The sequence below is a fragment of the Acomys minous genome (genome assembly GCF_964271855.1).
Source record: "Acomys minous genome assembly, chromosome: 13".
In the NCBI taxonomy this organism is placed as follows: domain Eukaryota; kingdom Metazoa; phylum Chordata; class Mammalia; order Rodentia; family Muridae; genus Acomys; species Acomys minous.
This window is the reverse complement of record NC_140495.1, coordinates 3,483,504-3,554,859: the sequence shown is the minus strand read 5'-3', so window position 1 is coordinate 3,554,859 and position 71,356 is coordinate 3,483,504. Positions and strand designations below refer to the sequence as shown.

The 71,356-nt window shown below is 51.0% G+C and overlaps 2 long non-coding RNA genes across 4 annotated transcripts; one reads left to right on the top strand and one right to left on the bottom strand.

Moving 5' to 3' along the window:
• Window positions 1-26,344: 26,344 nt before the first annotated feature.
• LOC311581187 lies at window positions 26,345-53,364 on the top strand. Of its 3 annotated transcripts, none has more exons than XR_014773686.1 (3): window positions 26,345-26,456; window positions 26,919-27,173; window positions 52,705-53,364. It is a non-coding gene; the product is annotated as an uncharacterized lncRNA (long non-coding RNA). The 3 variants fall into 3 exon arrangements; XR_014773687.1 differs by lacking the exon at window positions 52,705-53,364 and adding an exon at window positions 37,837-37,970; XR_014773688.1 differs by lacking the exon at window positions 52,705-53,364 and adding an exon at window positions 37,091-37,733.
• LOC311581188 lies at window positions 41,149-49,701 on the bottom strand. Its single transcript, XR_014773689.1, has 3 exons — window positions 47,809-49,701; window positions 41,392-41,685; window positions 41,149-41,283 (listed from the first exon to the last, which is right to left on the bottom strand). It is a non-coding gene; the product is annotated as an uncharacterized lncRNA (long non-coding RNA).
• Window positions 53,365-71,356: the final 17,992 nt, after the last annotated feature.

Sequence of the window (71,356 nt, the reverse complement as noted above, 5' to 3'; positions counted from 1 at the left end):
AAACCATGAAGAGAATGTGGCTGAAGGCCAAGCAGCTGGTTGCCTGGAGCCTCAGAGGTCAGAGGTCAGTGTAGACAAGGCCTTGTGTGCCTGTGAAGATGCTGTGCTTGGCTTTCCTAGGGGACCACATGTTGGAACGTGTGAGCTAGGGAGCGGTCCTGACACCCAACTATGATTGTTCCCAGAATCTGTTTTCATGAACTCTACATTTGTCACTTTAGCTGGTCAAAGGTCAGCTAGGCAAACAGAAGACAACGGCCTAGGTGATGCTAAGGCAAACAGCACCTTCTGAGAATGCAGCAGCAGCTCTCGAGGGCGGAAACATGGCCACACAGAGTTAGAGGCCAGCAGAGAAAGGCTGCCCTGAAGCGCTGAGAAGCTTCATCCACCCAGACCTCTGGGGTACAGGGAGCTCAGAGTTAACATGGCCACTTGGAAGTGCCCGTCTCTTTTTGTCTCCTTGGGCAGGAATAGCTAGGCATTCATATGCCAGCCACCTTAAATACTTGACTAGGGGACTCCCAGGAAGAGTACAGTTGTAACTGAAACAGGGTGGTGACTTGGCGAAGCTCTGAAGAGATGTCAGCAGCCTGTACTTCTGTAGCAGGGTGTGTGTGTGTGTGTGTGTGTGTGTGTGTGTGTGTGTGTGTGCGCGCTCGCGCGTTGCCCCTTGAGTGTGGTTTGCCTAGAATATGTGAATTCACAATGAGAACCTTTGGAGTCCTCTTCATCTGAACCCCAGGGGAGCCCTGAGGCAGAAGGAAGAAACTGAGGTCTTCATCAAGTGTGAGGAAGTCACACCAGTTATGACAGGGGGAGGGACACAACCCACATGTCCATCAGGGAGGGACCGGCAGTGACCACACTCCTCACAAGGCAAAGAGGGAAGCCACAGCCATGCCTGTGAGGAAGAGCATGGCCAAGTCTGTCAGAAGAGCTCCGCGCTGAGGAGCAGGCTTCACTAAAGAAAAGACACGTGCCACACAAAGAGAGCCTGAGACCGCCGTGGCAACATGTCACTCGGGTATCCAGTCAAGAAAGAACTCGCCACTCAGCCACCAGAAGCTTGGTGTGTGTGTTGGGGGGGGGGGGGGGGCTGACATCTTTTGCTTCAGAGCTTTGCAAAGTCACTACACTGTTGTGACCCTGCTGTTTCTGGGAGTTCCCAGGCAAAGGCTGACCTGACGGTGACAGCCACAGGATCATCGCCTATCCCTGCCCAAGGAGGCAGGCACTCCTGCGAAAGGCCATGTCAACTCTGGGCTCCACCAGGCGGGCTGTGGGCTGTGGGGACTCTTGGGTAGCTGCTCTCCCACCCTGTCCCACCCTCTCCTCTCACAGGTGTCGCCCCAGTTAACCTCTTAGGTTCCTAACCTTCTCCCTGCGTGCTTCTCAGAGGCACAGACACTGACCCTGCGTGATGACTGACATAGCAAGACACAGGCAAAAGACCCAACGGTGCCTTTATGCAAATCACCAGACACACCCTGACATGAATAAAAGTTTTTAAAGTGGAGGAAGAAAAAAAGAAAAAGTTAAAGGGAAGGGTGTGGTGGAGAAGTAAAGATGGAGACTGACGGCTTAGGAACACTTTTTTTTTTCTTTTTTTGGTTTTTTGAGACAGGGTTTCTCTGTGTAGCCTTGGCTGTCCTGGACTCCCTTTGTAGACCAGGCTGACCTTGAATTCACAGCAATCCACCTGCCTCTGACTCCCGAGTGCTGAGATTAAAGGCGTGCGCCACCGGCTAAGAACACTTATTTTTCCATACATTTTAGTGTATAGGTAGGAATGCTTGGAAGTTCCGGAGAAGCCCTCTGGTATCCACGGCTACGATCAGAGCTGGGGGGGGAGGCGGCAATGACGTGTCCACAGGACTGGATTGCTTTGCTTTAATTTCATCTTCGTAAGCAGAATGCATTCGGGTGTTATTTATATAATTAAACATTTTTTAAACCACACACGAGCTACTGGGAACCCAGGTCTCCTAAGCCATGATTAAGTTGATGCCAAGATGATCCCAGGGTGTCTGCTTGAGGGAGAGATCCTAGGCCACCCAGAAAGGTTGTATTGAACAAGAATCTACCAGGGCAGCCACCCCCCACCCACCCACCCACCCCACCCCACCCCCGCTAGTCTGCGTCTGCAGCTTGAGGGAGATTTGCGGAGTGGTTTAAATGGCGCGATACTTTGCTAGCCCCCGGGCCACGCGGGGCAGAGATGCTGTAACTGCCCTGCACAGGACCTTCAGAATCACACTTGCAGATCTCCCCCATGTGGCATGGTGTGCGTCAGAAGGCTCCTGGATGCCGCTAAACCTACAGTCCTGTGGGAGAGAGCAGTGCTTGTCCTGTCTTTGCCTCTTTCCTTCTGAGGCTCTCAGAGTCGGCTGTCCCTTCCACTCTCCTCTCTTCCTCCTTCCTTCCCTCCCTCTCTTCCTCCGTCTCCCCCTTTGGCTCCCTACCCCTTCCTTCCTTCCTTCCTTCCTCCCTTCCTTCCTTCCTTCCTTCCTTCCTTCCTCCCTCCCTCAGTGTCCCTCCCCAACACTCAAGGGAAGGCTAGGCGGAAGGGGAGCCCCAGGCACAGGCCGGCCACAGGCTAGAGGCTCCCACTGTGGGCTGCTGGCTTGTTTCCCTTCTCTCGTCTCCCCCTGGCACTGGGAGACTGGTGTTGGGTTAGAAGTCCACCATTTTGATTCGTGTGGGGAATGGATCTCCTTAGCACACCCAGGCAAAAAGCTGGAGCTGGCTGTGTCAAGCCAGGAAGTTACTGTTATTTTTAGATATCAATAAAAATGACACCGGAGGCCAAGAGAGATAAGTGTGCCATGTGTGAGGAGCTGGAAGTCTGAGCTGTGGGACTGGAGCTGAGGGGCTGGCGAGGAGAGCCTTAGGGGCCGGGTGAGGGCTTGTCTTAGAAAACAGGTTGGAGGCAGAAGGTTCTGAGAGGCTCCAGCATGGCGGCTGCTTTAGAGACCACGGCTTCTTGACAAGAGCCTTTTAAGGACAGCAATCCTCTTCCAGGTACTGAGCGGCTTTGTGCCTGCTCCTCACGCACCAAACATGATGACGTCACCTTCATTCAGCTTACACCAGGATGAGCCACACACCGAGGATCACACACTGATGGCTGTCAGGGCTCTGGCGGCCCAAGGTTCCGTGGGAATCATGCTGGCTCTTCGTCAGCCTCAATGCCAAGGTCTTGTGCAATGTGCTCCACACACTCCAGTCAGATCTTCATGGCCGCCCATCCCAGAAATGAACTGCGAGACAAAATGGAGGGCAGAGGGCAGAGGGCAGAGGGCAAGTGTCAATCATGCAAACACAGGCAGCATCTGCTCTGTGACTGGCTGAGGAGGTTGGGGGTGGGAGGGTTGCAAAAATCCTGTTTGGTTTGTTTTGGTTCCTGTATGTCCATTTTTCTTTTTCTAACTAACGAAAATTCACATTTTCTTTGCTCCTGTTTCCTGCCCAGGATCTCCTCCCCCCCCCCCCAAATGATTTGTCCCCTCTTCATTATGGCAGCTTTTCAGACTCCCCTGGCATTTGGTTCCTTGGCACTTGAGGGGAGGGCTGCCTCTCAGCCTCCTCTGCCTGGAGGACTCTTCCCAGAAAGGCGGGCATCCTCGCAGCTCCCACAGAAGCCTCTGAACTCCACAACCTTAGGGTGGAGGCTTCAGATCCACTCAGTTGGATCAACAAGATGGCCCATTGGCTAAAGGCACTCGCTGGCTAGCCCAGTGACCTGAGTTTGGCTCGTGGGACACAGTGGAAGGAGAAAATCAACTCCTGTGTGTTGTCCTCCAACACCCACACGTGAGGTAAGCTTCATGCGTGTGCTCCCACACACAACGCCCCATCCCCACACAGATAAACAAATGTTTACATCGTTCCTTCTACAACCACCAAAGCACTCTTGGTGGAGGGCACAGATGGTATCACAGACCCTGTCAGTCTGATGGCCACAACAACGCAGCCGCTGTTGTGATAAGCCACTCAGATGTTGAACATCATTTAAGGAGGGTGTGCACACGTACCTTCGTGCACATGTGAAGGTCAGAGGACAGTTTGCAAGGATCTATTTGTTCTCTCCTTCCACAATGGGGCCTCAGAGATCGAGCACCTTTACCTGCTGAGCCAACTTGCTGGTGCTTGATAAAACTATACATAACGCACGCAGATGGCTTCGGTAGGCCATACGCTGCCAAAATCTTATTATTATATGTTTATGGTATATTTTATTATATCTCTTATATTTTTTGAGCATGTGTATGTGTCTCAGTGAGAGTCACTGCGGCTGTGATGAAAGACTGAGTTGGGGAGAAAGAGGCTTGTTTGGCTTACACTTCCGTGTGGCTGTTCATCATCGAAGGAAGTCAGGACAGGAGCAGGGCAGGAGCTGATGCAGAGGCTACGGAGGGGGTGCTGCTTCCTGGCTTTGCTCAGCCTGCTTTCTTACAGAACTCAGAACCGCCTGCCCAGGGATAGCCCCACTCACAATGGGCTTAGACTTCCCCGTCAATCACTAATTAAGAAAATATCTTACAGGCTTGCCTACAGCCTGATCTCATGGAGGCATTTTCCTAACTGAGGTTCCTGCCTCTCAAATGACTTTCGCTTGTGTAAAATTGACATAAAACTATCCAGCGTGTGTGTGTGTGTGTGTGTGTGTGTGTATGTGCTCGCACACACCATGAAACTCATGTAGAAGTTCTCCTTCTACCCCTTAAATCCTCAGGATCAAATTCAGGTCTTCATCCAGGCTTGGTGGCAGGGACCTTTACCCACTGAGCTGCCTTACTGGTTCTGTTTTGCCAAACGACACAGATGATTTAAAACACTTTTTGAGGAAGTCTTAAGTACAGGGCTTCCTCTAAGGAGCCTGGGAAGAAGCCAGCCTTTGGGTACCACATAGTCCACTGTTGGTGGGCTTGGTGGGTGGGTTTGGTAAAAAACATCCTCCCTCTGACTTGAAGACATTGGCACTTCACTGGCCTGGGTTCTAAGGCCCTCAAGAGTTCTGCCAGTGTCGTAACTGCCAGGTGGAAGCCACTCTGAAGGTGGAGGGGACGTGGAGACTCACAGGGACACAAAGAGAAGGGGTGAGGTGTGACAAGCAGGACAAAGAGTGTGAGCCTCAAGGAATGAGCACTGTTCCCAGTCACTGAAGGAAAGGTCCTAGGCTTGCCCCTAAAGGCCATGCAGTGAGGTGACGGTGAACAGAGCGCACCACCGAAGGCTGCCTCACAGACCAGAGCCACATCGACACCATCTTCTCTCCTTGTCGGCATTTTGGAAGTTGGTGGCTAAATGCGTTTTCAGAACAGTGTTTACAGTAGCTTCAGTCATCACCTTGACATGATATAAAATCACCTGAAATGAATCTCCATGACAGGTGTGTAGATCCGGCTGGCGTGGGAGTGTCTGAGGGGGATTGTCTTGGCTGCACTGAGGTGGGAAGACTGGCCCACTGTGGGCAGCACCATTCCCTGAGTTTGGTTCTGGATGGTGTAAGTACAGAGAGGGAGCTGAACCAAGCAAGCAGACACACATCCATCGCCTGCTCCTGACTGCAGCTGTGAGTTGAATAACTTTTCTTCCTTAACACGGCCTCTTTTGGGATATTTTATTACAGCAACAGAAGCAGAACTCTGACGATGTGGGGGGTGGGGGCAGGCTGGTGAAGAAAGGCATTGGTTTTTGTTTTTTGTTTTTTTAAGATTTATTTATTTATGTAGTTTGTGTATATGAGTGCTCTATCTGTATGTACACCTGCAGGCCAGAAGAGGGCATCAGATCACATTATAGATGATTGTGAGCCACCATGTGGGTGCTGGGAATTGAACTCAGAACCTCTGGAAGAACAGACAGTGCTCTTAACCACTGGTCTATTGACTGGCGCTGGGTTCCCAGATCTGGGCCAGATGTTTTGGCGGATCTGTCTTGTGCATCACAGGCGCAACCAGCCATAGTAGCCATTTAAGTTTCTACTTTTAGTTAAAAACTTGAAACACTTACAATTTCATTCTTCAACTGCCCCTTAGCCATACCTCAAGCCCCCAACAGCCTCACGCTACTAGTGGCTGCTGTAGGGGACAGCGCAGAGAGATAACAGCACAGTGATTATCCCTGGACCGGCCGGATGTGGTCTGCATCCTCTCCATCCCTGCCAGTCCTGCTAGGTATCAGTTCAAATGCTGGACTACCCCAACAGCAAACCCCAGCTCAAAGTGATAACTCTATCATCACATCCTAGTAAGCCAAATCCATTCATGACTGGGGGTCCAGATGAGGGTGGGTGCCAGGCACAGTGTTGCCCGGGAGGTCTGCACATTCGCTGGCTCAGCCTAGGTGGCAAACGCCAGGCCAGCCAGGGATCCTGTCTCAAACACATGAGCTGGGCGGGGCCTGGAGAATGACACATGGGGTTGTCCTCAGACCTCCACATGCATGAATGTGCAGGCGTGGGCCTTCACACAAACACATGTACATGTACACATGTGCACCTGGGCAAATGAATGCACTCCCATTTAAAAAAAAAAGGAACTTAACAAAAATCACATTTCTATTGGAGAAGAGAAAGAGGAAGGTGATGAAGATGAGTCCCCAGCACTAACAACCACATGAAGGACCCTTAACCCTTCATGCCGCAAAGACGGGAGCGGAATCCGGGGTGGCGAAGGTCACCGCCAGGGCAGCACAGGGGACTCGCCTGGGCTCTTGTGTGCTGTGGTGTGTAGCCCAGTGCTGCCCACACCTGCACCAGGTGTGTTTTGTTACACAGTGCCACCAGAGGGGCCACTGCACTGGTCTTGTTCCTCCCTAGCGAGATAATTACAAATCGGACGGCCTCACTCTGATGCCTACTTGGCGTAAGCCACTTGGGACGGTCTTCTGTACAGGACGCACCATGCTGCCTTCCTCCCCCCAGCCTCCCCTTATGTTAAATATGTGACCTTTGTCCTCAGAAAGGGCCTTATCTTGGAGCAGAATTGGCAAGGTTAAACACTATCTATAATGTACATTCGACTGGGCCATGCAATGAATTACATAATATATCAGTCATCTACCTGGCTCAAAAGAAGAAGCCGGCGAAATGCATTTCTGGTAGGGATGGGGAGTATTTTATATTTTCCTCCCTTCCCATGAAGGTAAAAATGACCTTGGTTCCTAGGAAGAGGAGATAGATTGAGCGGGCTAGGATCAACACAGCTCCATTTCACTTAGTCCCCACTAAAATCGCCAAGGAGTGAAAATGGAGATTGAATTTATTTTACTATATATTGCCTCATTTGAACTTTAGTAAGGCATTAGCTTCTAAAGAAAACCCTCCCCCTTCCATAATCTCTTATTGATGGGATGTTAAGGAAATTGCCTTGACTTTATTGATTCTGAGCTATGAGGTACAGCGAACCGCCTGTGTTAAACTGAGAAAAGCGCGATGCGCGGGGCCAGCTGTCTCGGCAGGATGGAACTTGCTGACTGCGCAGGACTTTGGCCCTGCCCATCACGCATGGCTGTTCTCCCCAAAGAGCAAATTAATAGAATGTCTGTTGGGAGCCGCAGAGCCTTCACGCCGCGACCTTGCGTGAAATGAACAAGCAACAGAAGGACCTTGGGAGGAAGCGGAAAGCCAAGGCTCCTCATAGCTCCCGCTTCCTGGCAAGCAGCAGCCCCCCGCCCCTTAAAAAGCTCACCCCAGGAAGGTAGAGAGAGCCTTGGCAGTCAAAAAGAGTGTGCTGCTCTTACAGAGGAACAGAGTCTTGCCCCAGTAGCCAAGGCTGGCTCACAATTGCCTTCGACTCCAGCTCCAATGGCTCTAACGCCCTCTTCTGGCCTCTATGGGCATGACACTAATGTGTACATATACCTCCCTACACACATAGGTAAAACTAAATAAATAATTTAGAATAGCTCTAAACAATGTAAAATAGCATTACAAATAGCCCAGAAGCTCTGTCTAGCAAGGGAGACTAATCTTTCAGAGACCACGTCTTCACCTGTAAGATGCTGTAACGTGATGGAAAAGTTGTTTTGGTTGGCAACAGTGTCCTCCATATTTATTTTTCCCAGGATGTTACTCTGGTGCAATGAGGGCAAGAGGCCAGGGCATAATCCATAAGGGCACAGTAAACAGTGGTAGTTAGCACTCTTAGCATGAGAAGAATAAAAATGGGGGAGCAGCTGGGAGCATGGCTGTATCCATAAAATGCACGAAGCACGTTCATGCAAGTGCGAGGACCTCACTTCGATCCCCAGAACCCATATGAAGGAGCCAGGCGTGGCAGTATATACTTGTAATCCCAGCACTGGCTTACTCCACTGGAGGTGGAGACACGTGGGTCTATTGGGCTCACAGCCGGCCAGCCTCGCCTACTGAGCCCCAGTGTCGTGAGAGAGCATATGTGGTAGTTTAAACGAGGTGTCCTCTGTAGTCTCAGACGTTTGAGTGCCTGGTCCCCAGTTGGTGGCATCATTTAGAGAAGCTCGGGAGCTGTGGCCTTGTTAAATGAGGTGTGACCTTGTTAAAGGAGATGTGGCCTTGTCAAAGGGGTGTGTGGCCTTGTTAAAGTGGGTGTGGCCTTGTTAAAGGGGTGTGGCCTTGTTAAAGGGGTGTGGCCTTGTTAAAGGAGGTGTGGCCTTGTTAAAGGAGGTGTGGCCTTGTTAAAGGGGGTGTGGCCTTGTTTAAGGAGGTGTGGCCTTGTTAAAGGAGGTGTGGCCTTGAGAGTTTCCAGTTTGTTTGCTTCCTGCTTGCGGTTCAAGCTACCTCATCTCCTCCTCTTGTTTATCAAAACTCCAAGTTTTGGGCCTTTAGGCTCCTATGCTTGCACTAGTAACTCCCAGTTCCTCAGCTGTTAGCCTCAGACCAAGATTTACAGCATCAGTACAGAATTCGGAGGCTTTCTCTCCAGGCTGGGACATCAGACCGCAGACACCAGATTATGGGACTTCTGAGACACCATAATAATGTGAGTGAGTCCCTTAAGGAGCCTTCCCACTCGCTGATAGATACACTGGTGGGTGCGAATAGAGATAGGTAGGTAAATAGGTAGATAGATGATAGCTAGACAGACAGACAGACAGACAGATGGATAGATAGACAGACAGACGGACAGACACAGACCGATGGACAGATAGACAGACAGACACACAGACGGATAGATAGATAGATAGATAGATAGATAGATAGATAGATAGATAGATAGACAGATAGATGGATAGATAGATAGACAGACAGATAGATGGATAGATAGACAGTCAGACAGGCCGGCAGGCAGAGAGACAGACAGACAGATAGATGGTAGACAGATGATACACAGATAAACATAGGACAGATATATGACAGACATGATAAATAGGTAGATGAAGACTGGACAGCTAAGTGGTAGATAGGCATATGGTTGACATGTAGAAAAATAGATAGATGATAGATCGATGACAGATGGCTAGACAAATAGATGATAGGCCGATGACAGATAAACTGATAGGTGATAGCAAGTTAGATAAACAGATGAATATATACCTAGGTTATCGACAGATACCCAGATTATTATTAATCGATTGATTGACAGGGAATAAATGACAGAGAGATGGATGATGGATAATAAATAGGTGAATAAATGACAGGTAAAGGGTGGGTGGTGGACAGACAGATAGACTGACAGATAACAGCTAGGTAGGGATATGGCCCCTTGTCTCTGCCTCTCAGAAAGAACCTGATTGATCACTGCCGCCCCCATGGGAAGTCAGGCCCCAGTGGATGCAAGGTCAGGGGCTGGCTTCAGAGGTAAAGGGTAATTTTGGGTGGGGATGCCTAGGACTTACTACATCTAGAGAAAAACAATTTATTTCCCTCTCTACTCCATCCCTTTCTACACACAAATTCTACTCACTCCATCATACCCTTAATTTGTTTATTCTTTCTCCAGAACCGACACTCACTTGTCCAGCTGACCCAGTGGTGGGGCTCCCTGCCTTTGAAAAAGGAACATAGAATAGCAGGTCATTGGTCCGACACAGTCAAGGGAAGGACTGGGCCTTGTGTTTTGAGTTGAAAATATAGACCGACTTCTGTCTAGTGACCCAGCCTGTCATCTCCAAACAAACCCGGGAGACTCCCACCTATCACGTGCCTGTGTCCTCAGCCCCACCCAGTGCCTGGAGTAGAGAGACCCATTCACAGATGTCAACTGTCCAAGAAATCCCAAGCTAAGCGGCCCACCCCCTCAGCTGAACAAAGAACGTGATTGACAGGCTGCTCTCTGGGCACCACATGGTCTGGCCGGGTTTCTCTGTCCCTGTGAAGAGTGGAAGAGGTTGAGGGTTGGGTGGGAGGGATGGTAAAGGCCAAGGAGAGAAGAGGGTACCAAGGACTGCAGGAACCCCGGGTCTGAAAGCGCTAGTTGAGTGGCCGTGAGCCTGAGGTAACGGTAGACCTTATAGCCTTTGTCACCCGACGGCCCAGATGCCTCCAGGTGGAACTGTGTGAACCAGAAGATGGACAACAGGAGATCCTGCTCCCAGGAGGCCTGTGCCTGTTCCACAGTCAGGAACCTCTCCTCAGCTACTGACCGCTATTGCCAAGCAGGCCTGTGGGTCCCTTGGGGGCATCCTGCTCCTATTTTCTCCCAGGAAAAGCCAGAAATGTAGGGGTTTGTGGTTTGTCTGTTTGTTTCATGGGAAAAAAATGATTTTGAAACATTGGAAAAGAATTCAAAAAATATTTCTAGCAGAGTGTCAGTCAATCAAAACAAAGCTCAAGGCTGGATCTAGTCCTGGGTTGGTATAAAATAGGTCCTTGAGTTTGAGTAGATACCCAGAGATCAGCAGAATTTAGAAACTTCTGGAGGGCATGCTTCTGTTTCTTCTCTATCTAAGATAAGATCTCCTGCAGCACAAGATGACCAAGCAGCCAAGGATTTTTTTTCCTGGTTTTTCGAGACAGGGTTTCTCTGTGTTAGCCTTGGCTGTCTTGGACTTGATTTGTCCAGGCTGGCCTCAAACTCACAGCAATCTGCCTGCCTCTGCCTCCCGAGTGCTGGGATTAAAGGTGTGCGCCACCACGCCCAACTTTGCATGCGCCTCCTGACTGTTGGGATTATAACCGTGCCTCGCTGTGCCTGGTTTTATATAGTGATGGGAATCAGGCCCTGGGCTTCTTGCACGTTAGGTGGGCATGCTGCAGGCTGAGCCACGTGCCCAGCCTGGAAGTACAGCCCTAAGAAGCCCCAGGAGACAGAGGGGGGCTCGGTACTCACTGGTGACCAGGAAGATCCCCCAGGCATTCTTTCTGTCCCGATGGTGTCCTGCTGGCTTGAGAGGAAAGGCTCTCCTCTCCTCTCCAAGGGCCCCTGTGAAGAAAAAGGGCAGTTTTGTTTGTTTGTTTGTTTTTTGTTTTTGATGGCTTTCCACTGTTTAAGGTCTGTCTTCAGCACTTACATTTAAAATAGGAACCACGGTGCTAAGTTGGGGGCTGTTTTATTTCCTGAGTATGTATCCTTGGCAAAGTCTGGACCCAAAGCATCACCGTGCGCATTCTTTAGCTCTCAGGCCAAAGCCTTTCTGCTGGGGTCACGTGCCCCTGACCTGCGGTGCTCACCAGCACAAGAGCACAGCTAATATTCCATAAGACCCATACAAGTCCTCCAGATGTCGGGGGTTCTGCGGGCTTGCTCTAATTGCCTAGAGTTCGAAAGACATTTTAACCTCTTCTGCCTTCTGAGAATGAGGTCCAGCCAAGCTAAAGGGTAACGTGGATGCCTTAAGAGTGCACGAGAGCTCAGCCTCAGCTACCGTGGAAGGGCAAGCAAAGGAGCGCCTCTTCCCACTGTTGGTTTCCCTTAATGTCTTTACCTGTGTGTGTGTGTGTGTGTGTGTGTGTCTGTGGGTGTGGGTGTGTCTGTGGGTATGTCTGTGTGTGTGGTGTGTGTGTGTGTGTGTGTGTGTCTGTGGGTATGTCTGTGTGTGTGCGTGGGTGTAGGTGTGTGTCTGTGTGTGTGTGTGTAGTACGTATATGTGGTGTGTGTGTGTGTGTGTGTGTGAAGATTTGCTCACCTGTACATGCACATATGTCTTTCTCTGTCACTCTCCACTTAAGTTTTGAGGCGAGGTCTCTTGCTGAATCGGGAGCTATATTGGCTGGCCAGGGAGCCCAGGATCCTCCTGTCTGTACACAATGCAGGCAGTGACACAGGAGTTACCCAATACAGCAGCACACTTGGCTCTTGTGTAGGTGCTAGGATCCAAATTCGGCCCCTCATGCTTGTACCGACTAAGCCACGCCACCAGCCTCTTATCTATTTTTAATTAATTTATTTTGTGAGTATGGGCGTTTTGCCTGCCTCCATACCTATGCGCCATGTGATGTCTGGTGCCTGCGGAAGCAGAAGAGGGCAGGCATCACCACACCCCCTGGGACTTGAGTTACAGGTGGTTGTAAGCTGCCATGAGGGTGCTGAGAAGGTAACCTGGATCCTCTAGGAGTGCTCCTAAGCACTGGGCCATCCCTCCAGCCCCGCCCCAGTCTATTTTCAGTTGACATATTTGTAGTGTTTCAAATGGTGGTGTGGTGCATAATGCTCAAGTGAGGCTGAGACTGACTAGACGTTTGCCATCACTCTTTGATGGAGACACTCCAAGTGCTTAAGTCTTTCTTGAAACACTCAGCTCTCATTGCCGTCTATAGCGGTGCATCACGCAACAGAGTATCAGGACCCATCTTGCCTGTCCAGGCCCAGTGTGGTGCCCACTGACCAAGCCGCCCGGTCCTTCCGCAAACCTCTCCTCCTGAGAGCTTCTATTGTGCTTTGAGTCTTTTTAAACCCAGAGTCACAGAGCTGACTAGATCTTTGTTCTCTAAAACACAAGCCCTCCTTTCTCTTTTTTTTTCCCCCAGAGGGCCATGCCAGGATGTCTGGAGACCACGTCTTTGGGGCATCCCGGAAGCTAGAGGGAGGAGAAGGCGGGTGTGTTAGTTGCTTGTGCTGTGCTGTGACAGGTGACTGTAAGCTGCCTTAGGGGTGCTAGAGTTCACCTGCACAAGAAGCTCAAGGGTCCCTCTGGGCTCCTGCTTCAAGGGATTTAGCCTCAAGGAGGTGAGGGCAGGGGGCGGGGCGGGGGCGGGGCGGGGGCGGGGCGGGGGCGGGTCAGGTGGGGGAGGGGGAGGGGCGGGATGGAACAGAGGGGAGGGGAGAGGCAGGTGGCTCATTAGATGCATCTGCAGTCAGGAAGCAGAGAGAGACAGCTCTGATACTCAACTCGATTTCTCTGGGGTTTTTTTGTTTGTTTGTTTGTTTGTTTTGTTTTGTTGTTGTTCGTTCAGCCCATGGAGTCAGGGTAGGTCCTCTTTCCCCACCTGCCCTCATCTGGAAATGCTTTCCCTAACGCACATCTGGGGCTGAGCTGTCTAGGTTTCTCCTCCATACAGCCAAGCTGACTGTGAGGAGTCACCTCTCCCAGGACTCTTCCGGAAAGACCCACCGCAAAGGCCTGGAACTTCTCATAGTGATGGACCTCAGACTGCAAACCCCAGAGGTTCAAACATGTGCCTTCCTCCCCAACTGTCTCCGTATCCTTAAAAAAAAAAACAATTCCCAGCATTTCCTAAGATACAAAAACAGGATGCTAGCAGGCCAGTCTTGTCGTAAGCGTCTGGGGAAAGCCACCACCCAGGGAAGCGCGTCACTGGGCAGGTAAATACAAGCAACTATAAAGGAGGGTCCTGGGGTCACGGTTCTGGGTCTGAGACCCATGAGTTCCACTGACACTGCTAGAGCTGAGAGGCGGGGTCTCCCTTGTAGCATCAGAGGGAACTCAGCCGGGAGACCAGCCTCTGCCCCACCCCACCCTGCATTTGAAAGCCTGATGCAAGTGCCCCAGCACTTCCTGGCTTCCATGCGCCCCACCACACCTCACCCCACCACACACTCTCCAGCTCAGAGTTAGCAGACTTGCAGGCTGAGGCTTGGATCCTCTCCCTCAGGCCTTGCTGTTGACCTCACCGGTTTGTTCCTGCTGTGGCTTCAGCCCCACACACGAAGTCAAGGGAACTTGTATCTCCCAGACTCACAAAGGGACCAGGGCCCCGTGCACCACCGTGAGGGGCAGAGAAGATGGCTCAGGTGAGAAGGTGCTTGCCGCACAAACACGAGGTCCTAAGTTCAGTTCCCAAGACCTCATGTTAAAGCCAGGCATGGTGACTCATCTTGAATCTCGGTATTGGAGACACCTGCAGCTCACCGGCCAGGCAGCCTAGCCAACCTAGGTTCAATGAGAGACCCTGTCTCAAAAACTAGTAAGGAAATCAATTAAAGAAGACACACAGCACCAACCTCTGGCCTTCATACACACTCACAGGTACGCGCGCGCGCGCGCGCGCACACACACACACACACACACACACACACACGTGCACAGTGATACCAAGATAGGGCTATCCATGGCTATCCATGCGCTTGTGAGCATACTTGTTCCTCTCTTAGTCTTGTTTTGCCCAAATGTCCTTTAGAATCTAGACCAGGGCCCAGGCTTCACTCTCTCCGTGCAAATGTGTTCAGAGAACTAAAGGGGAGAGAGATGAGTATAAGCGTGACCTCTGTAGCGAGGCGAGGAACCCGGCTGTGCTTGTCACGCCCCCTCCTTGGGACGCCTGTGAGCCCAGGGTTCTGTGTGTGCGTGAGTGACCTGTGAGCAGGACCACAGACAGTCCACTCCCACGGCCTCCGCTGTCTCTGGCTCGCACAGAGGCCTACCCTCCAGGCGAACCCTGAGGCTTGTGCCTGGCACTATGCAAACAGTGTGTGAGCCAGTGCGGAGGCCCTGGACACACATAGCTACCGGCCCTGACCCAGCTGTTTGTCATCAGGTGATTCCCCACGGACCCCCCAGTTTATTCTCCTGGGAAACAGGATGACAGTATCTCCTCCACACTGTCTTTGTGAGGGCTCAGAGGTCACCTGCAGCCCCCCCCCCCGCCCCGCCCCTGTGGGAACTTCCCTCTCAAGGAAGGTTCCCCCAAGCAAAGCCTACAACAAGGATCCAGTGTGTGCGACTTCTTTGGGGAGCGCCCTTAGCAGGAAGGGGAGGAGGATCCAGTGTGTGCGGCTTCTTTGGGGAGCGCCCTTAACAGGAAGGGGACGAGGAAGTGGTCATCAGGCTGGAAACCAGATTACAGTGCAGACATGACTCCTAAAGGCCAGAGGGCAAACACTAAACGGAGACCATGCCTGGGAGGAAGAAAGGTATCCCAGGACAGCCCTCTGGGAGAGTCAGCTCCCATAGGTCTGAGGGTGGCTCCCCCACAACAGCACTTCGGGACCAACACTTACAGTGGCTGGTCAGGAACCCTTCTGGGAAGGGACTCCGGGGACCGGGGACCGGGCAGGGCAGCCCTGGGCTCACCCTCCTTCCTCTAGCAAGGTCACTCCTCTTATCTGTGGCTTCAGTCACCCAGGGCCGAGTGGGCTCTGAGGTGTGAGTCGCAGCATGCTGGAGGGGCAGTGACCACAGGATATTGAGACACCGCAGCGTGATGCCTGCTTCTGTGTGTTGTTATCCCTGTTGTCTATGGCTGCTGGTTATCGTCCACTGGGCCTGACTCACAAGTTCAACTTTAATCGTAGATATGTAGCCATTGGTATCATTCGGCTTCAAGCATCCAAAAAGGTCTGAGAATGTCCCCGGGCTGGGGACTGCAGGGGCGGGGCTACGATGCCAGCAATAAGCCACCTTGCTCAGTTGGCACATGTGTCTTCAACCCTGACCTATTTTGAGATACATCACAAAACGCTAACAGCCGCCTCTCACCCACAGCCTCATCCTAGGCACTGCATTCAGATCTTACAGGGTACAGCCAGGCAGGGATTGCTTTGCCAAGAACCACCAGTGAGTGACAGATTCACCCAGCTAGCTACGCCCTCCTCGGGTTGAACGCTCTGGCCAGGCGGCTCTTCTCAAAAGGCAGAGAAGGGCCGACCTACGACGATGGACAAAAGCTTCACTTCTCCACCTAAGTGAGGCAGGGCAGCAGATGGAGCTGGCAGGCAGCACCTACCACCATCCCCGCCCCGGAAGGCAGCTACAGAGCCCAGCAGACCTGTGGTGTTTGTGTGTTTTCTGTTGCCATGAGGGAAGGCGTGGCTTGGTGTGTGGAGGTTTCGGTCTGTGATAAATCAGCCTCTTTGCCTTGGCCCTGTGATGAGGCAGCCTGCCACAGCAGAACCAAACTGCGTACATGCCTGGGTCTGAAGAGAGGAGGAAGGAATTCAGGTACCACCACCCTCTTCACGGGCACGCTGACGGTCCCTGGAAGGACCAGTCCCTCCTAGGCTGTCCTTCACTTCCTGCCAGCACCGTGGGCTGAGAATGAGTCCTCGAGTGCACTGAATGGACTATTCCAGACCAAGCATGCCACTTGCTAACTCAGCCAGAGCGGCAGGACCCCCAGGCTGTGCACACTGAAGCGTGAAGCCCAGCAGATGAAAGTCAGTTTGGGATCAGCTAAACGGCAGCTCCGGCCTTTCCTTCTCTCCCGGCACAATTAGCCATGGTATCAAAAGGCAAAGTGTTGAAAGCCCCCAACATGTGTCATGCATGCAACAGTCATGTAAAAACATGTCCTCACTGGCATACTCAGATAATCAAGTTTACCCCTTCTCAAGTCTCTGAGGGAGTTGAAGACCAGGTAGCTTAGTTTTACAATGAAGCTTACTTGTTTAGGGGTTAGGATGTTTTTAGGTCTAGATAGGTGTTCTAAGTTGATAATGACAAGATGTGATGGAGATTGATTTACATTCAGAATTTTAGATGCACCAAGATAGGAACGATGTCTTCTTCAAGGCTGTCAAATACAAATAGCCAAAACACTAAGAATGTAACATGTATATAATTCCTGATTGTGTCATGGTTCTTCTTGCCATAGGTAATCTATTGTATATATGTGTAATAATATAAGTGTATATTGCAAAAAATAAGATAATTAATAAAAAAGCATAAACATATGTCCTCACAGCCTAACTTGGTGCTATGCAAGTGCCTACATTTATGACATGTAACTGAGACAACTGAGTTAAAGCTGTTTGACTTTCAGGCTCCCAGGAGACAGAATGAATGGACGAGAAGGAAGGAGGCCAGGGCGCTTTGATCCCATTCTCTGCCAGCTGTGCTCGATGGGCTTTACAGCTGTGCTCGATGGGCTTTACAGCTGTGCTCGATGGGCTTTACAGCTGTGCTCGATGGGCTTTACAGCACGTCATCAGCTGTCTACACGTGGAAAGATCTGCCCCCGCCTACACAAAGCCTCTGCCTCGCAACACTGACCAGGATGGATGGATGGATGGAGGGGTTGGTAGGTGGATGGATGGACAGACAGACAGGTGAATAAATGGATGGATGGATGGGTGGGTGGGTGGGTGGGTGGGTGATGGAGGGAGGGAGGGATGGATGGATGGGTGGGTAGGTGATGGATCAGTGGGTGAATGGATGGACAGACAGATGGGTGAATAAATGGATGGATGGGTGGGTAGGTGAATGGGTGGATGGATGGAGGGAAGGAGGAAGGGAGGGAGGAAGGGAGGGAGGGAAGGAGGGATGGATGGATGGGTCAGTGGATGGATGGATCAGTGGGTGGATGGATGGGCAGACAGATGGGCAAATAAATGGATGAGTGGATTGGATGGTTGGATGGATGGGTGGGTGGGAGGGTGGGTGGGTGGATGGATGGGTAGGTGGGTGGGTGGGTGGGTGGATGAATGAGTGGGTGGGTAGATGGATGGGCAGATAGATGGATGGAACAACAGATGGGTGGGTGGACAGGTGGGTGGATACCTGAGGATGAGTGAGGCCAGAAGCCACACGGTCTTGGCACTTGGCACACATTACAGCCCTCCAGAGTTGAAAGCAAATGTAATAAGCTGATGCTGTCCCTCAAGTAGGCTCTGGCAGAGATCTTATTTAGACTACAGACATTTTAATTTTATTTTACTTACTTGAAATCATTTAACAATCAGGAGGATTGGAGTAAGAGGGGAGCTGGGCTTCTAGCTTCACTTTTAAAAAAATGACATCACTCAACCTCTTATGGCCTGGCATCTACTGGCTAGCCCCGCAAACAGCTGCTGTCTTTGGCAGATACCACACTGCCCATTCTGCCACAGGCCATTCCATGCCCTCTTGTCCAACTTCACCTCTGTCCTTTGTGGCCATATCCCACCTCTCTGTCACCTCTCCTTGACTGACACCTCACGATCAGGAGAAACCCCTCCCGAGGTCTGATGTTAACACTTTCTTGTTGAGCTCTCAGAGCAAGCGGAGCATCTGCGTGACTTCCCTGTTCCATTCTTACGATGACCCCCCAAAGTGGGTGTCGTGAGTCCAGCTCTGTGGGTGAGTGAGGGGATATTCAAAGAGGTCCACGCCAGTGGCAGAGCCAGGGCTGAAACATGGAACTAGGCAACCGTAGTGTTCCAAGCTCCATATGTGCCTGTAGGGCTTCAAGGGGGTAAACGCTCAGATAAAAGATTCTAAGAGCCAAAGGTTTGGAAGGATGGAGAAAAACAATATTATCTGCATGTGATGGTGTCCCGCTCCCCCCCCCCCCCATGGACTCACAGCAGCTGTGGCTACCTGCACAAGATCTGTACAAGCTCCATCCAGTCGGTGCGTGGTAGGACTAGCTGCCACGTCCTCCTCTCCATGGTGGACAGTATCCTCAAACTGCACGCCCCAAATAAGCCCTCCCTCGAGTTGCTTTTGTCAGGTATTTACTTTGTCCCAGCGAGGAGAAAAATAACTAAATCAGTCACCATCCCTACCGAGACTCACTCCATTGGCTCCATATAGGTCATGTGCTCATCTGTGAGGCAGTCACTGCCCAGAGGGGTGGGACATGGAGCCGGAGTGGATATATCTGTCCATCCATGACAAAAGACTAGGAGAGAGAAGCGGGTGAGTTGTCTGAAGGGAAGGGGCCACTCTTGGCTGGGTGAGTGGAGATGGGTGCTGGGGAGGAACCCACACATGTGTTCTGCAAGTGTTGTCTCATTTGCAGCAACCATGTTGGTTACTAAAGATCATAAGCTGAACAAAGCTCCACCCTTGGCCAAGCCTGTGGGAGCAGTGTAGTGGCACAGGAGTCCCTTCAGTTCTATGGCCAAAGCACTCTCACCTGTCATTTCAAAATCACCCATAAGGTGGGCAGCTAGTGGGAAGTCTTCTTCTTACTCATTGTACTGTACCCAGAGGATGAGCATCTGCTTCTGCGGATGATGTAAGCGCTGCTCTGACTTGAGCCTGAGCACAGAAACAATGGGACAACCTCAGAGAGGGATCCTAACCGTGGGACAGGCTTCTGCGAGGATTCCCAGCCATAGGAGCTCCTTGCACCAGGATTCCCAGCCATGGGACCATCTTCCACCAGGATTCCCAGCCATGGGACCATCTTCCACCAGGATTCCCAGCCATGGGACCATCTTCCACCAGGATTCCAGCCATGGGACCATCTTCCACCAGGATTCCCAGCCATGGGACCATCTTCCACCAGGATTTCCAGCCACCAGACTGTCTTCCACCAGGATTCCCAGCCCCATGAGACAACCTTGCACCAGGATTCCCAGCCCCATGGGAGCTCCTTGCACCAGGATTCCCAGCCACCAGACTGCCTTCTACCAGGATTCCCAGCCCCTTGAGACAACCTTGCACCAGAATTCCCAGCCCCATGGGACAATTTTCCACCAAGATTCCCAGCCACGGGACAGCCTCATGCTCTGATCCCCAGCCAAAGACTCTGAGGCTAGGACTGAATCCAAAGCCTGGGTTCATTTGAGAAATGATTCTAGAAGATACCAGTAGGATAGGTAGGGAGACCGCTAATGCAGAGCAGCCAATGAACAGCTGCCGCGTGGGCACAGCGCCAGGGGAGTCAGCTGTATTGGTGACAATAAGCTTCTCAGAGATACTCAGCATGACTTAGCAAAATCCAATGACCTCTGTCCTTCCTCAGCCATCTGAAGGAGCAACCCAACCACCTCCATTTTGGCCAGATCCCAAGTATTTGTGGGTGCTCCAACTGCACCCAGCCCTAAGGACATGCATCATGGGACATCTAAGCAGAAGGAGGTATTTGTTTGAGTGGATTGTGGGTAAAACGTCTCACTTTGGCAGATGTTACTAAGGCAGGGAGCCCTCTGTTCCCACAGGCATCTGGTAGAGGGGTGGGGGCGGGGGGCAGAAGGGAGGGGGGTGGGGGGGCGGAAAAGAGACCTCCAGCTTTATTCCCTTAGTTTCTCAGGGGCCATCACTGCTTTCAGCTGCAGGTGAGGCACAACTTGGCTGAAAGTGACCCCAGACTAAGAGATATCACTGTCACACACTATGGAAATCAGACATGGGGGCTGAGAGTGGTCCATGGGGACCTGGGTGCCCCCCCACCCCGTGTGTGTGTGTGTGTGTGTGTGTGTGTGTGTGTGTGTGTGTGTGGTGCGGTGTTGCTTATGAAGCTTATACTGGGACTATGAGACCATGGGAGAGGAAAATGCTTTAAAGCATGGTTGGGAAGGGAGGAAAAGGAGAAGGAAAAAAGAAAGGACGAGACGCGGGAGGTGGGACGGGGTTTAGGGCAAAAGGCTAGATCAAGAACATGAACAAAGTATTTACCAAAATTCCACAACAAAGCCCACTGCTTTGTGCACTAATTAAAAAAAAACATTAAAACTAATTTTTTTGGAAAGTTTATGTAGGACAAATTAAAACCCCAAACTCACACATTAGCTTTTGGGTGTGGGAACTTTGTGAGATAGTTAGGGCTACAGAAGGTACTAAGGGTGAGGCCCCTCAGATGGGGTTAGTGGCTTGTGAGGCCCCTCAGATGGGGTTAGTGGCTTGTGAGGCCCCTCAGATGGGGTTAGTGGCTTGTGAGGCCCCTCAGATGGGGTTAGTGGCTTGTGAGGCCCCTCAGATGGGGTTAGTGGCTTGTGAGGCCCCTCAGATGGGGTTAGTGGCTTGTGAGGCCCCTCAGATGGGGTTAGTGGCTTGTGAGGCCCCTCAGATGGGGTTAGTGGCTTGTGAGGCCCCTCAGATGGGACTAGTGGCTTGTGAGGTCCCTCAGATGGGGTTAGTGACTTGTGAGGCCCCTCAGATGGGGTTAGTGGCTTGTGAGGCCCCTCAGATGGGGTTAGTGACTTGTGAGGCCCCTCAGATGGGGTTAGTGGCTTGTGTGGCCCCTCAGATGGGGTTAGTGACTTATGAGGCCCCTCAGATAGGGTTAGTGGCTTGTGAGGCCCCTCAGATGGGACTAGTGGCTTGTGAGGCCCCTCAGATGGGACTAGTGGCTTGTGAGGCCCCTCAGATGGGACTAGTGGCTTGTGAGGCCCCTCAGATGGGGTTAGTGGCTTGTGAGGCCCCTCAGATGGGGTTAGTGACTTGTGAGGCCCCTCAGATGGGGTTAGTGGCTTGTGAGGCCCCTCAGATGGGGTTAGTGGCTTGTGAGGCCCCTCAGATGGGGTTAGTGGCTTGTGAGGCCCCTCAGATGGGACTAGTGGCTTGTGAGGCCCCTCAGATGGGGTTAGTGGCTTGTGAGGCCCCTCAGATGGGGCTAGTGGCTTGTGAGGCCCCTCAGATGGGATTAGTGGCTTGTGAGGCCCCTCAGATGGGGTTAGTGGCTTGTGAGGCCCCTCAGATGGGGTTAGTGGCTTGTGAGGCCCCTCAGATGGGGCTAGTGGCTTGTGAGGCCCCTCAGATGGGGTTAGTGGCTTGTGAGGCCCCTCAGATGGGGTTAGTGGCTTGTGAGGCCCCTCAGATGGGATTAGTGGCTTTCCAAGAAGGTACAAGAGACCTGTATTTGTAGCTTGTGTCAAAAACCAAAAGTTGGAAGACACAGGCAAAATCCACAGAACTTTAAGGATAAAGCCACTGGCCACTTTATTGAGGAAAATATATAAACAGACCTGTGTCAACCTTGGATAATCAGGAATCCTCAAGCATTTACGGGGACCGTATGATGCCAAGATGAGCACCATGCCAACTCCCCGTGTGTGTACACACACATATACACATACATACATACACATATATGTGTGTATGTATATATATATATATATTTGTATAACATATATATATGCACATATATATATGTAGTTGAATAAGCAAATTCTACCACTCAGACACTTTCATGTGTGCAGCCTTAACTATTACATATGATCATATCATCACCCATCACAGCCACAGACCCTCTCGAGCGCCTTCTGATTTTCCGTATTGATTTTCTGTCCCATTGACACCAGCTCGCACTTCTCTGTGAAGGGAGCCAACCTCTCCAGGGTTTTCAGGAGATAGCCAGCTCTGCCTTTCACATCTCGCACCCAGAGCTGACACTTGATTGATTCGTTCAAAACTCTTCTTTCCACCCTTCAAGCTGGCGAGGCTGCACGGGGACCACAGAGCTGTTGCGTCCTGCTGCCTGGTGTGAACGCAGGCAGAGAGGAAAGCACAAAGCCCTTGTGTGGTCCTGCGCCGCATGGCTGTGGGCGAGCAAGAAGGAGAAAGGATATGTTTCTGGGTGGGTAAAGCTCCCCTTCTTCCAGTTTTACACAACCCCCCTGCTGCTTCGGTGTCCTTCAGCGCCGGTGTGTGTGAAGCAATGAACACACTCTGAGCTCCTGTTAAAGCCAAGGATGAGCTACAGGAAGGCAACAAATATCCCTGTCAGTGTCTGGGGGAAATGGAGGCTCCTAGAGACCTCACCGACTCAGCTTTTTCCTGCATTGTTGCTTCACGGAACCCTGCCTTGTTCTCCCAGCATGCCTTGCTTGCTAGATGCTCCTTAAGCTGGTGGCTGTTTGATTGTGACCTAGGGCATTAAAAGTCAAGGATGCACATTACACTTCTCTATCTGTGTGTGTGGAGGAGGGAAGACATGCAACCCCTCAGTATTGTCCAGGGGACAATGGGGCTTCCTGGATGTCCGGCTGGTATAACTGCAGAGTGCAGGGCAGGTCCCCTCAACCTCTGCAGTCGGTGACGGCTCAGGCCAGGGCATTCTTTGATGTGGCAGTGATAGTGTGCATCTGTGTGCCCTGGTGCACTGTGGGACATTAAACAGCATCTCCCGCCTCTGCCCATCTAATGGCAGTAGTGATATCCACCCACCAAGCTGTGCCATGCCAACTATCTCCTGTGGGTATGACTGACAGGTTTGCCAAAATAACTTACTTAAATTTGAATTTTATATAACTAATAGTTGGGGGTTTTGCTATAAAGTATACTCATTATAACATATGAGACACACTTTACTGAAAATGTGTTCATTGTTGGGGACCTGGGGGTCTAGCTTAGTGGTAGAACCTTGCCTCGGATGTGTAAGACCCGTGGATCTTACCTCATCGTCATTATATCTCCATATAAGGAATAATTATTTATAAATCAGTTATGTAATTATTTACACATAATATATAATTAATTATATATTCTTAAATGTATAAAATAAACTTTAGAATATGTATGTACCTATATTCCAAAATTGACACTTAACCAGAAACTGAAGACTTTCTGTTAACACTGTGTGTGTGTTGGGGGGATTCACTTCAGCCAAGATCCATTGGCCTGTGGATAAGCTCTGGCTGCTCTTCCAGAGGACTGGGGTTCAATTCCCAGCACCCACATTATAACATTTGAGACACACTTTACTAACAATGTGTTCATTTTTGGGGACCTGGGGGTGTAGTTTAGTGGTAGAGCCTAGCTTATATAAGACTCTTGGACCATTGGATTCACAACTCCACTTCCAGAGACCCTGAGGACCCTGCATTCATGTGAACCCACCTGCACATTATACAAGATTTAAAACATAAAAACAAATCTAAGTAGCCGGGTCGTGGTGGTGCACACCTTTAATCACAGCACTCAAGAGGCAGAGGCAGGTGGATCACTATGAGTTTAAAGCCAGCCTGGTGTACAAAGGGAGTCCAGGACAGCCAAGGCTACACAGAGAAACCCTGTCTCAAAGCAAGCAAGCAAGCAAACAAACAAACAAAACAAAACAACCCCCCCAAAATAATAAAATAAAATAAATCTAAGAAGCAGAACAAGTCAGAGCTGCCGTCCTCAGGTGATGCATCATCTCAGCTTCCCAAGGACTTTCCTGGTTTGAGTCCTAAGGCTCCGGGTCCCAGGGAATGCGGCCCCTTTGCAGGCCTGCCCAACCTCTTGCTATTGTGACAGGCATGGTCAGACACAGAGTTCACACTCTAAACAGCCCAAATGAGTTTAGAAATCATAATATCTTCAGTAAGTTCAAAGTTTGTGTTGGGCTGTACTCATTTTGGGGTACATGTGACCCTGGGGCCCCAGGTTGGACACACCCAAGAGGATCTCTTCTTAAAGGGTTGTGCTTCATTCAACTTGATTGCTGACACATGGGAGAGGGTGGAGAGGCCCACTGGAAATCTGACAGGAAGGGATCACTAAGCAATTGCTGGGTGGACCTGGTTTTGCAGAATTATTGATTTTCAATCACGGACAATGCATTACCAATAAGAGCTGGTGTTGGTCCACAGAGCCACCCATCGATTTTGACCGTCTGAGCAGGGCACAGAACAAAATGTTTACTTCTTAGGGGTCTGTCTTAAGCAGGCTGCCCCTCAGAGCTAACAGGGCATCCTCCCTAGTAGGAGACTGCTTCAGCACTTTGGTTTCCCTACAGATCTTCAGGTGGATTTTCTGTGTATTGACTATTCCATTGCTACATCTAGAGCTGTTAGCAGCAGCACAGGTTCTGACCCACCCTCAACACCCTGTCACTGTGCTTTGGTTAAGATAGGTGAGGGAGGCAGGGAAGTGGAGGTGTGCCAGACAATCCTTCCTTTCTCCTTTTTCCTATTGTGTCCCATAGTAGTCATCTGAGACCCTACACCCAACTCTGAAGTTTATTTCACAGAACTTGGGGGTTTTAGGCACGTTTTGGAGGACACCTAGCTCCTGCTATCTGACATGGGGCTAAGGTGTGATGTGTGCAGCCGAGATAAAGAGATCTCCATGAACTTGAAGAGGGACTGTTTTCCAAGATCGTCTTACACACGATAGCTGTGAGGGACTTGACACATGGTTAACTGAGGATTCTGGGAATGCCCATAATTCCCAGTAGGTGTCTGAGAGAGTCTCCAGGCAGGATGAGGTGAACACTGTCGTGAGCCACCGGATGTCAGCTTAGCCACTGTATTTTCTGCAGGCTGTACCCAGAGTCTGCTGGTGATTTGAACGTCTCAGACTGTTCTCTTAAGGGTAATGGATGAGAAAGCTTGGAGGGTGTTGTGGCAAACGGGAAAAGGAGGGGAAGGGACAGAAAAGGACAAAGACCCAACAACATTATCCAGATCACGTTTTAGTCTTTCTGAAGGGGTTCAGCTTCTGCAGGGGCTGCGGGACCATAGCGTGGGTTCAAGGGATTCGGCTACTGCAGGGCCTGCAGGACCATAGCGTGGGTCCAAGGGAGCAGGTTTCTCTTCCTTTTTTTGGAAGAGATGTCACTGTGTCTGCTGACATTTCACTGACCTCAAAGCTAAAGGTCAGTGGTCTTTTTCTCTGGCTTCAGTTATGCTTATGTTTATGTCTCCTCAAGCATAGAGAACAATGGCCACTCGTGGTCACTTGCCCCAAGTCCTCAGTATCCTAAGAGGACCCTCAACCCCTCATCTAAGACTCCTGGAGCCAGAGACATTCCTGAAGTCAGGATGCACTTTGGAAGGGTAAGTGGGGTACATCATATATAAGGCTTCCGTGGGCTCTGAGAACTCTCTTAAACGACGGCGTTAATATCAAGGAGGAATGTGTGTACCCACAGCATGAACTCGGAAGCAACCCCTCATCAGCCTCTCTCCAGCTCTGCTAAGTGACACTGGTCAGGTCAGAATAAGTTGCTCTGATCACAACCAACTTCTGGTTTCCAAAGTTTGTATTAGGCATTTTTCTCATTGCCAGGACAACATATCTGATAAGCAGCAACGTTAGAAATTTAGGGTTTATTTTGGCTCCTTGAGGAGCTGCCGTTTATTGTGGCGAGGAAGGCACGGTGGCAGGGACGTGAGTCAGCTTTGCATCCACCGGTAGAAGGTAGAGACGTAAGGGCTGACTTCTTTCCTTCCTTTGGTTGTTTGTTTTTAATGTGTTTTTCTCCCCTCTCCCTTCCTCCTAACGTAGTCTGAAATCCTGTGGTGGTTTGAATGAGAAATGTTCCCTACAAACTCCCGTGTTTGAACCTGTGGTCCCCACTGGTGGCGCTGTTCGGGAAGGTCATGGAACCGCTAGGAGGTGGAGCCTTACTGGAGGAAGTACGTCACTGTGTGGACTCTCGCCACTTCCGGCTTCCTGTATGCCGATGAACGTGTGCTAAGCCAGCCTCCTGCTCCCCGCTGCCTTGCACCCTGTCCCTGTTGTCTCGCTTCCCTCTGCATCCTCTGGAACTGTAGGCCAAGGTAAGCCCTTTCGCCCCTATTTCTTAACTGGAGAGTTTATCGCCGCAATAGAAAGGAAACGAGGATGCCAGCAGGCGGAACCAACGGTGCCACCACATTTACGGTCCGCTAGCCTGACCCACCGAGAACTCCCTTGTACCTACGCCCAGGGTCGGCTCTTCTCCGACTCCAGATCCTCTCAGATGGACATCAATATTAATCATTGCAGAGGTGTTGAGTCTTGAGATCATGAATAAAAGATTGTAACCCTACCAAGACACAGTTTCCCACTAATATATTAACATTTAGAAAGCGTGAATGCTAGCCCTCACCTTGGGCGAGCCCCCACCATCTCCCTTTTATAAGAGTAATTCTGTGGCCTTTTAATACAGTTCCTCGTGACCCCTAACCATAAAATCATGGTTACTTTATACTACTGTTATGAATCATAATATACATATCTGTGTTTTTCCATGGTCTTAGGTGACCCCCGTGAAAGGGTCATTGGACCCCAAAATGATTGGGACCCACAGGTTGAAAACCACTATCCTGAATCCCTAAATCCCAAGACTGGCTGTGACGTCATAGAAATGGAAACTCTTGTGAAGCCTAGGAGCCAGGCATCAGCTGAAACAGCCCTCAAGGAGGACGGACACAATGCAGCTCCCAAAGATCTAAGTCGACTGCTGCATCTTAGGCACAGGTCTGAGGTCAGGAGACCCAACCTGGGAATGCAAGGTAAGAGGGCTTATGCACGGGAGCAGGTTTGGGAGGTTAGATGGATAAGTACAGACTGGGCTGGGCTGGCCGGCAGAGGCGCCCGCGAAAGGCACATTCATACCCGTTCTCAATGTGAGCGGATTTGGTCATCAGCTCAGCTAAGGGCGGTCTGGAAAAGCGGTCCCCCACCCCCACCGCCGCTCTGCTGAGTGGGTATCCAGGAGAAGCATCTTCCTGCATAGCCAAGTGACCCGCGTCACCTGTGTCTCCCACAGCAGACAAGTGAGGCTCGCTTAGTCCACGTTTAGCACTAAGCCTGAGTTTCCACATCCTTTCGGGGGACCTGGCAGAGCAGGGTGTGGCCAGGCAGGTCTCCATAATGGAACAACTCAGGATGAGGTCCTGTTTACCTGACAGTCCCTCAAGTCTGCACGGGGAGGGGTGGGCAGGTGGGTGGTACTCCAGGCAAAAAGACTTGCATGGTGTCACTTGCCCGAGTTCTGAAAAGCATGGCACAGTTGACAAACTGAACAAAAGCCCCCAGAGAGTGTGCCCACAGCTCCAGAACAGTGTTGCACACAGCACAAAAGTCACACAAACAATATCAGCAGAGCCCTTTCAGGGCTGTTAGAGTGCCAGGCATCCAACACAAAGGACTCCACCTGACTATTAACAGCCACATGAAGGAGTGCAGTACTGTGCTATGGATTTTGGCCCACGCTTGACTTCAGTCAGCCTGTGATGGGGGCCTCCTCCTTAGGCAGTGAGTCTTTTGCTTGGCTTGTTCCTCTCTGCCTTGGAGACTCCAGTTGAGGCCTGTGAAGGCTACTGCGCCTCCTCCCCGTCTCCACAGAAACCTCCAGGGCCAACTTACTCCAAGGTTACCGAGCTGTGGGTAAAGGTTCCCGCCTTCTGCAGTGCTGGAATCATCTGTATGTGCCCATCATGGAGGGGACATTATCACAGTGCTGACCCACAGTGCACCCTGAGGGGACACAGTCACAGTGCTGACCCACAGTGCACCCTGAGGGGACACTGTCAGCAGTGCTGACCCACAGTGCACCCTGAGGGGACACTGTCAGCAGTGCTGACCCACAGTGCACCCTGAGGGGACACAGTCACAGTGCTGACCCACAGTGCACCCTGAGGGGACACTGTCAGCAGTGCTGACCCACAGTGCACCCTGAGGGGACACCATCAGCAGTGCTGGCCCAGAGTGCACCCTGAGGAGACACCATCACAGTGCTGACCCTGAGTCACTATTTCTCCCTCTGCATTCTTCCTTCCTGCTCCCTGGCTGCTTCTTCCTGGGATCACTTTACAAATAGCATGCTGCAACCAAAGCTTTGCCCCAGGGAGACCCAGACCAGTCAGAGAACCCCCCCACACCTAGCTAACTGGCCATTGGTGACCCTTCAGTGTTGGCCAGATGAGTCACTGAACCTGAAGTTGGGATGGAAGGAAAATAATACAAGCCAATTAAAGTTTTAAAGCTTCCTGGACTGGGGAGATGACTTAACAGGAAGAGTGCCTGCTGCACATTTGTGAGGACTGGGGTTTGGGTCCCCAGTACCCACTTAAGAAACTGGACATGGCCACATCTCAGGGGAGCAAGGGGAGGAAAGAAGAAAGCTTCCAATGCCCTTCTTTAGCCTCTGTGTGCGTGCACCCACACATACAAATGCATGTGAGCATATACATACAAGTGCACAGGCACCCCCACACACAAATGCACATGTGCCCACACACAAATGCATGTGCATACACACAGTACACATGCACACACACAAATGCACGTGTGCGCACACACACAAGTACACATGCGCACACACATAAATACACATGCACCCACACACATAAATGCACATGCACCCACACAAATGCATGTGCACGCACCACACACACACACACACACATACACAAGAAAGAGAAAGGGGGGGAAGGTGGGGGAAGGGAGGAAGGGAGGAAATAACATTTCTGTAAGATATAGTAGGTGGAGGAGGAGGTCGCAGCCGGCTGGTTCTGTCCCTGGCCCTCCTGAAGGGCAGCTAACGTCCTTACACGGATGGTCTGTGCAGCCCCAAGGCAGACATGTCTATAGCTTCCCAATGCACCAGATGTTCCTGGGGGCACAAGCAGCCTTGTTGCTTTCCTCTCATGACATGTAGCCAAGTGAGCAAACCTCTGCTCACAGAGCACACAGTAGGGCTCCTTTTAGCTAGACTGAGCTGAGCGATCCTGAGTTTGAAGGCCTTTCCTGGGTGACAACAGGCCAGTCCATCCTGGAAGGTCTCAGGCCTGGTTGGCAGAGACTGTATGCCACAAATGACTCAGCTAGGAGGCGGGGCATCTTCAGTCTGGTCAAGCCTGACTACAGGAGACTGCCCACAAACCAGAGCATCCAACATGGAGCTGCCCGCCATGGCCAGCGGCTCCTGTAGCATGCCTGCCATTGATTGTCAGAGCAAGGTGACAGTGTGATGGCCTCCAGTAGCTTGGTCTGACTCATGTGCTTGTATGAGCTGTTCTTGGAGACTTCCAGAAACGTCTTGCCATGGAGTTCTCAAGGGTCATGTTGCCAGTCTTTGTGATCTCAGTTGTCTGTATACAGTGAGGCCGTGGAGATCTGATGACAATACTCTAAGTTTTAAAAATATATGGCAGCCTTAGTTCCTCTATTTGTTGCTGGGACAAACTGCCTGACAAAACTTAAGGAAGGCAGGGTTGCTTGGGTTCACAGATGAGGAGCGGTCCTCCGTGGAGGGAAGTTGTGGCAGCAGAATTGTAAGGTGGCAGCAGGTCAGGTAGCATCCGCCGTCAGCGGGCGGAGGTGCAGGTCACGTGTCGTCCACCGTCAGCAAGCAGAGGGCGAATGCTGGCTTCTCTAGTCAGTCCAGGACCTTAGCTCACAGGATGGTGCCACTCACGCTCAGGGAGTGTCCTCCACCTCAGTTAGCCCACTCTAGAAACCCGCTCACAGGCGTGCCCGGAGCTGTGTCTTCAGGCAGCTGGACATCCTGTCAGGCTGACTGACTCTTGAGGTTAACCTGCATTTCCTCACCCATCGTCTCCTCACCATGATCTCAGAAGTCCGGCTGCCAGTGCTCAGATCCCTGCCTGCCTCCCCTGGGCTGGGGTGTGGGTGGGCCTGTAATGTAGTCACCTCATCGGAGAGGCCGAGTGCAGGGCTGTGTGCTCAGGGTTGCAGAGAGACACCGTTCTGTAGTCTCACCATAGGCAGGATCACAGCTCTGTCCTCAGCTGAGGCCTCTGTGCTAAGCGCTGGCCACTCTGACCATCTTTCCCAAGTTCTGTGTTTTATTTATCTTATTTTTTGTTTGTTTGTTTTTCAAGACAGGGTTTCTCTGTGTAGCCTTGGCTGTCCTGGACTCACTTTGGAGACTAGGTTGGCCTCGAACTCACAGTGATCCACCTGCCTCTGGGATTAAAGGTGTGCGCCACCGTCACCCGGCCTTATTTAATCTTATTTTTAAGAGCAAGTTATGTCTCAATATATTTACATTTTTCCATATATGGGTGTTTTGCCTAAATGTATGTCTGTGAACCACATGTGTACTACGTGCTCTCAGAGGCCAGAAGAGGGTGTCAGACACCCTGCACCTGGAATTGCAGTTGGCTGTAAACCAAACACATCAGCACTGGGTACTGGACCCAAGTCCTCTGGAAGAGCAGCCAGTGCTCTTAACCAGTGGCCTCCCTCTCCAGCTCAGGGTCTATATCTTATACACTGTCGTTGTTTGGGGGCCTCTTCCTATTGGAGACCTCTGAAATGGCAGAATCCAATTAACAGTAACCTTTGCAACCTGGGCACTGGCTGGCGTTGAACCTACCACCTCTCACCATGCTGGCTGAGGCTCAGATACAGACACAGAACTAATGGAGCCCCACCCCCACCCCCCCACCCCCATTGCCTCAACCACTTCAGATTCAAGTTCAGATTGCAGAGGTGGTGGCCATGACTGTGGCAGTGATGGCCAAGGTTCATCCAAGCAGTAGAAGTTTCTTCAGGCCCTTGGACATGTGACTCTGGGAGTTGCTCCTGGATGCCTCAGCCTCCCACCTCAGCCTCCCTCCTCAGCCTCCCACCTCAGCCTCCCACCTCAGCCTCCCACCTCGGCCTCCCACCTCGGCCTCCCACCTCGGCCTCCCACCTCAGCCTCCCACCTCAGCCTCCCACCTCAGCCTCCCACATCCTTTCCCTCGGGCCCTTTCCTGCATCAGTCAGCTGGTGTTGGGTTCTCATGCTGTGGCGTCAGAGCCGAAGCAGACACGGCTACATTGCCATCGGCTACGTTGCCATGCAGGTGAGCCACAGCCTGCAGCTCACAAGCCTCTACCTGTGAGTGTTCCGTGGAGCCTCCGGCAAACCTGGACTTTCCAGTATGAGGCCAGTGCACGCTGTGACTCAGGAAGCTCTCACAGCTTCTTGTTTGCTTCTCCCAGACATGGTTCCTCAGCCCAGTCACCACGCTGCAGCGGCGCTTTGAGGACACAGATGGGAAACCACATCTCCATAGAGCCTCCAAAACATGGATGAAAGCTAGGGAGATGACCCCGTGGATACGCTGCCCTACTATGGAAATGTGAGCAACTAAGTTCAAATCTGCAGAACGGATGAACTGATGTAAAGCCAGATTCCTGTCTTAAATCCTAGTGTTCCCACGATGAGGTGGGGAGGGGACCTGAGGTAGGAGAGCCCCAGGAAGCTCGCAGCTAGCTAGCCTGCCAGACACAGTGAATGAGCAGGAGGCCCCATGTTGAGGTGGGAAAGAAGAACTGACCCCTGAGGCTGTCCTCTGACCTCCCCACATGCACTGTGGCATGTACACACACAGACAGACAGACAGAAGGAAGGAAGGATGGATGGTCAGAGGGAAAGGAGAAGGAGAGAGAAGATGATAGAAAATAACATGAAGGGCATTAAATATGCCCCTGGTTTCTCCTGCCCACCCGTCAGCCCTGCTCCTTGTCCCTACGCAGCCTCCGTCGCCAACACACAAATGCCACCTGTACAGACAGACCCAAGCTGAGTCCTGAGGTCTACCTAGTCATCCATCGAGAGGCTTGGAATGCCATCCTCTGCAGAAGTTCTGCCCTCCCACACAGGGAAGAACTTGGAGTTCTGACTAATTTGTCTGAATCCGTGTAGGTCTGTCCCTCGATTCTCTGGCTCTGTGGACTATGTTTGGCCCAGCAGCTGCTGGATTGCTGAAGGAGAGACACACGGTTCAGTTTTGTTGGTTTTCTTTTTGTCAACTCCACAAAAGAGGAAATCACCTGGGAAGAAGGGCCTCAGTGGATGGATGACCTTCGTGGGACTGGCCTGGGGGGAAGCCATTTTGTTGATGGGAAGGCCCAGCCTACTGTGGGCAGCTCCATCCCTGGGCAGCCTGAGCCAGGTGCTGGTGGCGCACGCCTTTATCCCAGCACTCGGGAGACTGAGGCAGGAGGATCTACAGAGTTCCAGGACAGCCTGTCATGAAAAACAAAACAAACAGAAGAGGACGCAAGCTGAGCAAGCCGTGCAGCACAAGCTACTGAGCCGCATTTCTCCGTGGCCTCTGCTTCAGCTCCTGGATGCCCTTGAGGGTGGACTGTGAACTGTAAGCCAGGTAACGCCCGCCCCGCCCCTGCCCCACAGGTTCCGTCAGAGTGTTCTCTCCCTGGAACTGAGATTAAGCGGATGACGTTGTTACACCCTCTTCCCAGTTCCCCTCAGCCTACTGCAGTGGGTAAGGGTTCCCCTATTTGCTAGGGAGTTTGTTGGGTTTTTCTTTCTTTCTAGTTTTTCAAGACAGGATCTCTCTGTGTAGCCTTGTCTGTCGTGGATTCACTTTGTAGACCAGGCTGGCCTCAAACTCACAGCGATCCACCTGCCTCTGCCTCCCGAGTGCTGGGACTAAAGGTGTACGTCACCACGGCCTGCTCAGGGGTTCCCTTCTTCCAGACTGTGCCTTCCCTGGCATTTGTTGGTGTGGCTTTCTTTATGGTAGCCATTCTGATCGAGTCTTAATGTGGTTTTAAACTGTATTTCTCTCATTGCTAAGGATGTTAGGATATTTTCATATGTTTATTGGCCATTTGTGTTTCATCTTTTGTGAATCATTGTCTTTTTTATCATTGTGATGTTTGGCGTTTAGTTTTTTTTCAGTTCTTTGCACAATCTGGGTGTTACTCTTCTGTTGGATATGAAGCTTGCAAAGATTCCCTCCCGCTCACTTGCTCTTGGGCCACGTGCGAGCTTTGTCATTTCATGTGAACCTCTTGATGAATTCCTGCTGTTATTTTTTGAGCTCTTGGTTCCTTCTCAGAAAGTCCTTGCCAGCGCTTGTATCTTGATGTGTTTGTTCTGTGTACAGGGCAAGAGTCGGGGCTCTGCCTTCATCCTTACGCACGTGGGCATCAAGTGTCCCCAGCGCCATTTGTTGAATACGCTGTCATTTCTGAGATAAAACACTGACCGAAAACAGCTAGTGGCGGGGAAAGGGTTTGTTTGTCCTACGGTCCATCATCAAAAGACGCCAAGGAGGGAACTCACCAGACACTGGCCAGTCTGATGGAGGCCATTTCTTAACTGAGGCTCCTCTTCCCAGGTGACTCTATTTGTGTCAAACTGACAAAACCAGCAAAGGAGGCGTCTTCGTCAAAAGCCAGGTGGCCATCCTCCATGGTTTAGATCTGGGCCTTGTGTCCCACTCCATCCATCTAGGTGTCTCTTGCGGTGCTGATACCAAACTGCCTCGTCGTCACTGTGGCTCTGCAGGGCAACCTGAGAGAGGCCCAGCCATGCCTGACAGTATTCTTTTTATGTAGGATTCTTGTGGCATCTGGGGTCTTTTGTAGTTTCACGTGAATTTTAGGATTTTACTTAACATTGAGGAAAAGTGTCTTTGGGGTTCTGATGGGGACTGTGGTGAGCCTGGGAGTCACACGTGGTAATATGGCCATTCCACCTTTAAGCAGAGTAATCCATGGCTGTGGTTTGGCTCTGACTGAGTGACAAGGTGAGCTGGCAGCCTATGTCCAGTGTGAGTGGATGCTCCCCGAAAGCCAGCTTGGGATGCTCACTATCCTTAGTGACTCAGAGTGGTACCCAGTGTTCCCATAGCCCTCAAGAGAGGCCACACGTGTGTGTGATAGAACTAAGTTTCCCAGAAGAGGAGGCCAGGATCTTTCGCTCTAGCAGGTCAGATTATTCCTCTCATTTTCCAAGGCTCCCTGGCCGTGTGCTATCTCCAGACCCGGGTCCAGCTCTGCCATTTCTAAGGAGAGCACGTAAAACTAGAGAAAGAAGCCACCAACAACCCACTCCCAGCACCCTGCAGCGTGTGCATGGAAGGGGCGGGCAGAAGTGTTGTGTGGGGGGTCTCCTGTCAGTGTCTAGGGCTTTTGTTTCAAGCAGTTGTAGATAAACTGTCCCTTTCTTCACCAGCCCCCCCTTCATTGTGTCTCTGCCGCCCCAATGCACGAGTCCCAGCGTCTCCATCGATCCGTGTTTGCAACAATTCTACTCCCGACCCCCTCTGCCCACCCTTCTCTGTAGCGGTGTTTGCTACTCTGCTGGCTGCTTTTTCTCTCTCCCACCCGTATCCCACCTGCCCAAACCCCCAACACCAGGTAGGGGAAAGAGAAGGATAGAGCGGAAAGGGGTTGTCATCAGCGTTAGACTGCTTCCTGCTAATTAGGGATGTCACGTTCTGTCAGGATAATGCAAGTTCTTCTTCTCGTCTCTCTGTGCACAACCACCTGACAAACCTCAACAAACAGCATCCAGCCACCAACCAGCCAGCAGCAGCAAACCCCCTCTTGGGGCTCTAGCATTTATATATCCTCTAAAAAACTCCCAGAATTCTAAATGTCGCATACTTGCAAGCTGGCAAAAACATGCCCATGTCAGAGCACGAGGCAGATCACAGTCACCTGCTGCGTAGCTGCCTCTTATCCCCCACCTGGGATTAAAACAAAAACATAATCCCACATTTTTGTAGCTGTGTTTTTTTTAAAGGAACCAAAAACTACATCTTCCCTCTGATCTCTCTTGTAGGAATGAGTTAGAAATGTCAGAGACAGCATGGGAGCAGGTGGGCTCGTGTCTATCACATGTCAGGTTACGCAAGCTTCAGCTTATTCATCTGCAGAGTGGAATCGTACCTAGTTTGTAAAGACGGTAATGAGATGGCCATCGCAACATCGTAAACTGCATCCCGTGCAAGCTGACTCTGACCCTGGTGATCCACCGGCCTGAGGCCTGGGGCAGGGTGATGGGGGTGGGGAATGGGGTTGGTGGATAGGGAAAGATGTTAGGAGCGAGAGTGACTGCGTTGTTAACTGCAGCAGTAATTCTCCCAGCCTTGGAGAAGAGGTCTCTGGGCCACACCTGTCATAGAGCATAAAGAAGCAATCAGTCAGTGTCAAAGCAGCCAACCCCTTCCTTGCTGAGTGTTTCAGTCATAAACAAGATCAATACTGGACACTGAGTGGTGCAGCTGCCCTCTGTCCAGAGGCTCCTGGGGCCAGGAAGACCGAATGAAAACACCCGGTTCATGCTGACTCCTTGAGGAGTGCACTTGAGCTTGGGGCACTGAGCACCAAGCTACGCCCTGGTGAGTCACATCCCCATTAATGACGCGTCCACTTGATGATGCTGCATAACCAAACCCACAGACTCCATTTAGAATGAAACCAGCGTCCATGTACAAGGCCAACGCTCGGCAAGCAGAGGTGGGGGAGACTGGGTAGTGTCCATGTGCAAGGCCAGCGCTGGACAGCCAGAGGCCGAGGAGAGTGGGTTTGAAGCCAGCCTGGGCTACAAAGTGAGCTGGAAGCTCAGGAAATCCCAAGCAGCTAACTGTTGAGACCACCTGCGAAGGAGACAGCCTGGAGGGCCCAGCAGTGGGGCCACTCTCCGTCCATCCTGCTGCCTGACCCTGGCCTCACAAACAGCCAATAAGGTTATAAAACAAAATGTTCCATTCCTTGTCTTTGCCGTGGGTTTCTCTCTGCCCTAAGTCTTGGTTTTTCTATTTCTCCAACATTCTTCACAGGGACTCATCTGCTCAACTGCCTTATTTTCCCAACCATTTCCACAGCCGCTCTGGTCTTCCTGGTCAACTCCTTGAGAGCAGAGTCTCTGTTAATGTGTAGAGAAAATTCCAGGCTCTTTATGCCTCTCCCCAAAAGATAGTATAGGAGCTAAGGATAGCACTTTTTCATGTAACCAAAAAAGATCAAAATTCTAACCCTTCTAGAAGCCAGTGGCCAGAAGGGACTGCACTCCTCCCTCTGCCCTGTCCAGAGTTAAACTGGAGACTATTCTGCTCAGGAAAAGGGAATCCGAGGTCTGAATAACTCTTTGGATATTAGGAGACAGGAATTGATTTATTTTGCATTCGCCCACCTCCCTCTTCCCCCCTCCCCCCGTGTTTCCTTTCACATTTTGTCATCCAGGGGACATCTTCAGTATCTGAGTTGGGACAACAGTTGCCATTAGAAGTGGGGGGGGGGGGCTCTCCAAAGTGAAGAGAGTAAGCTCTGAACTGGAAAAAATAGTTACTGCCCTGTGCATCTGCTCCATAAAAAAGCTCTGATCACCTATGGTGAAGCATCCAGCACTGCAGAAGGAGGAAGCCGAGGAAGAAGGAGAAGGAGGAGGGAGAGGAGGAGGGAGAGGTGGAAGGAGGAGGGAGAGGAGGAAGAGGAGGAGGAGGAAGAGGAGGAGGGGGAGAGGTGGAAGGAGGAGGAGGAGCAGAGGTGTCCTGTTGAAGTGGCTGTGCAGTGCATGCCTGTCACTCCAGCAGGTGGACCCTTAGTTCCAGGTTAGCCTGGGCTACTTAGTGAGACCCTGCGCTGAAGGGAAAGCAGAAGCGCACAAGGAAGTCCCCAGGTGTCAGCACTTTGTTCTTTTCCCTGGTCAGCACACGCATGGTCATTAACTCTGAAGTTGGAAGAGATGTCTGATGGGAGAGGCCGGGTGTTGTCTGTGGCCATGCTCGTCTGGAACCCTCCATTCCCAGTTGACTGATTAGTTGGCAAGACGGAGTCTGGTTTCTACCATCGGCTCAGGCTAAGACTGTTAGCTCTGGTTCTGTGTGTCTCCTCCCATGGATCTCGTGTCCACAGAGACTTGTCACTTCCTCCTCCTGACTCTACACGATGGCAGCAGCTACTGTCATCAAGAACTGGCCATGGAAAACAAAACCACCAACAGCTACAGATTGTATGGAATTTTAAATTAGGAATTTAGTGCTGTCTCTGCCCAGCCAGCGTTAGAGAGCGTGCCATAAACACAGGGACCACGGGGCGGGACGGATGAACTGAGCATGTGTTGTGGAGATGGAGAGGCAGCTCAGCGGTTTACAGCGCTGGCTGCTCTGCCAGAAAGCCCAGGATTTATTCCCAGAACTCACATTGTAGCTTCCAACCACCTGTAACTAATTCCAGGGCTTCTGACTCCCACTTCTGGCTCCATGGGCACCGGACATGCACATGGTACACATACATACATGTAGGCAACACACTCGTGACATAAAGTAAGAATAAATAAATAAATAGCATTTATTGTGTGTTGGGAGACAGGCATGCAGTAAGCACCTATTTGTGCTGGGCGATTTCACTGAGTTTCTTTTTAGTGAGATATGATCATTTTTCCTTTTTTATTGAGATGGGAAAACTGAAGTCAAAAGAAGCTTATCACATTTTAAAGTCAGATCTGCAACCTTGAACAAATCAGAGTCTCAAATGAACACCAGAGCATCGTGGGAGCCTGAGAGCATCTCCAGACTGCCCCTGAGAGCCCAAGGGAGAGAAGGGGAGGGAAGAGAAGGAGAGGGGAGGGGAGGGAGGGGAGGGAAGAGAGGGGGAGGGGAGGGGAGGGAGGGAGAGGGGAGGGAAGAGAGGGAGAGGGGAGGGAAGAGAGGGAGAGGGGAGGGAAGAGAGGGAGAGGGGAGGGGAGGGAGGGGGAGGGGAGGGAAGAGAGGGAGAGGGGAGGGAAGAGAAGGAGAGGGGAGGGGAGGGAGGGGAGGGAAGAGAGGGGGAGGGGAGGGGAGGGAGGGGAGGAGGAAACAGGAGGTGCCTGGGCTTGTGTGACAGCGGCCAAAGCAATGTTTGCAAACACGCTCCTTTCCAACCTATAGCACCAAGGGAGAAACGAACCTTCTGGACGCTCAGGGAGAGAAACATCAAGCACAAGGAGCAGCCGGGCTGGGTCCCTGTGCTACCTCGTAAATGAGAGCAGGACAAGAACCGGGGGAAAACACACAGGAAGATTCCAGGAAGGGGAACTTGTCACAACTTCAAGTCAATATTCTTCAATATTTACTCAGAGGAGGAGATGAATCATGAGTGGAGGAAACACGAAGCTTCCTTGTTTTAACTCATTGACGTGTCACTGCACTGTCGGCCAGGGTTCTCCCGAGCAGGGTAAAGTCTCCAACGGGGTAAATGCTACCCTGCTCAAATTATTAGATTGAATTATGTAAGGCAGTCTGGATAGTCCCAACAGTGTGTGTCTGCACACAGAAGGATGAGAGGCAGTAGCTGCCCTGTCCACGGGGCTGCATGTCCCGTCCTGAGCTGGTGCTAGCAGCCTGAGGACCCCTGGGGGGCGGCCAGGCTTCAGTCTGTGTCATCGACAAGCCAGCTGGAGTCTGATGTGAGAGAGAGGTGGATGCTGCTGATGCAGCAGAGTTGATGCACTCACCAGCAGAGAGTGAAGGTGAGCAGGCAAAGCAGGCCTGGTTTTCCCTCTGCCTCCTTCTATCTGAGCTTCCAGAAGGGATTGGCTTCCAGGGGCAAGGTCTTCCCTCGTCAACCAATTCTTCCTGGAAATACTCTAACAGACCCACCTAGCTGCGTGTCTGTGCAGATCCAATCAAGCTGACAACCCAAATTAACCAGCACACCTCTGCATGGAAGATTGCTCATGCCACGGATCCCGGCTGAGGCACCCACAGGGCCCTGGAAGCTCCCTTCATGTTCATGCCTTTGTCTCCACCAGCCATGACTGCCTTGCCTGGCCTTTGAGTTGATTTATTCTCTATTAATTCAGCCATGTACAGTGCGTTCTTCTGTGTCTGGTTCCTTTTGCTGGCATCAAGTGAGACTCACTGCAAAGCTGCAGGTACTTGATAGAGGTCCAGTCCTGCTGAGTGCGCATCATGGTCTAAATGTCCCCACAGTTCCCCATCTCATCAGTGCTGGGCTCTTGGAAAACATCCAGTTCTTGCTGCTGTGAATAGGGACGCTATGAAAAATCTAGAAATATCTTTCAGTGAACATATGTTGATATTTCTGTTGGAATGATACAGACACAGACAGAAATAGAGAAGGAGACAGGGAGCACGTGGAGTCTTGGACGCACATGCCTGTCGTCAGGAGATGCTAACAGCTCCAAGTCTGACTGTGCCAAGCCACACCCCATCAGCAGCATTCAAGACTGCGGATGGCAAGCCGGCACAGTGGCTCATGCCTGCAACCAGAACCCAGGAGGACAGACGAGACCAAAGGATGCTGATTTCAGGGCCAGCCTGGGATTCATGGTAGGTTCTAGGCCAACCAGAGACACAGTGCGAGACTCAGTCTTAGAGAAGCAAACAAATAAATGCCAACGACTTTAGTCCTCAGCATAGCGTCACATACATGTTTTATGTGTATGCATGTCTCTCTGCGTGTGGGAGTCAGTTCTCTCTCCTTCTACCACGTGGGAACCAGAAACTGAACTCAGGTCACTGGGCTTGGCAGCAAGTGCCTTACAGGCTGAGCAGGTTTGGTTGTTTTGTTTTGTTTTGTTTTTTGTGGTTTTTCGAAACAGGGTTTCTCTGTGTAGCCCTGGCTGTCCTGGACTCACTTTGTAGACCAAGTTGGCCTCAAACTCACAACAGTCTGCCTGCCTCTGCCTCCCAAGTGCTGGGATTAAAGGCGGGCACCACCACCGCCCAGCTGGCTGAGCAGTCTAAAGGGCCCAACATGGTGTTCTCTGGGATTTGGTATGTTTGCATGCCCCCCCTTTTTTTTAAGCTCTCCAAGCTCTACTCCTCCATCCCCAGGCCACCTACTCACACGGTTTTTGCCTTCTAGGCTCTGGGAGTGGTGGTTTTCCTGGTCATGTTGTCTGTTAGGCCACTGCAGTGTTAACAGAAGCCATCTTGCCCTCGGTGGCCTGTTCCTTTCTTATCTATCTCTAGAAAACCAGTCCTTTCGTGAAGCCAGCTTGTGCCCCCTCCAGGCACGCTCTAATCTCTCCTCCGCCGAGAGGAAGAGGGTGCTTATCGCCAGAACCAACGTGACCAGCCCTACCTGTTTTGCCCTGAAGCTTTGGTTCCGCCATAGTGACCGGAGTTAAGCTATAGCTTGGCCTGATACAGGGGTGCCACCACCCACCAGTCATGGCCTGATGCAGGGGTGCCACCACCCACCAGTCATGGCCTGATGCAGGGGTGCCACCGCCCACCAGTCATGGCCTGATGCAGGGGTGCCACCACCCACCAGTCACGTGACCCTAGCCGTGCCCTTCTTGTCATGTCGCACTGGGACCTAGGCCAGCTGGGGTGGGGGAGAGGCTACTCCAGTCCCTTTGCCTTAGACCCACAGACATACATGTCCACCTCAACAGCCCTGCTCCCTGCTGACCACACTGACACACCACCTTGTCACCAAAGGCATTAGAGTTCATGGAGGTAAGCACACGGGGACCTGCTGGAGGACAGCCATCACAAGGTGTGCCTTGTCCTTTCTGTCCCGCCTCCGCCCTCCCTCTCCCAGGATGCTGTGCCCTAGCAGTGAGGGCACACTGCAGACGTCCTCCCTTCCTGCCTGGGGCTGGACAGATGTGCACCAGATTCCGGCTCACGTGTCCTTCCTCATCCAGAACCTCCCATTCCATAGCCTCTGCTGTGATCAGCAAAAGTCTGCCTCAGAGGAGCTCAAGGCAGGAGCTCAGAACACTCCATTTCCTCTCTCCTCCTTGCCGAGTCAGCAGGAGCCTTTCCCAAAGTCTCCTCCAGGGAAAAGCTCTTCAGGGGCCCATCCATGCGGGCTGTGGTGGATAGCTCCTCGGTAACAGACGTGTTGAATGCTGGGATAAAGGTCCAGGGTAAGAGCTGCCTCTTCTCTTACCTCTTCTGTTGCACAGCACCATGGACATGACAGAGATGACTATAGTGGTGACCCAGTAAACTGTCCTCCCCGAGATGCTCAAGACAGCACAGCTTTTGGTAGCCTTTCAGCATTTTAAATCAAAGCAAAGATTGCCCCAAAAATCACATGGGAGAAGAAGCCAAAAGAATGCTGGTGGCTGTCCCCAGAAGCCACACAAGTCTATTTTCAGCTCCAGTAAAGCCAGTACACTGTAATTAACATAATAATATGCTCCCTTCCATAAAGGCAGGTGACACAGATGACCTCCAGTCCCCATCTGGACACAGGGCATTCGCTGCTCCAAGTTGTTTTCTCAGCTGTGAACTTAGACTCTCCACCACGACCCTCTCATCTTGTGTGGATTGGGGCCAGGCATCTGCAGGAAGATCAGAAAAAATGAGTGAGGGAGGGGTCAACTAGGCCTCCAGGGGAGAGCAGACGGGTGAGGAGTCTGACAACATCATGGGGAAATTCAGATAGAAATTTACTCAAGTCTCTCTCTCTCTCTCTCTCTCTCTCTCTCTCTCTCTCTCTCTCTCTTTCTCTCTCTCTCCTGTGTGTGTGTGTGTGTGTGTGTGTGTGTGTGTGTGTGTCACACATTTTTAAGTGTACTTACCCATGCATGCTTATAGAGACCAGAAGTTAATACTAATGGCTTTTCTATTGCTCTCTATCTTTTTTTTTTTTCTCTTTTGATCTTATTTTATTTTTGAGACAAGGTCTCTCCCTGAACTAGGAGTTCACTGATTGGCTAGGCTAGCTGGCCAGCGAGCCCCAGAACCTATCTTCTCTCCCCTAGCCATGGGGCTATATACCGTCTTTTAAGAGGGCTCAACGCCTCATGCTTGCACAGGCGTCACTTTACCTACGAGGGCATCTCCTTAGCCATCAGGTCTCAGGCACCCAGGAGGACAAAATCTTTTTTTTTGTTTTGTTTGGTTTGGTTTGGTTTGGTTTTTTTGAGACAAGGTTTCTCTGTGTAACCTTGGCTGACCTGGACTTGCTTTGTAGACCAGGCTGGCCTGAAACTCACAGAGATCCACCTGCCTCTGCCTTCCTGAGTGCAAGGATTAAAGGCGTGCACCACTGTGCCTGGCTGAGGACAAAATCTTACCTTGATCTATTTCACCCAAACTGCTGAACTTAAAGCAGTGTCCCCACTGGACCACCTCCTCATTTGAGGATGTCCCCACTGGACCACCTCCTCATTTAAGGATGTCAAACGCACGCTCTTAGGCCATCTTCCTCAAGCACTGCAAGGCCCGGTTGCCCCCAGGTCGGAAGCCATGGAACACTAGACCAGGAGGAGGAAATGGTGGCCTTCCAAAGAGGAAACAGCATCATCTGTCTCTGCTGCTGAAGCTCTCTGGGTGCTGACCCTGCTGCCAGCCTCCTTCTGGAACCTTCCCTTCCTGCCATCCCTCCTGTTGGCTCCAGTCTGCTCTCTCCATGTCCAAACTACGTTGGTCTCTCCACTCAGGCTTTCCAATCATGCTCTGAAATGTCATGGCCCCTCACGCCCCATCTACCCTTGAGTTGGGTTTTAAGCCCCAAAGCCATCTTGCTACTCGTGGGGAAGGACAAGAAACCTTTTATCAATCTTCTGTTTCTTCATTCATAATGATTGTCTCTTGGGCCCCTTCCAGTTCAGAAGTCCTAGTCCCAAGACTAGTTTATATATCTGACATGAAACTGTGTGTGTGTGTGTGTGTGTATGTGTGTGTGTGTGTGTGTGTGTGTGTGTGTTGTGTGTGTGTGTGTGGTGTGTGTGTGTGTGTGTGTGTGTGTGTGTGTTCATGTTGTAGACAGGCAGGCAGGAACGGGCATGTGACCATAATAAAAGCCATCAGAACCTATAATTATCAAGACCTTAGTCATGAGCATCGTAGCATTCAAACATCCCAGTAAACTTAAGAAAGGCAGGGCAGGTCTCACTGCTCATGTACAGATCTTCTGTCTTGAGGCCAGAGCTCTCTCCCACCTGTGACCCCAATTGGAAACCCTGGAAGGCAGGAGGTTGTACACCTCAGGGGGGGGGAGAGAAGGGGAGCAGCTTCCTCCAGTTCTGTGATGCTGCAGTTAGTGGCAGGCTGTGCACTGGGCCCACCTCAGTTTGACTCTTACCTCAGATGTATAGTGTCCGTGTGCTTATGGCTGTGAACGGGCATGGCCAGAGGTCAATGCCAGGTGTCCTCCTCAGTCACTTTCCTATTGGATTTTTGAGACAAGGACTCCGGTCCACCTCAGCCAGCCTCGCTGGGCAGCAGCCCCAATGATGCAGTGTCTCTGCTGCCTCAGTGCTGTGCTCGTAGGCATCCACTGGCGTGCCAGCTTTTTATGTGGGTGCTGGTGACCCGAACTCGGGCCATCACGTTGTGGGCCAGCGCTTTACATCTCTCCAGCCCAGGCAGCTTTGGACTCCTTATCAAGCTACCGAAGTCTCCAAGCATTAGTTTTATATCTTTACAATGAAGGAGGTAATGATATTTATATCAGTGTGGGGTTTATCCATGAAAATGCCTAGCACAGATCTAATACAGAGCAACCCTATAAATTGTACTGTTTAGATTAATTCTGTACCATAACCTGCATTACTCTCTGGCCTATGCCTTGCCGCGTCTGCTCAGAATAGTTTTGATTTTAAATACCCAGGGGCAAACCATGGGGTTAAGATGACCAGGGTCAGAGTTGTAGTAGAGGACTCAGAGGAAAGAGCAGCATCACCTCCTGTAGATGCTGCTGGCTTCTAGATTGTTGGATTCAAGCGTTTTGTGTGCAGACAACACAGAGAAAATCATGTGTTGATATATAGTTGCCCAAAAAGAATTGCCAGCAGCTCTCTCTCAAGGAGCCTCGACCCCATAAAGGGCCAAAAACAACAACATGACAATAGCAAGAGTCTTGGCTTTCCACACAGGACACATTTCCTGCTCAGGACACTTGAAAAATCCATCTAGAAACAGCATTTGGCAGAAGTGAGGTGAGCTGAAGCGTCTTCCATGCTAGAAGCCTGAAGCCAGAAGGCTGGCTGTCCCCTTCTGCATCCTGGCTTCCAGCTGTTGCCCAGGCCTGGCTCCTACAGGAAAGTGACTCCATGCACACCTCTGTGCACAGGAGGAATAAAGCTTGGGGGAGTGTGACAGCCACTTTCATCGTCAGTTTGACTGGGTGGATCTGTGAAATACTTCAGGAAGTACTAAGAAGGAAGACCTTCCTGATTAGTGACCAGTGACTCTTCAGCAGGTGACCCTAATACACAGAGCTCCAAGGGCAAGGCAGTAAGAGCACCCCACTGCCTCTGCTTCTTCCCAGCGAGTGTCTTGGTTGGCCTTGCTGCTGGGTGCCACGCTTGACTGGCATCAGACTCCAGCCTCTTCAACTTTCTGGTCGATGACCACCGGCTCTCTAGGAGTCCCCCAGCCTCAGAGCGGATGACTATTGGGTTCTCGGCCTCTTATCAGACTTATCGGCCATTTAAGCAAGCACACTCCTGGGGGTGAGGGAAGACCTGCGTGCACACTCCAGTCCCGGGGACTGCCTGGGCCAGCCTCACACAAGCCCATTGTATTCCAACCCATCCATGCAGAACTGTGATCACTCACCCTTAGCCTCAGTCACCAGCGGATGCTTCATTCTGGTCACCGGTCGAGTCCAGTTACTTTTTAATCATGTAGATTTAGTCTCAGTTTCCAGCCGTGAGCTGACAAGGGCCAAAGACACAAAGTGTCTGCGGCATACAAAATATTCCCAAATAACAGAGGAGTTTTCTGAACTAAAGTGGCGAAAGTGTCTCCATTGAGAAGCGGTGTTGTGTGAGTGGAGGTGTGGCCAACAGTAGTGTGCAGCTTAGGAAGATGACCTCGGATCCTCCAGGGACAGTTGTGCTTGGCAGAGGCCACTCTTCAAAGTCAAGATCTCAAAAAAATGACGTGCTCACCCCACTTGCGCTGGCCTTGGCCTTGACATCTAGATCGTGGGTCTCTATTTGTAAGAGTCTTTTGAGAAGTGTGTGAGTGCCCGCGTGTGTGTCTGTGTGTGTGAGTGCAGTGCGCAAGTAGGCCAGGAGTGCCCATCAGACTGGCGGGGCTGGAGTTGGAGCTGTTGTGAGTCTAATGTAGGTGCAAAGACCCAAGCTCAGCTTCTCCTTGCAGGAACAGCAGGCACGCTTAGCCACTTTTCTGGCCCTAGATTGTGGCATTTTAACAAGGATTTACTGGTCAGAGAAGATTTACGGCCTATTAAATGAAAAGAAATTAATCAGTATGATGCCATTTTGCTTACACGTATTCTCTCTTCCCATATGCAAGCAGAGAGACACAATCTGTGTGTTTGAGCGCACACATACATCCACGCAAGACTCAGAGGAATATGGAGTATCATTTGGGGTGAGAAAAATGAGAAGACGACCCAAAGCTCATGTGTTCCCCTTTAAAAGTTTCTCTAGCCCTGAGGAGACAGGCAGCTTCTGAGCCAGTATTGGCTGGTGCTGGTGCTGGGGACTGTGGCCCCCTGGGAGCAGCTAAGAAAAGAAACAGCAGCCTCACTCTCAGATCTGTGCCTGCGACAGTCAGGGAGTCCCGGATGGTTGCCCTAGCCTTCCATCAACCCTGGAGTGGATGCCGTTCCTCAGCCCCCGGGCTCATCTGCAGGTCTGCGGGAACTGGAGCCGTGTGGGGGGTGAGGAGCAGACTGGGGCGGGAACTGATTGAAAAGGAGCAAGCCATTCTCTACTGGAATGTTCTTCTGGGAGGGAAACATGCTCTGGCCGCCAAGACAATCATTTCTGGGCTCAAAAACAGGAAGAAATTCACTAAACACCACGGCACAGCACAGCACAGCAGCTTTGCCAAGAATCTGGCGCTGGCTCAACTGGGCTATGGTCTAAGTCTTCAGAGACAAAGCCCAGGCGACACTGCTTCTTCGCCATTGGCCTCTTCAGATGACTCACAGGCCACCTCAGTTGGGAGCTGCAGCCCCCGTCTGTGTGGGAAGTCAGGCACTTGCAGTAAGCACCTTGGTTATGCTGAGGCCTTCACATCCCGTCATCTCCTCATTCTCTTCCTGTCAGGAGCTGGCCCCCTACAACGGCATTCAATCCTAAAGGCCACTGTGAGGCGGAACAATGCAGAAAAGTCAGTCTTGGTGGGCTTGTTGTCCCAGAACTAGGGAGCTAAAGACGGTCAGGTACCTGAGACTCCTTGGCCCATCTGACCTAGCCAGAGAGTCCCAGTAAGAGACCCTGTCCCCCAAAGAAAGGTGGACAGAGGCTGATGGAACAGTGCTTCAGATTTCTCTGTCCTCCATACACATGTGCAGTGCACCCCGACAGACACACACACAGGCGCACGCACACGCACACACACACATCTGGGGCACAGCTGATCAGTGTCAGGGTTAGGCTATATCTGTCACAGTCTGCCTTCCCAGCATTGAACACCCCCAAAGACGACAGATGCCAAGGTGGGTCTTGTGTAGCATGGCTCATGTCCAAAGACTCGAGGGGCCCCGGAATTGGTGCTTGCAGACGGAGCATGGAGATGGCTAGTCCGATTTGTCAGCTGTGCCTTGGACCACTGGTCAGAAATGTATCCCTGATAAAATTAAAATGACAATTATGTTTGCTTTAAGGGGAGGGGTGCACGTGTCCGAGTCCAACCTTGTCAGGCGACAGCACTAGTTACTAGCTATCTGCTGCTGCCTAACAAACATCCCCAAGCCACGTAGCCTGGGGTCCCTCTGTCTGTCCAGCTGATGCCACTGTGAATTGGCAATTTCGGGTGGGCCTGGCTGGTGGGCCTTCTGCTCTTGGCTAAGCTCCTGCCCCCATCTGCTGTCAGTCGCATGTCAGCGGCGGGCTGGCCCTGTCTCTGGTCCCTGAGCACTCTCAATTCTGAGGTCTGAGGTCTGGGCACATCTGCCTTTGCTCTACATGGTCTCTTGTTTCCAGCTACCTCACCTCAGCCCAGCACATGGACCAAGTTTTAAGTGAGAAAAGTCCACAGGGCTTCTTGAGACCTCGATTCAGAAATGACACATTGAACTCCTGACACTTCCTATCCACTATAGACATGTTCTGAACGCGCTGTAAAGCCAGCCCTGTTTCAGGAGCGGGAAGCGAGGCACCTGCTCCTCATGCGGAGAGCTGGGCAGCTGTACAGTGGAGGGGTGGAGTTACACTCCCGTCCTGTGACCAGCAGGCCAGCACCAGCTTTCACTTCACGCTTCCTCCAAGATGCCAGCTCAGCAACGGGTGGATACTGATCCCCTCCCCCCCCACCTCTGCCCCATACCCTGCACCCAATAGGTTCCTTCTGTCAACTTGACCAGAGTTAGAATCACCTTGGAGACACTCCTCTAAACTCTGCCTGTGGGGCTGTTTCCAGAGACGTTACTGAGGAGGGACGATCCACCCTGAATGTGGGTGGCACCATGCCTGGGCTCAGGTCCTACACTAAATAAAGAGTATAAAGAATCAATCGCACCAAGCGCCCACACTCACCTCTCTACCTCCTGATTGTGGGTGCGACGTGACCAGCTGACTCACCCTCTCGTCTCACAGCCCTCAAAATCCCGCCATGTCTTCACCTGCAGGATGGAATGGGTGTGTCTTCTCGGGTTGTGACCAGTTGAGGACAAGCCTTCCTTCCTTCAGTTGCTTTTGTCTGGCATTTCTCACAGCAATGCAAAAAGTAACTAACTAAACATTTGCCTTAAAAGATACACCACATGTACGCACACACTCACTCACACACGCATGTACGCATGCTCACCCCTGGGGGTGGGGCAGTTAATTACTTCTTCTTTGGGAGACATTACCTTAGCCATAACCCAATCAGTTTTCCCATACACTCATTGATTTAAGAAGGCGCTCACGTGCCCCCAGGACATGCCTGCCACCATATGAGGGGGAGCGCTTCACATGGAGCAAACGCTGTTTCACCTGTAGCTCTGAGCACAGAGATAACAGTCCTCAGAGGGTTGCAGTCCAGCACAGCCAGAGGGCAGAAGACAGGTAGGTTAGGCCGGAAGATGACAAACATGGAGAAGGAACAGCTCAGGGACAGCAGTGGGACACAGTGTGGGCTGGACTAGAAAGCACACGGGAGCCCAGGAGAGGCAGCCGTGGGAGCTGTGGGCCTGTGAGCTCTGTTAATAGTTCTGAGCTTTGTGCTGAAGGCGATGGGCGGACAGGCATGAGCGGAGATGGATTGGGGCGTATTTGATACCATTCCGGCTGTGGGTCACGTGGGTGGTGGTTCTGTCATGAGTGGGGTGGCCGTCGTTGGCAGTGAGCTTGGTGTTGATTCTGGCAAGTTCCTTCATGGGTAACAGTTGGCTGTATTTGCAGAATGATTGGCAATAAAGGCTAGTTGTGTGTGTGTGTGTGTGTGTGTGTGTGTGTGTGGTGTGTGTGTGTGTGTGTGTGTGTGTGTGTGTGTGTGTGTGTGTGTGTGTGTGACATTGGGTTGACATTCCAATGTAGGTGCCTGGGTCTTCTTGGGTCTACTCTGCAAGAGAAGCCGAAACAAAGGAGAAAAGGCAGGCCACCACGGGTGGGGATCAGTGTGACCCAGGTGGGCTCAGGCGCCTCCAGAACATGTCGGTGGCAGTCTTGAGGAAGTGACAGTGATGCCCGGGACAAAGCTCAAGAGAAAGAAAGGCCGCAAGGCCGCGGTCGCTTGCTTCTGCTGAGTGCATTGTCCTCGGGGAAATCTTGCCGCTTCTTCCAGGTGCCAGGGAACCCCGTTTCTCAGAGCACAAGGAGGCGTGTGCTGGAAGTGCTCACCTAGCACACCAATGCACGCTCATTGTGATTGGGCGATTATTTACAGCATCCCCGGGGGTGCAGCCAGCTGGAGTCAGGCTTCCTAATGGCTTCCCACCTTATTCTTAGCAAGTACACCCAGGCTGGTGGGACATATACTTGTATAAATTGTTCACCAATAAACATGTCCCCTAAGAGCCTTGTTTATCTTCTGGAATCTTCCTGAAATAACCGTACAGGTTCATCACACCACCTTCCGCCCTTAGACATTATCGGGGATTCTCCATTAACCTTAATGGGGAATGTTGTTAAGTGTCTCCTCCACGCCCTTGCTGTAGATCAAGATGAGTGCGTGGCCAACAAAAGACAAAGTCTTCAAAAATCAGTCCCGCCCTCCTCTGCAGTGACTGCGCAAGTGTCCTGGGGGAGGTTTCTGGCTGGCCCTAAGGCTTCTTTCTCAGTTGATTTGAGGCTGCTTCATTTGTGGGTTTGCTTTAGAATGGCTTCTGCATTAGTCGGGAAGGCAGTTGGGCTGCTACAGCAAACGGATTCCTGGGAAACTTAAACATGACTGTTAAGCTTTCATGCTGTATTCCTGGGGGGGGGGGGGAGGAGAGGGGGGAAGGCCACACCACAGGTTCATCCCAAGGCTATGCAGGCTCATCAGTGTGGCTAAAGACAGGCTGGAGGTAACCCCGGAGTGTGGATTTTAGTACTTTGTGTGAAAAGAAAGGAATTCCATCACTGTGGTTTTCTGTCTTGTAACAACCATGTGGAAGCACAGTTCACCTTGCTGTGACCCGGGCCTGGTTCTAGAGGTGCACGGAAAGGCGAGTTGGGGTGCAGTGCTGGTAAATATGACATCTCCTTTGAATACTGATCTTGGTTAGATTTCCTGAACTACACTTCTGAGAACAACACAGAATTAAGAGGTAATCTTTTAGGGCCAAAGAGATGGCTGGGTGATTAAGAGCACTGGCTTCTCTTACAGAGGACATTGGCTCTATTCCCAGCACCCTTTTGGCAGCTCACGCCTGCCTGTAACTCCAGTTCCAGAGAATCTGACTTCTTCTTCTGGCCTTCATGGGCACTGCACACACACACACACACACACACACACACACACACAGTGCACAGACATTCAAAGTATCTGACAACATGGGCACTGCACAGACATGTATATTTGACAAGAAACAACTTAAGGGAGGAAGGGCTTATTTTTGCCCACATTTTGACTGTACAGACCACCATGGTGTGGAAGGCGTGGTGGACGGAGCACGACGTGCAACTGGTCACGTTGCGTCCATTCTAGAAGCAAAGAGGCGGAGCTACGAAACCTCAAAGTGGGCCTCTAGGGGATGACTTCCCTGTCAGCCTTCATATGCAAACCTGGCAAAAGCCCTCGCAGAGAGGGGTCACTTACGCTCACGTGGCATGTCTGACCCATCAGAACATTCTCCTTCTTCTTCCCTGGCTGTTCAGAGCTGACCATTTCTCACCGTGCCCTCCGCGCACCCAGGCAAACACCCAGCCTTTCGTAGGTCCCCTTCCAACGTCTGGAACTCCTTCTTTCTACATGGCAGTCGGAGTGGTCCCTGAAGAACACCAGAGCTGGATGCTTCCGGTGCACCGTTCCCCAGTGCCCTCTGCCTCCAGTCAAGAGGCAAAGCCAGAGAGCTGCAGTGGACCTCGAGCCCTGCATCTGACCCTGCTCACCTCAGTCTCGCCTGTTCTAGCCTCATTTCATTGCTGTGATACAATGTCCCAACCAAAAGCAACTTTGGAGAAGAACAGCTTTATGTGGCTTGTGATTCCAGGCCACAGTCTATCACCGAGGGACATCAAGGCAGGAACTTGAGAGCAAACCTGTTTGCCATTTTACCCAGCATTATCTCTGACCAAGAAACTCACTTGCTGGGTGATATCCTAACACAGAGCAAACACTGCTATCGTATAAGCCTCTGGCTCTTACTGAAACCACCTGTTTTAGCTGCTTTGGGAGAGCAGTGCTTGCCATGGGTGGGTGGGTGGGGTGACCACCGCTGCTGACAGTCTTCACACAAGACTGGAATTCAAAGAGCCCCGCTTGCCTTTTTCCTGCTCTTTGCATGAGGGTGGCATGGGTCTGTGGGGCTTGGCTAGAGCAGAGCACCGTCATCTAAGACTGTTTTGTCTTGCCAGCCTCCAACTTGCTGGTCCTGTGCCTAAAGAAGTTGGAGTTTCGGTAGCATTGTTTGTCGGCTCTTTCAGCTCTGTGTTTGGTGTATATGAAGCAAAAATAAAAACTGGAAACCACCAACATGCCCAGCCGTGAGTCTGCAGGGCTCTGGCTGGCCGGCTCTCCTGCCTTCCAGTCTCACATCTGTTTCATATAGAAATTATCACAGCTTTTAGCCATCACAATGAGAGGATGAAGTGTTCCACTCTTCTGAGCTGAAAGGGTCCACAGGACACATTTCTTTCAATTCACTCTCTATGTTTTTTAAATACTTGAGACTTTTCCTATATGAAACTCTTTTTTTAAAACACCATTATAATGTAAATATGATTTTAATGGCTATAAAATATCCCATCACATCTATATCTAGTAATTTCTTAGTCATTTCTCTCCAAGCACTATAATTATTTCCCGTGTTTTATTGTGTAGTTCCTTTGACCCGCCCCTTAATGAATCTGTGGCTTGTTTCCAAGGGGCTGCTAATGTAAGTACCACTGTAATTAGCATCTTTGTGTATTTCTGTATCTGAAAGTGTCATTTCTAGATAAGGAGTTGCTGAGTCCAAAGCTAAGAATATTACATTAACTGTGTACTGTTTGGAGGAAGGTTTGGAATATGTCTACAGGAAACATCGAAGGGAACTTCTGTGTCGTGTTTGGCCTTCACCCACCATCTGAGAGCAGCACCAGCTTTAACAGATGTGACTTTGTGGGCCTCTGGCATGGGTCAGTTGCCAACCTGGAGGCCGGACCGCAGGTTTCAGGCACACCATCTCCCAGAAATGTCCAACAAATTCTTTACTACATAGGACCATAGTCTTAGCCTCATTAGGGCGTAGACTGTAGTGATTGATTACTCTAGAACATTTGTGTGATTTTCAGTCTCTCCAGCTGCCTGTGAAGTAAGAGCTACAGCTGTGTATTTACTAGTTTGTATTTGTTTACTCATTTAGGGGTGTGTGTGTGTGTGTGTGTGTGTGTGTGTGTGTGTGTGTGTGTGTGAGAGAGAGAGAGAGAGAGAGAGAGAGAGAGAGAGAGAGAGAGAGAGAGAGAGAGAGAGAGAGAGAGAGAGATGGTCTTACTCTGAAGTGGAAACTGTTTTTGCTACATTGGCTGACCAGCCAGCAAGTCCCTGGGAATCGCCTGTGCCCGTTGCTCAGGGTGGAAGTTACAGGCGTGCACCAGTGTGCCCCATTTCACGTGGGTCTCGGGGATCCAGACATGCTATACAGCAAGCTCTTCACCTCCTGAGCCTGCTCCCAGCCTACACTCGCTGCAGCCACGTTAGCGCCACTGCCGCTGTCCTGAATGTGGCCCGCCTTAGCAAATCAACAGCCACGTGTAGCTATTTACATTTAAATGAACTCATCTTTAAAAAAATCTCGTTCTCCTTTTTACTTGCTGCCCCTCAAGGACTTCATTGCCCAGTCTGCCCCATGGCTGTTGTGTTGAACAGCGAGGATTAGAAATTTTCCACCGCAGCAGAAAGTTCGATTGGACCGTGAGAGCAGGAGGACTCCTCCCAAGACCCAGCTGTCACCAGGAACCTTTGTTTCATAATTACCTTTCCACAAAGCAGTTCAGGCCTGAGAGGAAGCACACCCTCCTATTCATGGAAAACACAAGGGGCATCCCACCTAAAGAGCTGACGGTAATTACAGTCGTGAACAACCTTTGAGGATTTACCAGGTGCTGGGCCCTGGGTGAAAAACAGCTGCTTTCCCACAACCCCAAGTGCTGGGCAGCATTTCAGATACACTGAGGATTTAGATAAATAAATTATTCTCCCATTCACTAAAAAAATTGTTGGGGTGAAATGGTTTGATATGGTGCTCAAACTAGGGAGTAGGAAGCCAGGCTCAGGGGCTGGAGAGATGGCTCAGTGGTCAAGAGCACTGCCTGTTCTTCCAAAGTACCCGGGTTCAATTCCCAGCACCCACATAGCAGTTCACAACTGTCTGTAACTCCAAGATCTGACATTCTCACACCAACATACATAAATTGAAGTTAAATAAAATATTTAAAAAAAAAAAAAAAAGGAAGCCAGGCTCACTCACGGGGAGTAAAAGGCCCCCACAAAGTCTCTCCGTAACAGTTTGTTTCGCTGGGCTCTCACCTGTGATCTCAGAATTCAGGAGGCTGAGGCAAGAGGGCTGTTGCAAGTTTGAGGCCAATATGGGCTGCAGAGTGATACTCTGTTACACACACACACACACACACACACACACTTATATAATGTAGGCAGGACCCTCAATCCTTCTTGTCCACACACACAGAAATGGAGAGCCACACAGACCTATGAGCAGAACTGGAGGAAGGGAGATGGTGTGTGGCCTGGTTTTGCCCACTTCACAGTTAGGAATGCTTCGGCATGTGCGCATGTGCGGAAGCATCCCTTTTGGTAGCCGCGGCAGCTGCCTGACCCGCAGCACACTGACGAGCCCGGTGTACAGATGAGACACTGATGTGGCCGTTGGCTTGAGGCTGAATTTGGAAGCAGAGCTGCTGTGTCACCAAAGCTCCCTCCCGGGTCCCCTACGGCCTGACTGAGCAGGCAGCACAATCCTCTGCCTAGCAATGTGGAGCTGCAGGGCATAAAGAGGGGCCTGCCTGGGCTCCCCGACAACAGTCAGTCAGAGCTTCGGGGCTCCCCAGATCCTGCTCTGGGGCCCCTGAGCGTGGGAGCTGATGGAAGCATGGAGTTTCATGAACTCTCAGGATAAAAAGCCACGTGAGACGTCTTGGCCATTCCCATCCTGCATGCTCTGGAGTGGAGCCTGGGCACTCTCTGAGATACTAGGCCTTTAAACCTGTCACAGTAAATACTCGGGAATTAATACAGCAACTCCCAACGCTGGCAGTGCAATTTGCCACCTAAATTGTTACCTTCCCCAGAATGGTGCATAAACAAGATGAGCAGGTCTTGGGGACTTCTCAACAGGTGTGACACTCACCGTGCCCGGTTTTTACCAGGGAGAAAGCCCACTCTTCCCACAGCCCCTCCTGTGCCGAGCAGGGAGACAGCCCCCGGCAGGGTCTGTGTCTCTGAGCTGCGAATAATTATCCTTGCCACTCACCAACACGCCAGAGTTCAGAGTCACGGGCCCAAGGTCACCAGGCTGCTGGGGTCAGACGGTTATCTTCAGCTTCTGAGCTTCTGATCACTGAATTGCGTCTTGAAAGAGTCTCTGTTGGTACCGTGCTTCAGGGGAAAGCATGGAGGGTGTGAGTCTTGAGTCTCAGAACCTACATAATTAGTGCTGATGTGAGCTTGTAGTCCCCACAGTGAGGAGTTCCAGACAGGAGTCTTCCCTGCGCTTTGCCAGTCAGCTACCCTAACCTGCCTGGCCAGCTCCAGGACCCAGTGAGAGACACCCCCCCACCCCCGTCAGAAAACAAGATGGATGTGTCCTGAGGTTGTCCATCACCTTCTATGCTCAAACGCACATTTACACACACCCATGTGCACAGATGTGCCTCCACACATACTAACAGTCATGCGCGCGCACGCGCACACACACACATAGACACACACACACGGGGCGGGGGAGAGTTGTAGGAGGAAGGAGTCAGCAGGAAGCACAGGCTATAGTAAAGAGAAGGGTACCAATGCCAGAGCTCTGCCCAGCCCCGAAGAATCCCTTTTCCTTTTCCACACACCCTGTTCCAGCTGCTGAGCCTCTTCATTTTCAGCACCCGACAGGATCCCATCCTCAGGAGGACTGGCTCGCAGGAGCACCTGGCAGTTCCTGCCTCCGCTTAGGCAAGGACTGACCCTACAGCAGGACGCAGGACAAATTCTGAGGAGTGCCACAGAGCACCCTGTGGTGCTTTGCCAAGCACAGCACTGCTTTGAACCACACCCTTGCCTTGCTCTGTCCATCTCTCTGTCCACCCTTCTTCCTCGTGCCCGCTGTGCGAGCAGCTTTCTGGCAGCTCTGTTTCCCATGAGTGTGCATCTTGGATTTTGCATTTGTGGAGCCCACGCAAAGACAGTTCCATCGTGACGGTTTGTAGCTGGAGCAGATTAGATGTCTCCCTCTTCTTCATGAGTAAGTAGCTGGAGGCCACGTTTTGCCTTCCCATGCCTCACAAGTGACTCTCTTCCTGCTAATAAACCCTGGGAATGATCATTTAAACTGAAATGAGAGCTTAGACATGATGGTTAATGTTCTCAAGTCAGAAAGAGGGGTCTATTCAGAGTGAGACCACGAACAGTCCATCACAGCGTCTTGTCCATCACAGCGTCTTGTCCGTCACAGCGTCTTGTCCATCTCCACAGCATCTTGTCCATCACCACAGCATCTTGTCCATCTCCACAGCATCTTGTCCATCTCCACAGCATCTTGTCCATCTCCACAGCATCTTGTCCATCTCCACAGCATCTTGTCCATCTCCACAGCATCCTGTCCATCTCCACAGGATCTTGTCCATCTCCACAGCATCTTGTCCATCTCCACAGCATCTTGTCCATCTCCACAGCATCTTGTCCATCGTCACAGCATCTTGTCCATTGTCACAGCATCTTGTCCATCTCCACAGCATCTTGTCCATCTCCACAGCATCTTGTCCATCGTCACAGCATCTTGTCCATCTCCACAGCATCTTGTCCATCTCCACAGCATCTTGTCCATCTCCACAGCATCTTGTCCATTGTCACAGCATCTTGTCCATCTCCACAGCATCTTGTCCATCTCCACAGCATCTTGTCCATTGTCACAGCATCTTGTCCATCGTCACAGCATCTTGTCCATCGTCACAGCATCTTGTCCATCTCCACAGCATCTTGTCCATCACCACAGCATCTTGTCCATCTCCACAGCATCTTGTCCATCGTCACAGCATCTTGTCCATCATCACAGCATCTTGTCCATCATCACAGCATCTTGTCCATCGTCACAGCATCTTGTCCATCATCACAGCATCTTGTCCATCTCCACAGCATCTTGTCCATCATCACAGCATCTTGTCCATCTCCACAGCATCTTGTCCATCGTCACAGCATCTTGTCCATCGTCACAGCATCTTGTCCATCACCACAGCATCTTGTCCATCTCCACAGCATCTTGTCCATCTCCACAGCATCTTGTCCATCATCACAGCATCTTGTCCATCTCCACAGCATCCTGTCCATCTCCACAGGATCTTGTCCATCTCCACAGCATCTTGTCCATCTCCACAGCATCTTGTCCATCATCACAGCATCTTGTCCATCTCCACAGCATCTTGTCCATCTCCACAGCATCTTGTCCATCGTCATAGCATCTTGTCCATTGTCATAGCATCTTGTCCATCTGATAAGGCCCCTTTGCCCAGTTTGGGCATGAACCAGGAGTCCCTTCTGTTCTAACACTTAATCCAGTTCTGTCCTTATCTGGAAGGTAAGTGTGTGTCCCCCAACCCCATGACCATTTCTACCATCATCTCTCAGCTTTCCTTACTTAAAGGCTGGAGAGACAGCTCGGTGCTTAAGAATGCTTGCTGCTCTTGCAGAGGGCCTGAGTTTAGATCCCAGCACCCACATTAGATGCCTCACCACTGGTTTTACATCCATTTCCAGGGGCTCTGATGCCTTCTCTGCCCTCTTTGAGCATCTGTTGCTGCCACACTAAAAACTGGTCACACTGACTCGTAGGGAGTGCGCTGAGCTGTCCCGCCACACACAGCCCAATAACTGCAGAATATTGGCATGTTGTCTGCAACTTGCACACATGCACACCCCACACCACCCCCGCCAGTTGCACAGGCCTCTGTGGGCTCCTGGGTCAGCACCCTTTTAGTTTGCTTTCACAGTTTGCACAGATGAGGAAACGTTCAGCTTGTCCCGCGAGGCAAGCACTGGTCTTTCTGATTTTGTAGCACGGCAGTGATGTCACTCACTGCTCTGTTTCACCTTCTCAAGCTGGGACAGAAATACACACTGTGTCGTTCTTTAAAAATGGAGAGCTCAGCCACGTGGAAGGAAGTCACCTCTCTCTCCCACACAGGGCTGTTACACCCTCGTGTGCATCCACCTCAAATGCCAAGGGACCTCCCTAGACATCAGCAGTCTAGAGACTGATCAACAGGCAAGCTGACCCTGGGGGTATGGGGGGCGGGCAGAGGATGACACTGCTGACTCAACTTCCTGGGTCACAGAGAAATGGAAAGGGGTCCACAGGGGAGCGAGCTGGTCTTTTCTTTCAGCTTGCAAGACTGAAGCATGCTTTATATTTCCCAAAGGCCATAATTATTTCCTGGAGAAGAAATTCAAATGACCCAGATAGTTAATGCAGTGAGATTGGCCCAAAAGGTATTTACCTAAAAGGCAGTTTTGTCAAAAATAGCATGGCAACACAGGCGGGGCTGCCTTCCAGTGCCTGCGGACTGCAGGTGAGGGATCCAAGGCTGAGGCCTAGTCCAATTAGGGAGGCCGGGCGTTTGGATGTTAGAGGAAAGAAGCAAAGAAGGGGGCTGGAGAGATGGCTCAGTGGTTAAGAGCACTGCCTGCTCTTCCAAAGGACCTGGGTTCGATTCCCAGCACCCACGTGGCAGCTCACAACTGTTTGTAACTCCAAGATCTGACACCCCCACACCAACATACACAAATTAAAATTAAATATTTTTTTAAAAAAGAAGCAAAGAAGGGACAGATAGGGATAGAGGAAAGTGGCCGGGGTGGGGGTGGGGCGGGTGTTGGTGCTTAGCAGAAAAAGGTAACAGACCACATGGTCATTCACTCCTTCCCAAGGAGACACCAACAAATCCACCCTCAACCTGTGAACCACTGTCGCTCTCCAGGACAGCTGGGCCTGAGTTGTACGGAGTCACAGGAGCCCGTGTGTGTGTGTGTGTGTGTGTGTGTGTGTGTGTGTGTGTGTGTGTGTAGAGTGACTCCTCGTTTGTGTTGCTCTAGCGTCGATCCATCCTTGGGCAGGTGCTTTCTCCGTGGATTAACCCAGGTCGCTCTTCACCCTGTATGTACTTTCCCCTGATTCGGTGAGGTGACTGGTGGGGCTGCGTGAAATTTAAAGCCACAAAGGAAGCAACAGAGAGTGAGGAGACAGCTACAGGGCGGGAGAGAATTATTTGCTAGCTCCGCATTTGGCAGATTGTCTTTTCCACCCATTCACCCCGGCCAGCGAATGCCGACACCTCCACTTTCAGTTCATGAAAGGCAGGCCTGAGGTACACGGGGTCATAAAGGTCATGTTTTTGGAGAGTGACTCCATATGTTGGATATACGAAGAACTCCGATAATTAAATAAACGTGTAACCCAGCCAGTGGTGGACAGGGGAAATGACCAGGCACTTGGCAGAGGATTTAGTGACACAGTTCGAACATGTGGAAATGCGGGTCGGTGGGGAAAGCACACACACTGCAAGTGTGAGGGCCTGAGCTCGGGTCCCCAAACCCCACACAAACCAGATTCAGTGGTTTCAAGTGAGTCTGTAACCCTGAGCTCTTACTGCAAGACAGGAGGCGGAGACAGGAGACTGCCCCAAAGCCCACAGGCCAACTAGCCTAGAGCACAAAGTTTCAAACTATATGACTTCCTGTTTCAAACAAGGAAGAGGAAGATTGACATCTGAGGTTGTCCTATGACCTCCCTCTTACACTGTGGTATGCACGAACCTGCAGTCTCACCCATCAGTGTATGACACACACACACACACACACACACACACACACACACACTCCCTCCCTAGCTCCTATAGACCCCAAGAGCTCACCCAGGTACTGAGGCAGTGTTCTGTTTGCTGACTGTGCTGTTCCACACAGCCAAGCATTATAAGCATACTTAGGGTCCACGGGACACACCCTTCTCCTGATTTCCTGCTTGCCCACTGGGCCCCATTCCTAGCATACGTTCTTTGCCTCACACAGGGTGTCTGTGTGCCCTGCAGACCTGGGCACAGAGCTGGCACACAGTAGACCCTCGACAAATATTTGCAGATTGTCTGCTGGGAAGGAGGCCTGACTTCGACCAGCTGTGTCACACGCCTCCTGCCATCTCTTGACTGTGGCTGTCTGGCCGACTTCTGTGACATAGATAGAAGCCAATTTCTACCAACTGTGGATAAAAGGACCTTTTCCTCAGTCCTTCAAGGGGGAGAAAGCACCAACCTGGGGGTTGGTAGAGAAGGCTGTGGAATCACAGGGGAAGCCTTGTGTGGAGCTCCTGTGCTTGCTGTTTCTGGTGACACAAGGAAGGGCCAGGTGAAAGGACACTTTCCTGGCAGACTAGGGCACTGTCACCTTGGATGTCTGCAACAGGGCCACCAAGAGAAAGGATGGCAGGAAGTCACCAAAGAGCCCCGTATGCTACAGAAATGCCGTGCCCTGGCCGTCTGGCCACCCAGCAGCTCCAGCCAGGAAACAACATGCTTTTGTGGTCTGTCCTGGCTGGCCGCCAGGGCTCAATAAGGCTCTTGTGATACGCACTTTCGAAATGTGTTGGTGGCAGCCCGGCACGCCTAGCTCATACTTAATGCCCACCAGCATTTCTGTCTCTTTCTCACGCCCACGGAGGCAGACTGGGCTCTATGGGGTGAGCTGTGGCAGCCCGACTGTGTGGCTCTCAGACACCAATCCTGGTCTCTGTCAGGTCTCAAGGGTGTGTCCTTGGAGGACAGAGACAAAAGCAAGATACGCCTGGTATCGACCGGCCTCTACTTGCGTATTGTGTCACTTTTGAGCACCATAGAAGTTTTACAAAGAGCTGTAGCCCTCCATTTACAGGATGGACATGGGCTTGTAGGAATTAAGTCGTATGTGGCTCAAGTCTACATATGTAGAATGTCATAGGTAGGACTTGACCCCAGCCTGTCCCCTTCAACAATTAGACTCTTCCAAACCTTCTCTTAGGAGCCCAGGGTCAAGGGTGGTGAGGTGGCATTGGGTAAAGGTGCTTGGTACCCAATCTGATGGCTTGGATTTGATCCCTGAGCCCCACGGGGTAGAAGTAGAGACCTAACTCCTGAACGTTGTCCTCAGACCCCAACACATATTTCAAGGAACATCCTGAACCAGAAACACACATAAATTTAGTTTTTCAAAAGACCCCATGGTCATTCTCTTTGAGGGTAGAGTCAGCCATCCGCCTGCATTCCTGTGGTCTGCATTGCCTTGTGGGTACATGGCCGCTCAGGGTTTGAGAGGAGCCCAAGTAGGAAAGGCCGAGTCACCCCACCTTCGTGGTTTGTTTTAATGGTTTTCTACTGGATCGGGGCCGTTAATCCACACAATGTGTCCTTAAAGTACGAAAGGGGTTATGCCCCTGATGACCTTTCTATTTTCCTGTTGCTTGTGAGTGACAGCTGCTGAGGTTCCTCAAGTTCCCTGGGTGGTCCCTGTGAGACCCAAAGCAGAATGACCACTGCCCCCACCAGCCCGAAAGGGGCTCATAACTGAAGGGCTTCATACAGTAGAGACACGTAGAAACCAAAAGAAAGCTGTCCTGTTGGGCTAGCCTCTGCCCCTGCAATAGCATTTGAAGGCATGTACTTTGGAAGATAATCTCAGAAAGTTCTAGAAGAGCAGTCAGAAAATGAGACAAAGAAAGGCAATATGTTGAGGTGCTAGAAATCTGTTTGCCTCAGTAGACAACTGGATCTCAGTCCCATCTGCCCTTTCTGGATACTACACAGCATGCCTGTGAGTAGGGCCACCCACAGGACAAGGACACCGGGGCCTCTGACCACCAGCTCCAAGACACACCAAACACTCAAACACACATGAGGTACAAGTTCTTAGGCCAGTGGTTCTCAACCTTCCTACCGCTGCAACCCTTTAATACAGTCCCTCATGTTGTGGTGACCCCCAACCATAAAATTATTTTCATTGCTATTTTATAACTGTGATTTTGCTACTGCTATGAATCATAATGCAAACATCTCATATGCAGGATATCTGCTCTGCAGCCCCTAAGGGGTCAAGACCCACAGAGTGGAAACTGCTGCCTTAGACAGACACGTGTGCAACAGATGGAAAGCCGTCAGCAGGAACAGCAGTGGTGAGTACCAGAGAGACACAGGTGGGGTGCAGAAACATAGCTTCAGTCCCTGCAGTGGCCTCACGCTGCATTTGCATTCTAGGAACAGAGGACAGAGATCTTCCCTCTTGCCCACTTCCTCCTCTGTGGAAGGTTTGGGAGAGAGAAAGTGGAGATCCTGGGTAGCCTCACCCATTGGCACGCGTACTTCCCCGGCCATCTCAGGGGTAAGGACCAGAGGTTACTTCCTAGATTGTGGACATCTCGGGAGAGGCAGAGAGTCCCATTGGGACTCAATGACTCAGGTGAAACCGAGGCAGGAAGGAGAAGGGGTCAGCCCTGGGACTTCTCAGTGAACTGTGTCCGTCAGCCATGGAGAAGGAGGGCAGAAACATCGTGGCGCAGCGAGGGGAGGCTCTGCACAGCTTTGCAGGGAGCTTCCCGTTAGAAGCAGAGAAAGCACAGGAAGGTTGAGGTGTGGGAAGGAGGGTGCCTTCGCAGCCCGGAGAGGACTCTGGGATCTATGCCTCTCATTATCCGGGGATGGACCGACTGCCTCTTCCCCCTCTACCCGTCTGTTCCCATAATTCCCTCTGTTGGTCCCATGGGCTTCTGGTGTCTCCATCTGTGCATGCTTTCTCTCTCTCCCCCCTCTCTCTTCCCCTCCCTCCCTCCCACCCTCCTATCTCCCCTCCACCCCTCCGTCTTTCCCTCCCTTCCTCTCTCCCTGTCCCTCCTGCCACCCCCTGTCTGTGTCTCTCTAGGCCACAACACGTCTAAGAGACCCCATTATTATCTGCCATCACACGTTTCTCCATCGTCCTTTCTCCGGTCTCCCTGCCTTTCTGTGGACACCCCCCCCCACGCCCGCACCCCTACCCCCCGCAAGGCTCCTTCCAATCCCTCCACCCCGGGGAGGGTCTGGAGTCTAGCAAGTGAAGCATATGCATCCTGGAGGCATGCTGCCTGTGCTGGTGGCAGATGGAGGCCTGACAGGCTCCCCCTTTGCCAAGCGCGACTCAAAGCGCCAGTCACCAACAGCCTTCCATTCAAGGGCCCCTTTTTGCCGTGATCAACATTTCAAAAGCAAACGCACAAGGCGTACAGTAGGTTGCTATAATTCACCCAAGGGCTGCGCCTGCCGCTGGGAGACCAGCCGCATTCTTCTCTCAGAGTGAGCTATTTTTACCAGCGCGCCCCCCCTCCTCCCTTTCGGCTCCCATTTCAGCCTCAGAGCTGAATTAGACTCTTTCTTCATCTTGTAGGCTCCCCTCTCTGTTATTATATAAAACCATTTCAGCCCTTAAGGAGTTGGCATCTGACATCCACAGCTCCTGGATCCCCAGAACAGAGCCGGGAAGGGATAAATAGAAGGGAGGGAAAGAAATGCTCTGTTCCGGCTCCAGCAACGTGAGTCGTCAGAGAGTTAAACAGCAGCAAGGCACTGGTGTTAATCTTTAATATTCCCAAGAACTTGTCACCTCTTCCTTCAGGCCCACAGCTGCCTCCTCCAAGTGAGCTTCTCACAAGACACCTTCTATTGTGTTCTGGAAAAAAGTACCCACCAGAGGGGAGTTCTGAGTGATCAGACTGCCAAGGGGGAGAGGGAAGAAGCTATTTACACCAAAAGGCTGAGAGAGCTGAGTGTGGCTCCCTCCTGCCTCTCCCGTGGCTCGCAGGTTTGCAGCAGACCAGCCTGCACTGATGCCTCGTCTCCTTTCCCCAGGCTCCAGAAGTCACAGAAGGCGGAGGGATGTCTTTTAACAAATGTCAAGGGATGAACATGCCACCAAAAGGGGGAAATGGAGAGGGGCTGTGTGCCTGGGGCCCGGCTGATCCCATGCCTACTGTTGGCAGTTCAGCAGGGTGAGCCGGGGTCGCCCATCTTGTGCAAATGGCAACACACTCTCTCTCTCTCTCTCTCTCTCTCTCTCTCTCTCTCTCTCTCTCTCTCTCTCTATCTATCTCTCTCTCTCTCTCTCTTTCTCTCTCTCCATACACTATGCGTCTTAGGGGCAAGTCCTAGCCCAGGATTCTAGGAGGATGAGTTTATCTAGAAGGAGGCAGGGAAGAAGGAGCCAGTCCCCAGGGAAGGCAGAGTGGAGCATGGCTCAGAGTGACTGCCTAGGAAATACCTGTTTAGGAAGGGTCAGCGAGCCTGGGTGCTCTCACCTGCCAGCCCTGCTGCTGGTCAGGGTTGCTGGGGGGAGAACTGGGACACTGAGCTTCTACAGCAGCAGAGAACATGTCCAGGACAGATGTGTGGGCATTGGCCACCGGATAGATGCAACTGGGGAGCTGGCCGCTGGAAAGCTGTCACCATGATACCAACAGAAGGAATGCCACTGTGCTGCCAGCCATGGGAAGGGCCATCCATCAACTGGACAGACGTCATTGAGCAGTCGGCCACTGGACAGATGTCACAGTGGTAGCTTGCCACTTGGTGGGTCTGTCTGTCTGTCTGTCTGTCTGTCTGTCTGTCTGTCTCTCTCTCTCTCTCTCTCTCACACACACACACACACACACATGTGCACACGCACATGCACACCCACACACGCACAATTTCAGATAAAACAAAATAAGGTTATTAAATCCCATCTGCCAATTTCACCTGCTGCCAGCTCTGAGCCTGAGGCCTGTCAACTCTTTTCTGCAAAGTGAGATTAAAAAGACTACTCCTTCTCAAGTCTCTGATGGGGTTGAAGACCAGATAGTTTAGTTTTTCAGTGAAGCTTAGTTGCTTAGGGGTTATGATGTTTTTAGGCCTAGATAGATGTTTTGTTGATAATGATGAGATATGATAGATGTCGATTTACATTCAGAATTTTAGATACACCAAGATAGGAAAGATGTTTTCTTCAAGGCTGCCAAATACAAATAGCCAAAACACTAAGAATGTAACATTTGTATAATTCCTGATTGTTTCATGGTTCTTCTTGCTGTAGGTAGTTTATTGTATATGTGTGCAATAATATAAATGTATATGTAAAATAATTAAAAAATTAAATATAAGAGTGGTTGGGTTTTAATTCCTTTATTTGATAAATCTAATTGGAAAAGTTCTAGAAGCTTCTATTTCTCCATTTTAAAATTGCTGTGGTTTAAATATCTAAATCCCAGAACTAATAAAGATAAGGAAGAAATAAAAAAAACCGAACCACCTGGCTGAGCCCAGGCTTCCTCACCTGCAGCCAGTGAGAGCCTGAAACGGAGCCGCCTTCATCACGCTGTGGTTCTCTCTATTCGCTGCAGGCTCTGGATCCCGTGTGTGTCTGCCCCTCACCCTGAGCCTCTGGTGGTCTTTACAGTGCCCTTCACGACCAGGCTAAGCTCTGCACTAACTGCTGAGGTTTGCACAGCTCGCTCCTGACCTAGCCAACCCAGAGGACCTCGCGTCATGTGAGCCAGGTAGGGGGTCGCCCTGAGCCAGTATTTTCAACTCCGTTGCTCACTCCCTATGTGCTAATTTTCACTGTTTCTTCCTCCCCCTCTGCATCCCTCCTCACATCTTACCTATGGGCCAGTGTCTGCCTACAATTATCCTTCTGTATAAAGACTCCAGAGACAAGGAAATGCTATCCGCTCCTGGTAAAGCTGATGGGTTTTTATGAGGAAGTGGGGGGGGGTCCTCAAAGATACCAAGGGTTCTTTTGCTTGCCCAAGGTCACAGGATGCATGAGTGAGGAAGCAGGTCACATCTGCTCACGTCACTATAGTGAGTATCTCCATTACGGCCTGGGAGCTGGAGAAGGAGGAGAAAAAGAGAGGAGCCATGGGGGCGGGAGAGGCTGCTCAGCAGCTAAGAGCACTGGCTGTTCTCGGGCACAACAGGGCGTTTGGCTCCCAACATCCACATGACAGCTACAACCACCTATAGCTTCCCTTCCAGGGAGTCTGACACCCTCTTCTGGCCTCTGTGGGCACTGTACATGTGTGGTGCCTATAACATGTGCAGACCCACATACACATATTACCTTTTAACTTAAAAAAGCAAGCAAGCACCCTGCCCTCTATCAGTGGGATGGAGGGTAGGTCACGGTCTGATGGAGCCCGGAACGTTGACAGAAACTGAAGTAAGTGCACAGAAGGCTGCGGGGGGGGGGGGGGCAGGGGGGTTCAGGGGGCCCGGAGGGGGTTAGGCAGGGTAGTTACAAGGTATCTGTATCCACTTCAGCCCCGGGCTGGGACTGAGAATGTTACAGAGTGGCTTACATCTCACAGAGAAAGCTAATAAAACCAGAACAGGGAAGTGTCATTTTCACAAACCCATTTTTAGAAAGCAGACAGCTAATTAGACTCGCTGATGGCTGAGCCGCTGAGCTGCCACATAAACAACTAGCCAGCTGAGAGAGGTCATGTGAGGAACAGGGCCACTCATCGCCAGGGCTCTCTGTAGGGGACACGCAGTGGACAAGAGCCAGCCCATCTGTGATTATCTGTTCCCTCTCCCCACCACCACCTGTGCAAAAGATGGACGGAGAATATTCTCTGTACAGACAGGCAGCTGTGTGTACACATTTGTGCTGGTTAAGATCCATTGTCTGACAGGATCTACCAGCACCATGGATACAAAACTCTGCACATGTCTGAGAGGGAGCGTCTCCATTGGTTACCTGGGGTAGGATTCGTCACTCTCTGCTTCCTGGTTGCACATGTGATGTGACCTCACACTTCTGTCACTTTGCCTTCTTTCCTAATAGACTGTACCCTCCAGCCATGAGCGAAAATAAAAACAAATAAAGCAAACCTGTTCTTTAATCTGCTTTTGTCAGGTATTGGTCAGCGCTTCAAGAAAAGTGACAACAACTCTGTATGGTGCTTGCTAGTGAAGTCGTGAAGCCAGGTTCTTACATCTAGTCTCTGCATCTATGGCCAGGAAACACACTGTTTAATTGTTTGCGGGCCGAGAGTGACGGCTCAGCAGAGAAGAGAAGCTGTTGCTCTTACAGAGGACCTGAGTTCTATTCCTAGCTGGTCCCACAGCATCCGGTCCAGGGCATCCGGTCCCACGCACTCCATTTACATGCACACATGCCCACACTGACATATACAAATACTTTTAACTTTTTAAAAATAAACCTTGAAATGTTTACATCCCTCTAAATCCATGCTTTGAAATCCTGGCCCAGAGTTGACGGCTGTGGAGATATTAGGAGGTGGGTCCTCTGGGAGGTGATTGGGTCGTAGATGGAAGCCTCTTGGAAGATATCAATGCCCTGGCGGGGCGTGGTGGCCCACGCCTTTAATCCCAGCACTCAGGAGGCAGAGGCAGGTGGATCGCTGTGAGTTCAAGGCCAGCCTGGTCTACAAAGTGAGTCCAGGAAAGCCAAGGCTACACAGAGAAACCCTGTCTCAAAAAACAAACAAGCAAAGATATTAATGCCCTTTAACTTGGCTAGAGGAAGCTTGCCCATGACCCAGAAGAGAGCCCTGGTCTGACCCAGCCTCTGCTAGCACCATGATCTTAGAGATGGCCTACGGGGACAAAAAACCTTCTTTTTTCCTGTTGATATGCTTTCTCTTCTTTACTTTCTTCTCTTTTTTTAATGTCAACTCAGACCGCAATGCAAACTGCCTCAGGATTTAGTATTGTAAGCCAAGTGAAGTAGGGTGCGCCTGTAATCCCAACACGCAGAGAGGCAGGTGGACCTCTGAGTTCAAGGCCAGCCTGGTCTACAAAGTGAGTCCAGGACAGCCAGGGCTCCACAGAGAAACCCTGTCTCAAATTAAACAATTAGCTGGGCTCAGCTGGGCGTCTCAGGCACAGGCAGATGGTGTTATAGTGTAGGTCGGCTAAACTGCAGGACGTCAGCCTCAGGCAGCTTGGATTTCTCTCTAATGTCTCAGGAAGCCACACCCTTAACAAGCTCCATGCTGCTTGGGAGTGAAACTCTCTACCACTCACACTGTGGTCCTCGAGAGAGATGCTGTGGATGATGCCTTCCATGTTAAAAGGTGAGGATGGCACGGCCCTGCCCCTTCTCCACCAGGGGATGATGATCATCGCATCCAGCCTCCATGCTGTTGCTCTGATTAAAAAACAGGACAAGACAAAAACCAAACAAAACACTCTGACAAAAGGCAACTTAAGGGAGAAAAGAGTTTATTTAACTATACTTCAGGTCACAGTCCAAGTTACACTTCCAGGTCACAGTGCATCACTGAGGCAAGTCAGGGCAAGAACTCAAATCAGTCGCTTAAAGCAGAAACCGTGGAGGAGCGCTGCTTGCTGGCTCCCTCCCAGGCTCACGCTCAGCCAGCTTTCTCACATAGCCAGATCCATAGCTCAGGGAATTGTGCTGCCCATAGTGGGCTGAGCCCCACATGAGCCATCAGTCAACAGTCCCTCACAGACATGCTTACCGACCAACCTGATGAAGACAGTTTCTCAGCTGAGACTCAAGTGATTCCAGGCTAGGTCAAGTTGACAGTGCTAACTGACAAGTCCTGCAAACATGGTTGGCTGTCACAAGGGCAGGGGGCGTGGTTACCAGCCCGTGGTAAGTAGAAGCCAAGCGTGTTGCTAAGCCATCTACAGTATATGAGACAATTCCCAAACCAAGAAGCTGTCCTCCAAACGTCAGTGGTGCTGAGCTGGGGAGGCTGAGAGGCCCATGAGTAAGTAACTCTGGCCAAACCAAACATCTGAAGGTGGGGTGGGGGAGGAAAGGCTCAAGGCTCTACCGCCTTTAGCCCCAGCCTAATCCAGACTGAACAATGGACTCTGGACAGTTGTGTCTCATCTCTGGAATTCAGCCAGCTGGTTCCCATGATCCTCTGTACTCTCCAAGTTTGGAACATCTTACAGTCTGATTATCTTTGTTTTTTGAGACAGGTCTCTTGAGGGTCAGGCTCAAATTTACACCCAAAGATAACCTTAAGTTTCCGGTCCTCTTGCCGCCGCCTCCCTAGCTCCTGGGTTACAGTTGTGCACCACCACACTGGCTTTGATGCTTTCCTGGCAAGCAAGCACTCTTCCCACAGAGCGACTGCCCAGCCCTCTGCCTGTGACCTCTTAATGACAGAATCTGTTCAACACAGGAGGAAGAAAACAGCACTTCCCCAGTGGTGGAGATGTGTGTGTTCACCTACAGGTAAACTGTGGCCACAGTTGACTAGTGGTTTGTTTGTTTGTTTGTTTTTGACTAGTGGTTATTAAGCACACTTAAATACCCAAACAAGTGCTCTTTCTTACCATAGCCACCTTGAAAGGCTGCACATAACATATACATTTATATAAATAAAATAATAAAATTTTGAAACTCTTCAATAGTTTAAAACAGATCATACTTTGCCCTTCAGACCCACCGTCCCACTCAGCTTAGAACAACAAGCAGAAGGGCCTTGCTGCCTCACCTTTTTAACATACCTTATTATGATCCAAAACAGAACTTCTTACCTTGAAAAGTGACTGGTGCTTTCCAGACTTATCTCTGGAGAAGTCCGGGGCATTTCTCCTTAAGGAACCAAAGTTTGCAAGATATTGTTAGTGTTTCTAGCCTTACCTCTTATAATGGATTGAGGTTCTGTGCAGAATAAAATCATATACAAAGTTAAAGCAGGAAAAGTCACCATCCAGACCTTAGACTGTAGCTCTCAGTAGCATCCACATTAGCTGTTCCTTGCTCAAGCCTAGTGTTGCCTCAGTGTTTCCAGTTCTGCTTCTGGAGCTGAGCTGAGTGGCAGGGGTATGGAAGTAAACAAAAATAATCTTGAACATATTCCAATCTGGTAAAAGAAATAGGCGTTCAGGGGCTAGAAAGACCTCTCAGAAAGTAAAGCACCTGCCACTCAGGTGTGAGGGCCTGAAGCCAGACAGCGGGCGCCTGCAGTCCCAGCACTCCAGTGATGAGCCGGGAGCGGCAATGGAATACCCCTGGAAGCTCGCAGGCCAGCTAGCATGGGGAACGCAGCACAAAGGCAAGACTCCTTGCCTCAGCCAGGATGGCAGTGCCCAAGGTTGACCTCTGACCTCTACATATGCACCACGGCCCATGCATAAGCACACACTTGTACTAATAAAGAAAGAAACAGACACTCAGAGAGATGATGACTATTAAGGATGATATTAAAAAATACATTAAAAACAAACAAGGCACAGACACTGGCCAATCAGGATAGACTTTGAGCTTTTGCAAGGGCCTGCTGGCCTAGGAATTAACCTCTCTTGTTGTGGGTCATGGCACCATGCAGGCATCCAAGGCAGAGGCTGAGGGCTAGCATGGGTGCAGGGCAGTAAGCCCTTTGGTTCCGGTTTGCCCCCCTGTGCACATCAGTACCAGCACTGGCATAACATCTTGCTGGCGTGCACAGCAGAGGGGCACAGAGCAGAGAGCCGCACCTGGCCGTAGTCCGGGCTCTTCATCCTGCCTACGCTAAAGGGCCCCACGAACCTCGACACGCGTCAGCCAGCCTCGTCCTACCTCAGGCCTTGCGCCTCACTCACACTTCTTGCTACATTTCTGCAGTTTGCTTGCTCCAGTCCACCAGGGCAGGGTCACAGCAACTTCCGGTGAGTAGGGCAGAGGAGACCTTGAGGCCCCTTCTCTCGGAGGGCAACGCCTCCTCCAGAGTCTTGGGAGACTCAAATCCTGTGGCCACCGCACTGGCCTCCTGCCCTTCCCCGCTTCATCCCAAATCCTTGTCTTCCCCTCTCACCTGAAGAAAGCAGTCACTCAGCCGCCATCTTGGGAATTTTTTAAATTATTTCTTTTATTTTTGAGATTATAATATAGTTTCATCATTTCCCCCTTTCCTTTCCTCCTTCCCGTGTATCTCTCATTCTTCTCTTTCAATTGCTCAGCCTCTTTTTCATTAATTGTTATTGTATGCATATGTGTGTATGTGTGTACATGTGTACTCCTAAATACAACCCGCACAGTCTGTTTGGTGTCACTTGGGCTGACTGTGTGGTACTGATAATCAGTGGGTGTGACCTTCCCTGAGGAAGGCTTTTCTCTTGCTCTCAGCGTTCCTTGGTTGCCTAGTTCCTTGTGTGAGGCAGAGGCCTCAAGGGCTTTCCTCCATCCACTTTGTCGTCTTTTTTTCAGTTCACATTTGGGCATCATTTATTGATGTTGGTTCTGACATTAGTAGGATACACAATCTCACAGCAAACTCCCTGATGCTCTGGCACTGCACTCTTTCTGCCCCCTCGTCCAAAGTGCTCTCTGAGCCTTAAGTGCCGGAGCTATGCTGTGGATGTGTCCACGGGGCCTGGGACCCACAACTCTGTATTTCAATTGGTTGTGGTTTCGGTAATGTTATCCATCCATGGCAAAGAGAAGTGTCCTTGATGAGGGATGAGGACTACACGATTTGTGGGTGTAGTGACAATTATTTAGAATGTAGTTAGGGATTGTGGTGGTTTAGTAAAGTGATGGCTGTAGTTTCTCCTTCAAGGTTGATGCCTTCACTGGAGAGAGCTGGCTAGGTTCCCAGGGACGGCAGCATCCTTTTTGAGCAACCCAAGATGAAGCAGGAGAAAGCAGGGAGACAGGAACGGGGGAGAGCTGTGCACTCACACAGCTCAAGATCACACGTCTCAGAGACGCTGACCTGCCCATCGTTTAGCGTCTGGAAACACTCCGGGTCAACCGGCCCATTGATTTCTCTAAATGATGTATCAGCTTCCTCGGGGGAAGGAAAATTGTGTCAACAGTACAGTTTAAGGTCTTATGTCTGATGGCCTTCACAGTTTTCTCAAATGCTTGTTTTTTTTGTTTTGTTTGTTTGTTGGTTGGGTTTTTGCTGACTGCATTTTTGTTTATATTAGCTTTTTCTTTCTCTGTTATCCATATCGTTTGTCTGTTTGTGCGTTCCCTTGTCTCTGGTTTCTGACCGTATTGCTTGTACATCCTCCTGAGACTGACTTCTCCCATCAATTTGAAGCTTGGTCCACTTTCATCCATCAGCTCCAGCTCTCATTATTCCTTGTCTCAGTGCCCACTAGTCCTCGCGTGCTTGCTGTCACCCCTACCCTCACCCCAGCTTCGTGCGTTCTGCAAGGACAGGAATGGAAGCTGACGAATGTCTGAATAGCAGAACTCCAAAATGCAAAGTTCTACCTTCCTCCCCTTGAGTGTGTGTTG